General features: G+C 48.3%; 1 long non-coding RNA gene across 1 annotated transcript; it reads right to left on the minus strand.

Annotated features, from left to right (window-relative positions):
- Positions 1-15,837: 15,837 nt before the first annotated feature.
- LOC119087493 lies at positions 15,838-47,618 on the minus strand. Its single transcript, XR_005090975.1, has 3 exons — positions 47,585-47,618; positions 38,665-38,793; positions 15,838-16,100 (listed from the first exon to the last, which is right to left on the minus strand). It is a non-coding gene; the product is annotated as an uncharacterized LOC119087493 (long non-coding RNA).
- Between the last annotated feature and the right edge of the window lie 24,471 nt (positions 47,619-72,089).

Here is a 72,089-nt window from a genome sequence, read left to right on the forward strand (position 1 = left end):
CTGGGGCAAAAGGTGTTGCCAGCAGATGAGTGGGCAGAACAATATCCCGAGGGCTCATAGCTCAGTTTCCTGGCACTAGCCAGTCCCTTGGCATCCAAAGCCACACCTCACTGAGATGTCCTGTGCCAGCTGGCAGAGCCAACCTGGGGATGTTTAATTGTATTTTGCAATGAAAACCATGGGCAGAGAAGCTATTCCTAGAATGCCAGGGCTTAGATAGGACTGCATGAGCCAGACTGGTGAGGACTTGCCATTCCTGAGGACCCCAATGACCGCAAGTGGTAGGAGCCAGAGTGAGGGTCTCCACCAGAAAGTGCTGGGCACAGTGGGTGATTGGAATCAGGTGAGGCTCTATCAAATGGACTACAGATGGGCAAGGCTGGACCAGCACACTAAGCACAGAACTCACCAGAACAGGTAACAGCAGGGAGTGGAGGTAGCCACATACCAACTCAGCCTCTCAGTATCACTAAGGTAAATGGGGAGGGAACACCTGAAGTTGGATGCCCGTGAGGTGAAGAACGACTGGGGATGGTATTGGGTAAGCACTGGGAGCAAGGTGAAGGGGCTATGGTAAGGCTCTTGGCAGAAAATGGTGATGCTGGCTGTGAGGTAGGACTGGCTAAAAAGCCTCAGTGGGTTGGGAGGTGATAGTGGTCACTCTATGGGGAGATAAGGTCCCAAGTGTTCACCTGAGATTGTGGCACATGATGCAGGCTTGGCTCGGGATACGGATGTTTTCTAGGATAATGACGTAGCTCCTTTCTAGGGAACCCAATGTCTCATGGACTCTTTAGGCCTGCCTGGGCTTATGCTGGGCCCCTTGGCACACAGAGGCAGCCACAAGGTCATGAATTGGGGCTGGGAACGTGGCATATCTTTGACATTCTGGGTGCTTTTTGAGCTGTGCTGGCAGAGTGCGGTGCAGGAAGGAAGGATGTTATCTGGCAGGAGCGTGTGCCAAAGATCCATCTGGGGTACCTAGCTGGCAGCTCAGGCCCTCAGCCTATCCCTGTTCCAGTGTGCTGGCTTAGCTCTACTTGCTGGGTGACAGGCAGCTTGGTGGACCCCATTGAAGAGCAAAGGCAGAGACTGAACACCGGTGATGTAGCCCCATTAATGGCCCAGGCAAGCCTGCCTCGTGGGCAGAGCGCGGGCTGCTCTGTCCAGCCATTATCCGAGCTCCATGGCTGATTCCCTCCAACCCCAGCATCAGTAAAAAGAAAGGCAGCCCCACTTTCCTGGAGGCACCACAGGGGTGAGTACAGGATGGACAGGACCTCTGTACCCAGAGCTGGGTCTGTGGGAGGATATGAGAGGATAGGGTTCAGCAGGCATGGCCATCCTGCAGGGTCAGCATGAGCTGATCCTACAGAAGAAGAGAGCCTGGCTTCAAACACCAAATTGGGCTGCAGCTTGAGATAGAGACTATCCACAGGGACACACGAGGTCTCCTGCTGGGTCTCATACCCCATGCATGGTGACCCATCTGATGGCATGGGGCCTTGAAAGTGGGGCTTCAGGGCATGTTGACAATCTATGCCATTCCAGATATCCTGAGAGCCTTGCTGGTAGCTTAGGTCCTGCACTGTCCCCGGGTCATGTGGGGCCTGGACCTCATACATGCTTCCTCCCAGCCAAAATGCCTTCTGTCTTCAGTTCTCCCCTCCATGACTTCTTGGCATGACTATGGCTGGCAGGTGGGCAGAGGAGGGCCAACTGGAAGGCCTTCCACATCCCCTATAGCCACATCTCTGCCCCCAATATTGCTGTGAGTAAAACTAGATCCTTCCTTCAAACTCTATACCCAGGCTCCATACCCCCACTTCTGCACACTGCTTAGGAACCATGTAATTTCCTGGACCATGGAATGAAGTATTCAGAAGACACCAATGCTCACAGGGCCAGGTGAGGCCTGGCAGGCTCTGGGTATTCATAGGCATCCATTGCCATATGGATGTACCAAGGTCTTTGAGCCTAGAACAGAGGCCTATAGGTCTGACACTGTGACAGAATGGAAGGCACCAAGGAGGGGCTCAGAAATTCCATGGATCCCGAAACAGGGACCTTGATTTTGTAAGAGAGTCAGGGGTAATTCAGGGGTCTGGGTGGGTAAGGCAGAAGTAGAAGGATTGTGGCTGTGTCTAGAAGCCCTGGGAGGTCAGAGTGATTAGTCAGAGGGCTCAGGGCCAGCTCCCTTCCTCCAAAGTGTCCTTAGGTACATATCTAAGTAGGGAACATGGTTTTGGTAGCCGGTGAAGAGTTAGCTCTACCTAGGTGAACAGTTGAAAAGTCTGGGGCAGGACAGGACAGGACCTTGGCTGCCAGAATTTGGTGAGACAACTGTCCCTCAGTCTCCCAATTCATACAGGTGTAATTTTCAGAGTTGCATGAGCATATGAAATGTGAGTTCCATGGGCGCTATGGACTCTGGCAGCAGGATTAAGAGGTGGTGGGCACCAAGGCATGGATGTGTTAGGCTGGTGACTTCAGGGATAACAGGGAAGCAATGATGGGGGCCAGGACTTGCCCTGTGAGCTCCAGGCAGCCGTATTTGGTGATGTGAGATGATTCTATGGCAGACCATGGACTTAGGCTGGAGCCTTTCCTGTTGTGGGGACAAAGAACCAGGGTGAGAGGTTCAGCTCATGACTCCAGCAGCAGCCTCTGCCAGCCAAAGGGGGAGAGGTGCATGTGGTATGAGCTCCTTGTTGGCACTATTCTCTGCACTCAAGTCCCTCCCCTCTCTCCTACCCCACACCCCATCATCATCTGGGTTTCAGCCTGGTCCAGAACTGACCGGGAGATGACCTCCAGCTGCCCTAGTCTAGACAAGCCCAGGTGAGTATTCTGAAAGTCCCAATGGCCAAGGGTCCCAGGCCATTCACCCTATCCCACCACAGACAGCCTCATGTTATCATAGAGCCAGCATAGGTCTCTATCCTTCTAGCCCTGGTATTGCACATTGCTGAGGCTGCTGGGTACCTGCCCCCTCAGTAAGCCAAAACCCAATATTGAAGCCTGACTGCTGTGTCAGTGACAGCCCATAACATCGTGGGTGGTGGCCTGGGCTAGGTGGGGAGGGTTTGGGCCAAAGAGACCCTCTTGATCCATCTTGGCCTGCCTGCACTTGAGATGAGAAGCCTCAGGCTGACCCACATTTGCCTTGAGTGATGGTGTGTGGTTATTCTCACCACTGGAGCCTGTGCATGGTGAATTAATTTCCCTGTGCAATAACTATTCAAAAGGCTAAGAGTATGTACCAGCAAAGTCCTGCAGGCCTGGATCATATTTTGTAGGTGCCCAGAAGAAAGTGAGATTCCAGGGCCTCTGAGGGTCCACTGGTATGCTAAAGCCTCCCCTGTGTGGGAACCAGCTCATGGGGGGTTCCTCTGGCTCCACGTTGGCCTCTTGGGTGGGCAGAGCATTTTTCCATGTGGCCAGCCTGCTGGCTGGTAGCTATGCCATCAGACCGAGCTGGGTCTTAGGCCTGTGGGGCAGCCATGTGCTGGGCTTTGGGGCAAAGAATTCTCAGTTCTTGAGGCAGGGAGTTAGATCTTAGATCTTACAACTAAATGGCCCTGGCCGAGGAATGCTATCTCTCTAGATGAGCCCCTCAGGCGGCACAGCTGGCCTCTACCATCCGGCCAGGCAGTTTCTGCAGGAAGAGAGGCGCCAGTGTGTCTTGCAGGTGTAGCCTGGAGGGTGAAACTGAAGAGGCTCTTAGGTAAGACTTGGGAGACTTCCTCTGGGTTATCTCCACATTTCCACTCACCATTCCAGGTCTTTCAGTCCCAACTGCCTCTGGGAAGGTGTCCGTCATGCTCTATAGGTGAAGGCTTGATCAAAGGCAGGGTTTCAGGAGCCCAATGCTCATTCATTTTTTTTTCTACAATAGCCTCGGGATTCTCAGCTCCAAGGGTCTCATTGGGGGGACACAGTGTTGTGGCCCCCACTATGTGGCCGTGCTGGCCTACAAGCAGAGCCTTCCAATATCTGCCTCATTGGGTTCTCCAAAGGAATTTGGGAAGTGTGGGGAAAAGGATGAAGAAACAGGTGGAGAGAGGCCAAGGGGCTGTTGAGATCCCCAGTTGGTTCCAGCACCCTGTTCTAACCCTGTACGTCTTCACCAGGATTAGAAATAGGTTACCCAGCCGGTATACATGTGTATACCTGTATGCATGTATATCTCATGTACACACGTGTATGTATTATACCTGTGTACACATACAATGTTTTTCTGGTGTGTGTGACATGCATATGTGTGCACAAGTGCACGTGTGCCATGGCCACAGAAAAGTTCGGTGCCCCTCACCCAGCTACATCTACATCACTGTGTCTCTTCTTACTTGTGTTTGGCATTTCTGATGCTGAGTTGGGGGGCCGCGGTTGCAGGGGAAGGCTGGGTAGTGGGGAGGGGCTGTTTATGCCAGACATCTACCCAGGCTACACATTCCTGTGGTCATCTCTTTAACTTGGTAAAAATTTGGGAAATTTCTAAATAAAACAAAGCAAACATTTTCAAAAGGATTTCAAAATCGATGCTGCTGTGTCTCCCAGGAATTGAATCACGTGGGGTGAGGTGAGGGGAGAACTTCCTGCCAGCCAGTACCTTCCAGAGGGCCAAGCTGTAAGGTAATGGGCTCCCTGTCAGGAAAGCATCTGAACTTAGGAGACGCTGGGCAATGGGCTCTGAGACCTATCCCTCGCCCACTCCGAGAGGTGTCCACAGTGTTAGGATCTGAAGGATCTGAGTCAGGTAGGAGGAGCTCGTCCCCACCCTCTCTGAGATGGCATGAAGCAGTGAGGTGGGTAGCAGGGGCTAAGAGAGAGTTCAGTCGAGGGCTGGAGTGCAGGCAGCCGAGAGGGAAGCTTCAAGGAAAGAGAGAAAGGAGAGAAAAGGGTGATGGGTGGGTGGGGCCAAGGGGCAGAAGTGTGCTCAGTGGCAAGGGGCCAGGGTAACCCCATCACCTGAAAAAGTCTATCTTAGACAATGTGAGTGTCATAGTCTGGTGCTAGGAGCCCTCGGTGGTCCAGGGTGGTATGCGGGCAGAGGCAGGGCTTAGGAGTGCAGGGCCTGGGAGGATGTACCTTCTACAAGGCGCTCTCTCTCAGTATCCCTGTTTACCAACACATGATGTCATGTATGGTGACTTCTGGCTTCCCCTGAGAGCAGTGAGTGGTTGTTTAGTGAGGCCCCTTTTTTGGGTCTGAAAGATGGGAAGAGCCTTCCTGGTGTGGGTAAACCAGGGATGTATTACTTCTCTCATGGCTACGACCAACACCTGACCAAAACAGCTTGAGGGAGGAAGGGTTCCTTTTGGCCCACAGGCTGGAGGATATGGTCCATCTTTGCAGGAAGGCATGGCAGGAGGCAACTCCATGATGGCACAAGTATAAGCTGCTTGCCTTCACCTCAGCAGACCAGGAAGCAGAGTGAGGATGCTGGTGCTTAGCTTGTTCTCTCTCTCCCTTTTCCGTTTACTGCATCAGGGACCCCAGCCCATGGATGGGATGGTGCTATCCACGCTCAATCCTTCTCCCCTCAGTTAATCCTCCCTGGAAATTCTCACACAGACAGCTCACAAATGTCCTAGGTGTCTCAATCCAATCAGGTTGAGAGTCAAAATTAAAGAGCTACCAGAAAGGTTGCAACAAGTGTGAGCAGAGAATCCTGGAGGTTTTGAAATGCCCTCAGTAGGCTACAGGCCCTACCTCCAAAGACAGCAGAAATTCCCAGGCTGTGGCATCTCTGTGCCAATGCTGCAGTCATCAGTCTCAGGAAACACACTCCCTGGGAGCCACGTGTTAGCAGATTCACTCCTCTCCTTATTCTGCTTCTGGCCCCAGACTATTAGTGTGCCTAGTGTGTATACATACACACAGGACACCGATGCGTATCTGTGTGTGTGTTCACACTTGGGGCACAGGGGACAGTTAGGAGGACTCTCCATTACCAATGGTTGTGAGCCACAGAACCAGGTCCTCTGCAAGAGCAACAAGCACTCTTAGCCACTGAACCATCTCTCCAGCCCCTGGTGAGTTGTTCTTTGGGGGGGGGAGCGGGGCATGAGGTTATCCCACCTCAGAGGTTGTCAAAAGAACACAGGCCAGAGTCTTGGGGTCCCTGAGCTGGGCTTTTAACACTTGCCCCTCTGGCCAGTCTTGGTTGCCCTACTACTGTTAGAAAATATCAGTCAGGAGAGGCGTCTATTGCAAGTCTTTTCCAGAAAAGAGCAGGTGGCCGAAGACTGGATTCAAAGTCTCTGCATCCTCCTCCTCAGAAGAAAAGGAAAGCTCTAGGTCTCTCAGTGTGAGCTCTGCAAGAATTCTCAGCTTGGGGTGTGATGTGGGAAAGAGTCAGTGACCCCTTCTTTGTATTTTCAAGTTGTTCTGGTTGCAATTAAAGGCAAGGCATCCCACAGTCTCTCTGAAGTCCAGTGGATCTGCTTTGGAATAAGACAGAGATGGGATGGGAGGCCAGGAAGGTGTGACAATCTGTGTAGCATGCAGGAAGTTCTTCACGCCAGTGTCTGTCTGCTCCAGTTTCAAAGCTCCCATGGAACCTTTGGGGGATTTCTCATATTCAGGCATCTTCTCTGGATCTAAAAAACTCAAGTTAAGATTATGGGGTGAGGTCTGAGTGCCAGGGAATGTCTCCCATCATGGCTTCTGCTGTACTGGAAAAGGAGACACAAGAGGCCTCCAAATAGCTGTGAGGGCAAGAGTGCTTGGTTTGGGGGTCGGTGGCTCCAAGATTTGGGGTGGGTCAGGGATCTCAGGTAGAAGGTCTTAGCAGAGGAGGCTTTGGCTTCTCAAGGGCTTGAGATGACCAGGTGAGGAAGGCATGGAGGAGCATGGAGGTGACTGTGAGATTAAGAAGGGCATGGAGGGGCATTTCTGGAATCCCATGGGTGTAGGACGTGAAGTTCCCGGGAAGCCTTCAAAGAAGGAATGATCACAGTAATGAATACCTGTGTGAGACCCACAGGGACCACAGCTACCCATATGACCCTGATTTCCTCCATACTGTTGGGACAACTCATCCTTGCCTGCACTGGCCTTGGCCATGGGGAGCATCTGGGCTACCTTCTGGCTTCCTTGGACCACTTATTTCTTTCCAGGTCCCCCACACTCTCCAAGATGATACCTGGAATACACTGGCTCTCTAGCTGGGTCCCAAGTTCTGTCTTGCCCATTACAGATCACTCCCAACATTCAATAATGGTTAAATAGGATATGCAGGGTGTCTGGCCCGGGAAGATAAGGGGAGACCAAGAAAGGTCAGTAGAGAGGGCCATGGTAGGGCAAGCCCCACAGAAAGATCATGCTGGTCTCTTTCTGGTTTCCCATTGGGCCCATCCCCCACCTCCGCCTCACAGTGCCAACTCAGAAGATTTGACCAAAGTCTAGTGACCTAACAACCTGGGCACTAGACAGCACACAGCCAGGCAGGGAATCAGTTACCTCCAGCTGGGAGTAGGAGGCTGCACAGATACACAAAGTGGTGTTTGCGCTGTTGGCTGGAGGGATTGCTACGGGTGAAGGACTTGCTGTGCAAACATGATGGCCTGAATCTGGCTGCACCCATAACCCATAACCCAAGTGCTCAGCGGGGTGGTAGTGGGCAGAGTCAGGAGGATCCCTAGAGCCCATTGTTCAGCCAGTCTAGCTAATTGGTGAGCTGCAAGCTTAGTGAACTTCCTTGGCTCAAAAGAATAAGGCAGAGAACAATCGTGGAAGATGTATGGTGTTGACCTCTGGCCTCCATGTACACAGACACATAAATGCACCTGCCTGCAAATATACATACATGCACATGAACATGTGCATATACTATACTGCCCCCCCACCCCTAAAAAAACCAAAACACAAAGGAGTCGATGTGCACAAAGTGACAGGAATGACCTTAGGTCAGAGAGTCCTAACTCTCCCCAGAGCCTTGGACTCCCACTTGGCCACTGCCTCTGTGTGCCCACCTGCCCACCCAAGGAAGCAAACAAAATTCACTGAAGAGCAGGCTTACATCATAGGGAGACATATATGGGAATCAAGTTTGTCCGAGGGCTTTCTCCTTGGAAGAGGTATTAGGTGCCCTTGAGAGAGGACCTGGAATTCACATGCCCAGGGGAAGTCTGGTAGACGCGCAGGAATCAACCTACAAATGCCATCTAAATATGGCCAGTGTTTGCTTGAGGCAGCCTTATAGGAAGCGAGAGTGGATGGAGTTGGCACACACACCCACAGCAGCATGTAGGCGGACTTCATGATACCAGGTGTCTGACACATGGAGAGCCAAGGACCGTCCTGGCTCCAGTGCCATAAGTAGTGGCTGATTTGGTCCCCATCAAATTCCCTGAGTGCCTTTCCCCATAGCCCACCTGGTTCCATTCATCCCAACCTTGGAGAACTCACTACCTCTGCTTCTAGAACATTCCTGAGAACATGGGGCAGGTCCATGAAGCTATGGATGACAGCCACCCTCATGGGGACAAAATGTGACTTACTGTCATCTGTCCATGTGAGGGACTGAGGGTAGGGAGCCCCCCAGCTGTGCAGGAATGGTGGAGACCAGGGAACTGGCCCCACCCCACCAGTCTCATTCTTCCTGCTCCCAGGGAATGTCAGGTCCTTGTGAGATGACCCTAGGGCTGGCCAGGGCCCAGACCTCCTGTCTGCCTTCCCTGCTCCTACCCTTGATCCTGGAGTTGGATGGCTGGGGACCCCAGGAGAAAGGGCCTGCTTTGTCCCTCCTCAGCTATCACCTTTCCAAGGCCATGTCTGGGGTCATCAAGTCTTGTGGTTGCCCCTAAGGGCCACAGAAGACTCTAAACTCCAAGGACAAATGTCTGGTGGCTGACTGCAATGGCCAGCTTTAAGGTTCGTAAGAGCAGTTTCTCTAGCCGGGCCTGTTCCAGTAAAAGGACTCAGTTCCTCAGCTGGGGCCTGCCTTCCATCCCAGCCTTGTGGGTGGGGGTCCTTCAGATAGGCACCTGCTCTGTATCATCAGTACAAGCTCATGGTGGATGAACAGCCCTGGACATAAACCAGAGCCAGATGTGAGGTGCAGGTGTGGGGGCCCCAAGAGGCTGTCTAGCTACCCTACTTCCCTTTGTGGAGTCTGGCGGGCAGCCACTGTCAACGCGGCAGCTCCCAAAACACACACACAAAAACACAAATGCACAAGGCACGTTCCAGAACCACTTTAGGACAATATTTGCTCTGAACCAGAACCCTGTGGCTACAGCTGGCGTCACCTCCTGCCACCATGCATGCGTGGGTGGTGGGACATTCTTAGAGAACTGTAGCATGCATCTAAAAAGTTCTTATTAATAAAATCAAACCTGAGGCCAGTTATTGGGGTGAAATGCTGGAAGGTCAGAGAGACAGAACAAGCCACAGCTAACCTCACCTGGCCAACTTCTCAGCTGGTCTTGTTTCCTCAGACTGGAAGCTTCTGTGTCCTCATCCAGAATGGGTCTCAGCTGAACTGCTGCTCGAAAGCCTGAAATCTTAACCAGCCAAATGCTTCTAATTTCTGGTCCTCATGCCTTATATACCTTTCTGCTCTCCACCACTACTCCCTGAGATTAAAGGCATGATGAGTCACCATGCCTGTCTGTATCCTTGAACACATGGATTTCTGCCTCTGGAATGCTAGGATTAAAGGCATGTGCTATCACTGCCTATCTTAAATATCTAGTGGCTTTTCTGTTCTCTGACCCCAGATCAGTTTATTAAGGTACACAATATTTTGGGGAACACAATACCACCACAGAGAACTGTCTTCCTGCTCTGTACATGCACATGGTTCTGGCCCAGTGGCATGGACAGCACAGTGGACAGGACTCTGTACTCTGAACTTCTGTATGTGAGGCAGGAAGTGGCCCTGCAGGGCCCAGGTGGGACCCAGAGACCTGGGATCATCTGTTACTTAAAGAGACGCAGACTCCATTCTAGATGTCCCTGGCCTTGGTTCAGTGTTTCTGTCCCTGGGAGGTCTCACATGAGAGAAAGCTGTTGTGGTTCACCAGCGTCCCAGTATGCTCCTAGTGTGTCTGTGTCATCGCGGGTGTCGCGAGGATGGAGCCTGACATCCAGTGCTTTCCACTAAGCCAAACCCAAATCCTTGAGCTCTCAGGAAGCCCCTCTCTCCATGCCTCAGTTTCCCACTCTGTAAATGGAGACATTGCTATTACCTGCCACCTACTGAGAGTTCTCAAGTACCATGAAGGGAAGAGAAAGAATGAATGTGGTGGGCTATGGAAGAGAGAATGGTGTGTGTGTGCATGTGTGAATTTGTTATGTACCTGTGTGATTGACTGAAGATGTGTCTGTATGCACATTTGAGTACAGATGTGAGTGTATGTAGTGCCTGTGACTCTGTGTATCTGGTGAGTGCGTTTGTGTATTCCAGGGTGAACCCATCTTGTACCTGTGGGTTTCAGTGAAAGCGCTTGTGTTTGGGTGTGAGATATTAGGGTGCATGCATATGAGTATGGGTCAGCATGAATAATGGATTATGGGGCATAGTCCTGATAAACTTCAGGGACCCCCTCCCTTCTCAAGGCTCCCATGCACCCTTCCTGGCTGTGTGGCTTGTGTCTGTCTCTGAATGTGCTAATAGAGCTCCTGTCCTGCCTCCAGCTCTATGGGGCACCATGTCACAGGCCTCCTCTCCTCAGCCCCCTCTTTTCAGCCTCCCCTGAACTATAGACCCTGCAAGACTCTGTTCTGATGCTCAGCTCACCATCTTCGATCTCCTTGGCATCCTCCTGCTTCCTGCCTGGGATGTGCTGGAGTGACTGGGTGTTGAGCTGCCTTAACAGAAACATAACAGGCATCAATACCAAAGTGTGCCAGTGGAAGAAATCAGAAAGGACTGCTGCTGAGAAACCGTCATCACAGGAGAGAACAGATTCACAGGGGATGAGGCATGCCACACCCCAAATGCTGAAATTCATTATCTGGAGCCAAAGATCAGTAAGCAGGAAGAGACAGGGGAATGAGCTCCACAGTGAGGAACACCAGTGGGGACCAGCAGAGGCTCCACAATCACAAGTGACATATAACCAGACTTACCTAACCAGACTTACAGCAATCTCCATATCTCCAGAAGGCCAGATCCTCAGAAAGTAGATGTTAAGCCCAGAATTTGTAACTTTCCACTTTTAATCCCATTTCACCCAAGAAAATTTTACATGACCTCACAAATATAAGATGGGTGTATAAATAAAACATTTACTCATTATTAAATCATAAATGAATTTATTTCAAAGCAATTTCTTGATATACATATAATTTACCATTAATTAAAGATGAAAGAAATTTTCACACCAATGAGATGGACATGCTTGTTTCTTACATAAAGAATGAAATATGGCCTGAGTATTTGATATCACAGGCTGACATCTTCAATGTTTTTCATAGTTGTCCAATATTTTGATTTTCTGATGGTTAGTGCTGGGAACACTGATTTGAAAAAAGACATAGTACAAAGTCTCAGGAGAAAGTTTACAGCCATTTCAGAAATTGTTAGAAATTCTGTCCCCATCCTAAACCCACCACTTCCTGGCCATGATAGACAATATTCTCAAGCTGTGAGCCCAGGTCAACCCTCCCTTTCCTCAAGCATTTTGTCACAGCAACAGGAAAGTGGTTAGCAAAGAACTAGAAGGGGAAAAACCATCAACCCACCTACACAGGCAGAAACGTCAGAATAACTTCAGATCTGTCAGCAACCTTCAAAGCAGGAAGCTTTGAAGCCCTGACATTCAATAAATGCTCAACCAAAAGTGTCCTATGCAAGAAATCTCTACTGTAAGATTGATGGTGGAAAAAGACATTTCAAGATGAGCAGAAACGAAATTCATGGCCACCAAGCCAGCACTGCAGATGGATGAGAGGAACAACACATACCTGAGAGAAAGAACAGTCTCGGTCACAGAGCTCAAGATGAATGTCATAAGAGAAAGAGCTGAACAAAGGAAAGCTACATAGAACTCCATTGTGTCCCACATACCAAAGCAGCAAACCCTTAATACTAACAGGAAGAGAAAAGAACTAACAATGATCCAACCAATCAGAAAAAGAACCAACAAAATTACAGAAATTAGCAAAGAGCTCTCAATAATAACAATGGCCCCAACTTACCAATAAAGAGACATGGACTGGTTGACTGGGTTAGAAACCCTGGCTCTAACTATCTGTTGGCTCTAAGAAACGTGCCTCCTTGGTAAAGATGCAAACTGAAGGCCAATGATGGAAGACCATCTATCAAGCTAACAAATGCTTCAAACAAGGAGCATAGCTAAGATACCTGACAAAACATACTTCAAATCAAAATTACTTAGAAGAGATAAATGGCCACGCAGTGGTGGCACATGCCTTTAATCCCAGCACCCGGGAGGCAGAAGCAGGCTGATCTCTGTGAGTTCGAGGCCAGCCTGGTCTACAGAGCGAGATCCAGGAAAGGTGCCAAAGCTACACAGAGAAACCCTGTCTCAAAAAACCAAAAAAAAAAAAAAAAAAAAAGGAAGAGATAAATGAAGCCACTGCGCACTAATAAAGCGAACAATTGACCAAGAAGGCATAACAATTTTAAGCACATATACAAGTAAATACTACTGGACGTAAAATGTCAAATAAGTTCTGATAAAAACCATTGTGGCCAACTTCTGTACCCCGCTCTCATCTTTTGATTGGCCATCAAAACTAAAAGCCAGTAAATAAACCTCAGAGTTAAACTACACCACAGATCAAATGGACTTAAGAGCTATATATTCTCTCCAAAAGATACAGAACACATGTTCTCAGCAATCTATGGAACTTTCTCTGAAATAGATCACATTCAAGGCCAAAATGAATTTTCACCAAATACAAAAGAATAAAAATAATTTCATGCATCTTCCTTATCTTTGTCTTCCATGGTAGCTGCATCATCTTACATTCCTACCAGCTGGGCAGACAGGTGCCAATCATTTCACTCTACATTTTCTGTGTTGTGGCAGCAGCTGGTCATGTGAGTAAAATGGTGTCTCATTGTCCTTTTGAGGTGCATTTCCTGAGTTTCCAGAAATGCTGAGTGGTACTGAGTGATACTGGGTGGTGCCAGGTGTTGGGTAATTATGAGTGATTGTGGATGATACTGGGTGGTGATGCAGGGTGATATTGGTTGATGGTGAGAAGCCTTTCATGTCCCTGTTGTTCACCTTTGCATCTGTTTGGAATAAATGTCTTTCAAGCCTCTTGCCTATTTTTAACTAGGGTGTTTTATTGTTGGGCTGTGGATATTTTTGTGTGTTCTAGGCATTAGCTGCTTCTCATACACACATTTTTCAAATATTTTCCCATCCCAGAGGATTTCTCACTCTTATCCTTTGGCAGGGAGTAGGAGATGTCCCCAGAAGCAGTGGGAAAAACAGTCAATGTGTTTTTCTACTCTGTGGCATTCGTGGACTAATGTGAGAAGAACTGACATCAAAAACTTGAATAATCCAACCCATGAAAAAAGTGGATCTCTCCACAAAAGTGTTGTAAGTACTTATTTCCCCCTCAGTAATATTTAGTAGGTGGGGGCAGGAATTTTACATCTTCTGTAGATTTATCCCCAAGATTTTCATTGTTTGGGCTCATTGTCAATTTCACTTTTATTTCAGTCTCTGATTACTCATCATTAATATTTAACTATCTCATTTATATAGAGCTGAACTAATTGGCACAAAGGTCTTCATAATATTTTCTTGTTATCTTTTAACTGTCTACAGACCATAGAATTTTGTTACTTTCTTTTCTTGTTTCTATGTGGGTCTCTCTCTCTCTCTCAAACACACACAGTTGGTGGAGTATAGAGGATGACACTGGTGAAGGGAAATAACTAGAGGATAAAGTATTGAGTATACAGAAGGGAATATCAAGTATGGAAAGTGGAGAATTATCTGGGTAGACTAGAGAATGGAATCTAGAGGATCTGGTTGTAGAGTGGAGCATGGAGACTAGATGCTGGAGTTATGGATAATGAATAAGAGGATTAGAATATGGAAAATGAAGTATGGAGAAAGAAAAAACATGAAAAATAGAATATAGTATGAAGAACAGAGAGAAAAGACGAAGAATGGAGTTTGGAATGTGAAAGATAAAGAATGGAGTACAGGAAATGACATGTAGTAAAATGAAAATGAAGTTGGAATATGAAGATTATTGTGTGAGGAATATTTACAAAAAGTGGTTAAAGCATGAAAGGTAGCATATTAACAACGGAGAATAAAGTATAGAGTACAGAGCACGGATAATGAAAAGCTGAATATGGTATGTGGAGAATAGAATTTGGGGAGTTAGTTAAGGGGGGGAAATATGGGAACCTGAGTGTGTACAATATTGACAAAATAGTATGGGGTGTGGAGAAAGACAGTGGAATATGAAGGATGGACAAAGGATATAAGGGATGAATAATATGGTAGAACTTAGCATGGGAGGTGAAAGGTAGTCATACTGAGTAATGTATCAATGATGAAGCATGAAGTAGAGTGTAAATAATGGATGGATGATGGAATAGAATGGGTTGAGCATGGAGTACCAACAATGGTAAACATAGTATGGACAGTACAGCTTGGGATATGGGGTGTGCAGACTACACTCTGGAATGGTGATGGGAGTGGAATAGGAGAAAGGGTTCTACAGAACAGCATAGAAGATAGAATGGAGTTTGAGAACAGAGGATGAAGAATGAAGAAAAGAGTGGAGTGTAGATCATGGATAATGGAGACTGGGGAGAATGGAGTATAAACATGAGAATAACCACGTATGGGAATAGAGGATGGGGTGAAGACAGAGGAGGATGAATGGAGCACAATATACTCAAAATAAAGTAAACAGACAGAAGGGTGTTAACAAACTATGGAGAGAGGAGAATGGAGAATGAATGAGAGAGGTTGGTCAATGGAGGTATAGAGGTTAGACTACGAGTAGAGTGAAGAATACAGGGGAGACCATGGAGAACTGAACATGATATAAGGATAGTATCATATATAGAAAGAAGTATGGGGGAAAACCATGGAGTGAGGAGCAAAGAGAGAAGAAGTCAGTCATTGGCATGTGAAATGTGGAGAACATATGATGCAGAATGAGGTATGGAGTAAGAAAAAAGGGTATGAAATGAGGAAATGAAGAATGGAAAGAATTTTGGGAATGGATCGTGAAGCATGGAGAAGAGGAACATAGAACAAAGGAAGGAATATCAAGTGTAAGTAGAAGCATAGATGGGAGGACATGATGAACAGAGTGTGAGATATGGAGTTTGAGTACAGAAAATGAAGTATGGAGAATAGGAACACAGTCTGGAATAGTAGAATGGTACTTTAGTTAGGGTTTTTATTGCAGTGAAGAGACACCATGACCATAGCAACTCTTATAAAGAAAATATTTAATTGGGGCTGGCTTACAGTTTCAGAGGTTCAGTCCATTACTATGATGGGAGCATGGCGGCGTGCAGGCTGACATGGTGCTGGAGCTGAGAGTGCTACATCTTGCAGGTAACAGGAAGTCAACTGACAGTCACACTAAAGGAAGCTTGAGCAAAAGAGGCCTCAAAGCCCACCCCACAGTGACATACTTCCTCCAACAAGGCCACACCCACTCCAACAAAGCCACACCTCCTAATAGTGCCACTCCCTATGAGATTATTGGGGCCAATTACATTCAAACTACCACAAATGGGAAATGGAGGGGAAAACATGAATGGAAAATGAGTTGTGGAGAACAGAGTGCACAGAATGAAGTATGGCTAATGGGTTGAGAATGAAGAATTGAGGGGAGAAAAGGGTAAAACAATATGTAGGGTTGTAAATTATTTCTTTTGCCATTTATTATAAAAACAAAACCCGTGCACAAATAATAAAGAACAAAATAGAAACCTGAGTCAGTCACAAACCCCCGAGAACACCCACCAGTGCTGGCTTCCCTGCTCCAAAGGGACCCAAGTCACCTTCTGGCCCCACTTCTTCCCTTCAGGTCACTCTCTCTCTTCTGGGTCCTCCAAGGCAGGCTGGTCCATTCTGGCCAGCTGAATGGAAACTCCACCTCTTTTCAATTGAATAACAGACCTGCAACATAACAGAAATCCCATAACTTGGAGTGTAGCATTAGAGTTTGGCATGAGGAAGCAGGAAAACAGAGAGGAAAACATGATAAATGGAGGAGAAAGTATGAGTATAGAGTATGCAAAAATTAAGTATGGAAACAGAGTGTGGAGTGGGAATGGAAAACAGGAGAACATGTGAATGCAGCATGAAATGGAGGATACAGAGTGTTAAATGAAGTATGAGAGCAGAGTATGAAGTGAGGAGACTTGAGAATGGGAGGGAGAGCATAGTGCATAGAGTATGTGATATGGACGAAACACTGTTTAGATTGAGGCTGGAGTATGGGAGCACCATATGGAGTGAGGATATAGCAAACGTAAGGCTAAACACAGTGAGTGGAGCATGAGTTACACAACATAGAACATGAAGAAGGGAAGAGAGAACTGATTGACAAGAATGGTGTATGGAGTGTGTGACACAGTGAGGAAAGTATGAGGACTAGACAATATGTGCAACAAAGCATAGAGAGAACTGAATGGAGCATACAGTCCAAAGGATAGCATATGTAGGCTGAAGTATACAATGTGGTACCAGTGTGTTGGGTGGGGAGAGTAAAGATGTAAAGAGGCTGGGCAGTGGTGGCGCACGCCTTTAATCCCAGCACTCGGGAGGCAGAGGCAGGTGGATCTTTGTGAGTTCGAGGCCAGCCTGGGCTACAGAGTGAGTTCCAGGAAAAGGCGCAAAGCTACAAAGAGAAACCCTGTCTCGAAAAACCAAAAAAAAAAAAAAAAAAAAAAAAAAAAAAAAAAAAAAAAAAAGATGTAAAGAGAACTTAGTGAATGGAGTGTGGGGTTTGGAGAAGAGATGATGTACAATGAAGTGAGAAGTGAGGTATGAGAAGACTGCCAGAGGGACGACATGGAACATGCAGCATGAGAAATGGAAGTGGTGTAGAATGAAGTATGAGTATGAAAACAAAGTATGAGTGAGGAGAATGGAGACTTGTGGGGAGGGCTTAATCAATGGAGTGTAATGTGCAGTGATTAGACTGTGTAGAAAGAAGTATAAAAAAGTGAGGAGGAGAACAGAGGGGAGGTCATGGTGACTGGTGCATGACATATAGAGAAGGAAGTACACATAGAGAGAAATGTGGAAATAGACTATGAAGTGGGGAGAATGAAAGATGGGGGAGAACTTGGTAAGTGGTGTGTATGAAATAGAGAATAGACTATGAAGAATGATGTATGGAATACAAAATGGAAGTATGGACAATAGAGGGGAGAATTTGGTCAATGGACAGTGAATTATTGTGAGCAGACTATGTACTATGATGCATGCATTATGGAGTTAGGAGAATGGAGGACAGATGATGGTGAATAGTGCATGATGTATGAAGAGAACACTGTAGAATGATGTGTGGGGTATAACAACAGTATATTATGACCAAACTGTGAACGGAAATAATACAGTGAATAGAATACAATCTATGGAGTCAAAAACTGAGAAGAATAAAACAGGGATTATAGGAATAGAGTATGGAGTGAGTGAAGAAATGGCTAAAACAGGGGCTAGCAGAGTGAACAGAGCATGAGGTATACACTATAGAAAATGCAGAAAGAACTACACATGAAGTATGGAGTGAAGAGAATGGAGAACTGAGTATATTGTATGGTGAATAGAGTATGAGGCATGGAGAATAAGAGTGTATAATGAATTATGGAATGTGGGGAAAGAGTTTGGAGAGAGGAGAACAGAGACTGGAGAGGGCAGCACTGTGGATGGAGCATGTGGTCAGGAAAACAGAGAGTGTAGAATGAAGTGTGCAGTATGTAAATGGTGTTCTGTGTAAGAAGACCAGAGATGTAATGGAGAAGTTCATGAAGAGAGTGTGAAGCATGGAAAATAGACCTTGTCCAAAGACTATGTAATCTTGTAATATCTAGTCAATAGGATGGAGAATACAGAGGGGAACATGGTGACTGAACACATATGGACAGTAGAGTGCACAATATAAAGTGTGGAGTATGATGTGAAGCAGTTAGGAACAGAAGGAGAAATGTGGCAAGTGGACTGTGATGTATGGAGATTAAAGTGTGTGAGGTAAGATATGGAGCACAGGAACAGGGAAGAGGAAGGAGAATGGATCAGAGAACACTATGAATGAAATGTGAGGCGTGGAGGACAGACTATGTGGAATTATGTATGGAGTAGGGAAAAAGAAGCCAGAGTAAGGAGAATGGAGAGAGACCATTGTGAATGTCTCTACAATGAATGCATGTAGAATAAAGTAAGTAGAACAGTACGTGTGTGAACAGAGTAAGGATAGTAGAGAACAGAGAAGAGAACTTGGCCAATGGAGTGTGCGATGGGAAAAGCATGGAGAATGGAGGAGAGAGATTGAGAATGGAGCCTAAAATAAGGACAGCAAAGTATGTAGAAAGAAGTATGGGAACAGACTGTAGAGTGAGGAGAATAGAGAAAGGGATGAAGAGGATGGAAATGAAGAGGGAAACACGGTGAATGGTGCATGATGTGTGCAGATGAGTTTGTAGACTATTGCATAGAATATGACAACACTGTATGGTATGAGGAAGTTAGAAATAGGGGGTAATATAGTGGATGTAGCATTAGATAGGCAGTATAGAGCATGTAGAGTGAAGTATAGGGACCATAAAGTGAAGAGAATGGAAACAGAAGGATCAATGTGGTGAATGAGAATGGAGAATGGAAGATCATAGTGAATGGAGCATGAGGTATAGAGAACCACTATATAGAATGAGGCATGGGTTATGGGAACATAAAACTGATGAGCTGGCAATCATAGAGAAGAACATGGTGGATGGAGCATGAAGTATGGATCATAAGAAATATGAAAACAGGATACAGAGTGAGGAAAACAAAAATGGAGTAGATAACATCATCAATATAGTATGAGGTACAGAGGATAGACTATGTAGAATGAAGTATGGTATGTGGGAACAGAGTGTGGAGAAAGGAAAATTTAGACCAGAAGGGAGAACATGGTGAATGGACTAGGAGGTTTGGAAGTAAATGGGTATATTAAAATGGAGAATGGGAACAGAGTACAGAGTGAGGTGATGGTGAACATGGGGACAACGTGGTGTATGGAGCACTGGATATGCAGGTGTGTGAGAACAATTGAAAATGTAAGGGACACTGTCGTGAGTGGAGTTTGGTGTGGATAACAGACTATTATCCATAGTGTGGACACATGAAGAAAGGAATATGGAGTGAAGAGAATGGCAAATAAAGAGGTGATGACAGTGATTTGAACATGAGGTATGTATAGTAGGGTACATAGCATGAATTGTTGAGTATGGCATGAAGAAGACGGGTAATGGAAAGGAGAATGAATGAGGTGAGTAGACTTTGATGTATGGAGGTCACAGTTTGTAGAATAAAGTACAGAGTATGGGAACAGTGAAGAATGAGGAATGAAGGGGACAGCAGGGTGGATGGATTACAGGTCTAGAGGACAGAGTATATGTACATGTATTGTACAGAAGGGGAATAGAGGGAGGAGAAGGATTGGAATGCATGGTGAATTGAGCATGGTGAATTAGAAGCAAGTATGTGGAAAGCAGTACGTGGGTATAGAGTATGGAAAATGGAGGGGGCTGTATAGAATTAAATGAAGAGAATGGACACTGGAGAGTGAACATGGTGAGTGGTGCATATGTATGTAGTCGAGTATGTGGAATACTGTGTTGAATGTAACAACAAAGCATCATGTAAAGAGGTTGGAAACCTGGGTTTATAAAATGGTAGATGAAGATGCAGGTGTGCAGTAGAGAGTATATGGAATGAAGAATTATGGGAACTAAGCATGGACAAGGAGAATAGAAAATAGGGAATAATATGGTGGATGCACAATGAGATGTGGAGAACAGAGGATGGAGAGTCCTGTATAGAGAGAAGATATAGAGAATGGAAAAGGGAACCTAGTGAATGGATACAAGGTGTGGAGAAAACACTCTACAGAATGAGACATGGAATTTGGGAACAGATTATGGAGGGCAGAGGCTAGAGAAGAGTATATATCATGATGGACGATATGATGAATAGAGGATAGACTGCAGAATGAAGTGCAGTGTGTGGGAACAGAGTGGAGAGAGGAGGATGGAGAGGTCAGCACTGTGACTGGATCATTGGCTGTGGAGGACAGAGGGTATAGAGTGATGTACACAATTTCTAAGCAGTGTGCTGAGTGAAAAGAATAGAGATTGTCAGGGAGGACTGAGTGAAGAGGGTGTGAAGTGTGGAGAAGAAACTGCACAGTGAAGAATGGAGTATGGAGTAAAGAATGTGGAAAACAGAGAAGAAAGCATGGTGAATGCAGCAGTAGGCACTGTTGTTTTTCTATCAGCACAGAGGCTGCACTTCAATCTGCTGCTATTTTAGTCAGAAAATGCAGCTCTGCAATTACTGGCCTACTTCTCTGGCAGCAGCCAAGCTGCTAAGGCCATGGCCTGGTGGAATTCTGTTTCCACAGGCACCAGGTATGTCGCTGTTTTCAAATATAACTTTTAATTGCATCTCTGTTGTTCTATTTATCAATGAGACTTTGGAGTCAAAGGCTGGGGTGAAAACCCACTAGCTCAGAGAGGTTGAGTAGCAACTAGCTGATCTTCTCTCTTTGCCAATATCTCCAAAAGAGAGCATCCTTCTGCTTGCCAAAACAAAAGAAGCCACACTACACTAAGTCCCTCCCTACTACTTCCTGTGTGTCTCTCTATCTTCTTACAGACACTCTGTGACTCTCTATGATTACTATCTGTCGACTAGTTGCTAACTTGGCCTTTGATCCGAGGTTAATTTTGTTTAGTTAATACAAATGCAAACTTGGGGCTCACAGTGTGATCAAATATCCCACAACAAGATACAGAGAATAAAGTGTGTAGAATGAAACATGGTATATGAGAACAGAGTATGGAGAGTGAGGAGAATGGAAGAGAGAATGTGGTGAATGAAGAAAGCTAGAGAAAGGACCATGTAGAAGATGTATGGAGTACAGAGAGAAAAGGACACACGGAATAAAAGAGAGAGCATTGTAAATGGAGTAGGAGGCATGGAGAAAACACTGTAGAATGAAATATGAAGGAAGGGACCAGAGCTTGGAGATAAGAGGTTGTGAATGTAGGGGAAAAAGTTATGAATGGAGCATGGGGTGTGCAGTGTAGGCTATGCAGAGTGAAGCATGAAAACAGGGAATAGGCTGAGTAGACTGGAAATGGAATAGATAACACAGTGAACAGAGTATGAGGTACGGAGAATAGACACTGCTGACCAACCTATGGTATACAAGAATGCAGTATGAAGAGAAGCAAGTGGAGAATGTAGGACCTAGCCCTGTGAGTGGGGCATAAGGTACAAAGAATGATATAAGAAGAATTGTCTAGTGTGTGAACAGTGTTGGATGAGAAAAGTAGAGGATGTCAGAGAGAACTTAGTGAATACAGTGTGTAGTGTAGACAACAGATTATGCACAATAAAGTATGAAGTATGGAGTTAGAAGAATGTAACACACAAAGGGGATAACATGGTAAATGGAGCTTAGGATTTGGAGATAGAGTGTGGGGAACGAAGTATGGAATATGAAAACCTTGTAAAGAGAGAGGAGAATTGAGCATGGAAAATGAAATGTTATATATAGAGAGAAAATATGTAAAGGTTGTTTGGAATATGGAACAGAGCATGGCGAGAAGAAAATGGAAAGTAGGAGAACATGGTGAATGGGGTAGGAGGTGCAGAGAAAAACTGTAGATTGGAAAAAGCATATGGAAACTGTACTGAATGAGGAAATGGTAAATATAGCAGATCACTTTTGAATGGGGCATGAGATATGCAGTGTAGAGCAGGCAGAATGAAGCATCAGAATAGAGAATGGCATGAGGAGAATAAAAATTGTGGATGACATGTTGAACAGAGTATGAAGTATAAAGAACAGACCACGCAGAATGAAGTACAGCACATGGGAACACAATATGGCAAGAGAAAAATGGACAATGGAGAGAACCAGCCCTTAGATGGAGTATGAGGTGTGGGGTATCAAGTAAGTACAATAAAATGTGGAATACAGAGTGAAGAGGATGGAAAACAGAAACTATAACATGGCAAGTGCGACATGGAACGTAGAAAATAGAGTGTGTGGAATGAAATTTAGAGTATGAGAACAGAGCATGGAGGGAGAAGAAAGAATTGTGGAGTACAGACTGAGAAAAGTAGAGGAAGGACCATGGTGAACAGTCATGATGTAGAGAGAGTCAGTAAATAGAAAGACATTTGGGGACACAACATGGAGTGAGGTGACCGGAGAATGCTCGGCACTGGTGAGTGGCGTGTGAGATAACAAGAGCAAACTATGTACAATGATATTTTGTGTGTTAAAACAAAGAATGGAGTGAGGAGAATGGAGAAAGGAAGGGAGAACTTAGCCAGTGGAGACTGAAGTCTAAAGATTTATCGATGTAGAATGAAGTATGTAGCATAGAGTGGAGAGAATGTAAAATGGAGGGAGAAACCCCTCAATGGTTCATGATGTGTGGACATGAGTATGTGGAACGATGTGGGGGACAGTAACAAAGTGTAACACGAGGAAACAGAAAATGGGGACGAGAAGAGGGTGAAAGGAGAATTGTGTATGCATTATAGAGTATGAGGTTGAAGTGAGGGAACAGAACATGGAGTGAGGAAAACAGAAAACTGGAGCCGTAACTGGTCTATCCAGCATGAGGCATGGAGATAGGATGCAGAATGAACTTTTGAGAGTGAGGAAAGAGTATGGAAGGAGGAGAATGGACAATGGAAAGAAAGACATGATGAATTAAATATGATGTGTAGAGAAAACACAAAGTAGAATGAGGCATTGATTGTGGGGCTGGCGTATGGAGTCAGGAAATGGTGAGGTGGAGAGAACCTGGTAAGTGGAGCAGGAGGTATGTAGTATAGCATATGAAGAATTAGATATGAGGAGACAGAATGGATGAGAAGAATGGTAAGTAATAACATGGTGAGTAGAGTATGTGGTACAGAGAATGGACTATGGAGAACAAAGTATGGCACATCAGAACAGAGTGTGGAGAATGGAGAGGAGAGCTGAGTGGATAGCACACGAAGTATGAAAGATAATGTATAGAGTGAAGTATGTGGTGTAAGAGCAGTGTGCTGTGTAAGAAGACTAGAGAATGCCAGGGATACAGTAACCACACCATGAGGTGCAGCGATGATACTGTGCACAATGGAGTGCAGAGTCTGAAGTGAGAATGGGAAACAGAGGGGATAACACAGTGAATGCAGCAGGGGATACGGATGCTAGGGTGGAAAGAATGAAGGACAGAGTGTAAGAACAGTGTGTAGCGAGGAAATGGTAATGTAGAGGGGAACATGGTGAATGGATCAAGAGGTAGGTAATATACAGCATGCTGAATGGAATATGGGAACAAAGTACGGTATGAAGAGAAGGGAAACGAAGCAGAGAACATGGTGAGGAGAGTATAATGTGCCAAGAATAGACTATACAGAATGAAGTATAGTCTATATGGAGAGGAAAACGGAATTGATGGGATAGTATGAATGACAAAGAGTAGAGAATGTAGAATGAAGCATACAGCATGGGAACAATATTTTGTGGGGCCAACATAGCATATGTAAGGGAGAAGGTAGTGAATAGAGTGTGAGTTATGGAGAAGAGATTATGCACAATGAAGCATGGAGTGTGAAGTGAGGAGTGGCGAACAGAGAATACCATGAATGGAGGAAGGTGTACTGACTGTATTAATTTTAGAGCACATAGTATCAAATGTGGAGCATGACATGAGGAAATTGGGAATGGAAGGGAGAACATCATGGGTGGACTGTGGTGTATGGAGATTAGAAAGTACAGGGTGAAGTAGGGAGTGTGGAAAAAGTGAGGAGACTGCAGAATGAAGGACAGAACAGTGTGAACAAAGATTGGGGTGTGAAGGATAGAGCATGTAGAACTATGTATGAAGAATGGAAACAGAATGTGGAGTCAGGAGAATGGAGGGGAGACCAGGGGAAAAAGAAGCATGATTTATGGAGAATAAAGTCAGTAGAAAGAAATGTATAAACAGACGATGGGTGAGAAGAGCAGGGAATGGAGGGCTAAGTTTGTTAAGGAAGTGTGATGCATAGAGAATGGACCACATTGATTGAGGTATGGAGTATGAGAACTGGGTAGTCAGGAGAATGGGGAATGGTGGGAAGAAAGTGGTTAATATAGCATGATGTAAAGAGCAAAGTACACAGGAAGAATTATGAGAAAAGAGCATGGAGTGAAGAGAATCGAGTACGGAGGGAAGAGCACTGTAAATGACGTGTGGAGATTATACTGAGTACAATGAAGTGTGTAGTATGGGATGAGGTGAATGCACAATGCAGAGCAGAACATGGTGAGTGGGTCATGATGTATGGAGAAGAATCTATAGGCTGATATGTAAAGTATGCTGACAAGGTATGGTGGAGAACTTGAAAATTGGGGAGAAGAATGTGGTACATTGAGAACTAGGCATGCAGTGTAGGATATGTAGAATGAGGCCCAGAATACTGAGTGAGGACAATGGAAAAATATGGGGATAACATGAGACACAGAGAATAGAGTGTGTGTGCAGAGGGAAGTGTGGAGCATGGGAACAGTGGAGAATGGAGAATGGATAGAGAACATGGTAAAGTACATAGGATAGAACAGCGAAGAAGTGGAGGATGGAGGGGAGAACAGTGTGAGTGCTGTGTGAGATATGGATGACAAAATTTATAATATTATGTATGGAGTACAGGAACATTAGACAGAGGAGAATGGAAGGGAGACCATCATGAATGGGGCGTGATGTATACAGAATAAAGTAACTAGAAAGAAGTATGTGAACAGACTATAGAATAAGGAGAATGGAGAGGAGAAGTTGATCAATGTGCTTGTCAGGTAGGGAGAACAGACTGCAGAGAATGAAATGTGAAACGTCAAGTAAGAGGGGTGAGGAGTGGAAGGGAGAGCTCCATCGCCAGAGTGGGTGATACTGAGAACAGACTACGATGAAAACAAGTATGAAGTAAGAGAGCAGAGTGTGGGGTGACAAGAGTGGCTGACAAATAGACTGTGAGGGACAAGAACATAGAACATGAAATGAAATGGAGGCAGAAGAACGGCAAATAGAGGGGAGAGCGTAGTGAAATGTGCATGGTGGATGAGGTGAGTAGGTAGACTAAGCCATGAAGCATAACAACATAGTGGTATGAGGAACCTGAAGATGGTTAGAACACGGGAGCAAAGGCGGCATTAGGTAATGTAGTAGAGTGCAGACTTAACACGGGAGCGAAGTGTGAGGTGAGGAGAACTGGAAAGAGAGGGGACAGCGTGGTGAATGCAGCATGAGGCATGGACTGCAGTCTGTAGGGTGAAGCATAAGAACATAGTATGAAGTTAGAAGACGGGAGAAGGAAAGGGAGAACACAGTAAATGGAGTACAAGGGATGGAGAAAATACCATGCAGAAGGAGGTATGCAGTGTGGGGACAAAGTATGAAGTGAGAAGAACAGAAAATGGAGTAGCTGACACTGTGGATAGAATGTTAGGTACAGATAATGGACTATACAGATGGAACTCTGGCACAGAGAATCAAGAGTAAGGAGAGAAAACAGAGGAAACACACTGTGAATGGGGCACAGAGTACAGAGAATAGAGTAAGTTGAATGAATTGCGCACCATGGGATCAGTGTTTTATGTGAGAAGAGTAGAGAATCTAAGGGAGAACTAAGTTAATAGAGTATAAGATACAGAGAATGGACTATAAACAATAAAGAATGGAGAATAAGGTGAGAAGAATGGGGAAAATGGATAGTGTGATGTATGTAGCCTGAGATATGGAGAATGAAGTGTGTAGAATGGAGTATGGAGTATGAAAACCGTATTGAGTGAGGAGAATGAAGAGTGGAAATGAAGTATATGACAATCAAGTCTGAAGTATGGGAAAAGCTTATGTAGAAGATGTAAGGAGTATGAGAACAGAGTATAGAAAAAGGAGAATAGATCGTGAAATGGAGAAGATGGTAAATGGAGTAGAAGGTATGGATTTAAAACTGTACAATGAAAATAAAATGTAGATATGGGTACAGAGCATGGGGTGAGGAGAAACCAAACACAGGAGAGAGCGTGGTGAATGTATCATGAAGTATGCAGTATGGTGTGGGTGATCAGAGTATGGAGTGAGAAGAATGGAAAATGGGGGCTATATAATGTGCTGTATACAGTACGGCATACAGAGAATAGATGGCAGAATAAACCATGTGTATGGGAACAGAGTGTGGTGAGAAGAGAATGTGGAAATATGGGGCTAATACTGTGAACAGAGCATGAAATAAGGAGAATGGAGCCTGTGGACTAAAGGACATGATGTGTGTTGGGCAAGAAGAGTAGAGGACATGAAGGAGACCTTAGTGAGTAAAGTGTGAAGTGTGAAAATGGATGATGCACATGAAGTATAAAATGTGGACAGAGAAGAATAGAGACTAGAGAAGAGGAAACAGTGAGCTGGAATGAGGCATGCAAATTAGAGTGCAGAGTATAAAGTATGGACTATGGTATGAGGAGGTTATGAATGGAAGAGAAAACAGGGCAAGTGTACTGTGTGATCAGAACTAAAGAATGGAGCATGGAGTATAGAAAGTGCAGAGAATGGACAAAACTGTAGAGACCACTGTGAATGCAATGTGAAGTATGAACAATAGAATATGTAGAATTGTGTATGAAGTATGTGAGCAGAGGACAGAGTGAGGAAAAATGAAGGGCTGGTGGAGCATGAAGACTATAGAATAATCAAGTAAGTAGAAAGAAGTGTGTGAACAGACCATAACATGAAGATAATGGAGAATGGGGCAGGGGATAACCTCATCAATGACATGTGAGGTACCAAGAGTAGACTATGGGTAATGAAGTATGGATCACAGTGATTACGGAAGTGAGGTAAATGGAGAAGGGATGATAAAGTTTGGAGAATAGAGTATGGAGTGAAGTATGGAGAATCAAGGTTGAGTAAGAAGGTTGAGGCATGCATGGGAGAGTACCATGGATGGAGTGTGTGAGACTGAGTTTGAGTGTGTCGAATAAAATGTGGTATACGGGAACCATGTCTACAGTCAGTAGGATGGGAATGGAAGGGAGAACATGGTGGACAAAGCATTAGGTGTGTGCAGTGTAGAGTCTGTGTAATGAATTGTGACAACAGGTTACGAGTGAGGAAAATGAAAAAGAGATGTGATGCATGGTGAATGCAGCAAGAGTTGTGGAGAATAGAATGTGTAGAAGGAAGCATGGCATATAAGGCAGAGTATGTAGTTAGAATAACAGAAAAGGAAGGGAGAGCCAGTTGAGTGCAGGAGAGTGTGTGAAGAATAAAGTACACAGAAAGAAGTATTGGAACAGAGTATGGAGAGAGGAGAATGGAGATCACAAGAGACCGCATGGTGAAAAGAGCATGAGTTACAGAGAACAGAGTGTATACAATCAAGTGTGGAACATGGCATGAGAAGGAATAAGAATGGAGGGAAGAACACGATGGAAGAATGGGCTTATAGAAAATGACGTGCAGGATGCAGGATGGAATGTGCTGTGAGGAGAATGGAGAATGAAGGATTACTATGTGGCTACAATGTGACGTTGTGAAAAAACAGTAGGCAGAATCAAGTATGACATCTGGGGAAAGGGTACTGATGAGGAGATAAGAATGTAAAGAAGAATAGGATGAATGAGACATGAGGTGTGTAGCATAATATGCAATGTGAAGTTTGGGAACAAAACATAGAGTGAGGTGGATGGAAAATGAAGAGAGAACATGGCAATGAAGAGTGAGGTGTGGAAAATAGAGTTGGCCATAGCACACAGTATAGAGTATGGAGGAAGGAGGAGAGAACATGATAAATGGATGCTGCTAAGGTGTAATGTGTGCTACATTGCCTAAATCGTCTTGTTATTAGAGCTGACTCTATAAGTGAGGTTGCCCCATCCCAGACCCAAGTGTGTTTATGTCAAGTATCTTCTAAACACCCTGTCCTGGGTTCAGTAGCTCCCCGGCTCTGTAACAGTGAGAGGAGAAAGCAGCAACAGCTAGGGGCATAAAATCATTGTGCTTTTGAGAACATCTAGAAAGTAAACTATTTTGACAGAGGTTGTGATTATTTAATCCCATGACATAAAAAATGTCTGCAGTGAAAGAGAAGCCAGAAACTCATCTATGGGGAGGATGCGTTGCTCTACCGAAACTCTCGCCCAGAACTCCAGCATGATTATTTCAGCTTGACTGCCTCTGGAAGTTCCTGCTGGATGTTGTGAACATCCAATTTGGTGGTGTCACTTATCTGGTGTTATTTGTTTTTTTACTTGGAAGCCTTGCCTTAGGGGACACTCTGTTGTACCCAGGATTCTCCTCATTGGAAACCCCAGCTGGCTGCCTCAATGGGGTTTCCTCAATGGTTTCTGCTGAATGTTTATTATAAGTCCCCAATTTGATGATGTTACTTTTGTTTGCTCTCTCAATCATTTCTGCCGGATGTTGTAATGGTCAAAGTTGATGTTTTACTCCTTCTGGTGCATCTCCCCCAATGTATTATTTGCTATCTATTTCCTTATTTTTGCTTGCTATCTATTTAATAACTACACTCATTAAAAACTGAAAATATAGTTGGGCATGGTGGCACAAACCTTTAATCCCAGCACTTAGGAGACAGGGGTAGGCAGATTTCTGAGTTCAAGGCCAGCCTAATCTACAGAATAAGTTTCAGGACATCCAGGGCTACACAGAGAAACCTTGTCTTGAAAAAAGCAAAACCCAAAATATCGCTGGGCAGCAGTGGTGCATGCCTTTAATCCCAGCACTCAGGAAGCAGAGCCAGACAAATCTCTGTAAGTTCAAGGCCAGCCTGGTCTACAGAGTGAGATCCAAGACAGGCACCAAAACTACATGGAGAAATCCTGTCTTGAAAAACCAAAAATAAAATAAAATAAAATCCTGAAAATACAGATACTGTAGCTCATTGTCCATAATGTATAGCACATGTGACAGTAGACAATACAGAATGTAGGATGAAGTATGGAGTACAGGGGCAATAACAGAGTAAAGAGGGTGGAAAACAGAGGAAAGAACATGATGAATGGAGCATGAGGTTGGGAGACTAGAGTACTTCAGTGAAGTACAGTGCTGCAAAAAGAACATGGAATGAGGATAATGCAGAATGGAAGGAGGAAAATGATGAGTAAACCATGAAGTATAGAGAATAGAGTACAATGAACAAAGTATAAAGCAATGAATGGTGAGGTTGAAGAGTGGATGGAAGAATATCATGAATGGAATGTGAGGCATGGAGATTTAAGTGTGGAGAATGCAGCATGGAGTATGGGAATGGAGTCTGGTGTGAGAAGAAGGAGAAGGAAGGGAGCATGTGGTAAATGAGAATCCACTATGTAGAATAAACTATGGAGGATGAGATCTGATTATGGAGCAAAGAGAATGGAATATAGAAGGCAAAACATGGTGAATTATATGTGTGTTATGAAGAACAGAGTATATAGAATGGAGTATGGGTTGAAGATTTGTAGAATTGTAGGGAGGGATGGTGAATAATGCATGATGGATGGGGATTACAGTATGTAGAATGATGTGTAGGATACAACAATACAGCGTGAGTAGAGAATTGAAGGGGAAACATGGTGAATGGTCCATGGGGTATACAACAAAGAGTATGCAGAATAAAGCACTGGAACAGAATATGAAGTGAGGACGAGGAAAAAGAAAGGGAATAACACAGTGAATAAAACATGAGGAATGGGAAACAGACTATGTGTGACGAAGCACGTAGTGGGACTAGAGTGTGAAGTAAGAAGAATGGATAGTACAAGGGATAGGGCTGTGAGCGGTGCTTGAAGTATGGAGAACAGGATGAAGTGTTCAATATGGGGTGAGGAGAGGAAAACATTGTAAAGGAGTCATGAGGTTTCAGATTAGAATATATATTATGAAGGATGGAGCATGCATGAAGAGGCTGGAGAATATGACAAATGGACTGTGAGGAGTTGAGAGTCTGTAGAATTTAAGTGTGAAATTTGGAAATAGAGTATGGAGTCAGGAGATGATGAACATAGAAGAGAATATGGTGAATGGAGCATGAGAGATGCAATACAGCGTCTACAGAATGAAGTTTGGAAACAGCGTATTGTGGATGTAACAGTCTTACTAAATAAGAACCACAGAGCCAAATGCAGAGTTAAAAGCCCAAGAGGTCAAGTAGTAGCTAAGAGCTGAGACTAAAAGCAACTGCCTTCTTACCCTTGGCTGCCACTGCCGTCCTTCCCCTCCAAAAGAGGCCTACTTCCTGTGTGTCTGTCTTTTTATTGACTTTCTGTTCTGCCTTCTTATTGGTTGTAAACCCAACCACATGACCTCCTCGTCACTGCCTGTCTATACAGACCTCTAGGTCTCTATGTTTAGGTATTGAGATTAAAGGCATGTGTCTCCATGCTGGCTGTATCCTTGAATACACAGGGATCTGCCTGTCATGTGATTGGGATTAAATGTGTGCGCCACCACCGCCCGGTTTCTGCTATGGCTTGCTATTAGCTCTGACCCCCAGGCAACTTTTATTTATTAACATACAAATAAAATCACATTTCAGCACAAATAAAATATCACCATAGAATATGAAATGAGGAGAATAGAAAATAGAACAGATAACATGGTAAATAGAGTATGAAATATGGAGAATGGACTAAGAATGGAGTCTGGAGGGAGGAGAACAGAGAGGGGAAAGTATGGTGAATGGAGCATGAGCTACAGAGAATAAATGTGTAGGATGAAGTACACAGTGTGGGATACCGTGTTCTATGCAGAAAGTAGAGAGAGAGCATAAGGGAGAACTTAGTGAATAGAGTATGGGGTATGGAGAAGAGAGTGTGAACAATGAAGTGTGGATTGTGAAATGAGGAATCTGTAAAACAGAGAGGAAAGGACTGTGAGTGTAACATATGATACATATGTTAGATATATACCATGAAATATGAAGTAGGACATGGGCATATTGGAGAATGAATTGGAGAATATGGTGAATGGACTGTGATGTATGGTTAGAATAGGCAGAATGAAGTATGGAGATTTGGAGTAGTGAGGAGAATGGAGAGTGGAGGAGAGAACACTGAGTGGAGAATGACCTATGGAGGATGGAATATATAGAATTATGTATGGAGAATCTGAACAGAGGATGAGTGAGGAGAATGATGAATCATGCCAATATGATAGATGAAGAACAGAGTAAGTAGAAAGAAGTATGTGAACGGGCTATGGAGTGAGGAAAATAGAGGGGAGAACTTGGTGAATGGACTGTAGAAAAGCAGACATTGTATACTGAAGTATGGAGTTGGGAACAGAATATGGAGTAGAGATGATGGAGAATAAGAGGGATAACATGGTGAATAGATCATGAGGTACAGAGAACAGAGCACACAGAAGGATCTCCAATGGGAGAACATGGTGAATGAAGGATCAGGTATGTAGATTTGAGTGTGCAGAATGAAATATCGTGTATGAAAGCACTGAATGAGTGGAATGAGGAAAGGAGGGGAGAACATGGTGAATGGAGGGTAGGTATGGGGAAAAGAATTTGTAGATGAAGTATAGATTATGAGAACAGATTGTGGAGTGAGGAGAAGGGAAAATGGGAGAAACGTGGTGAAATGAGTATGAGTTATAAAGAATGGAGTATGAGAAGTGTAGTGTGGACTATTGATTGAAGGCACGTAGAACAGTGGGGAGAATGTGATGATGGTACATTATGTATGCCAACTAGAATATGTAAAATAGTATATGGGGTATAACAACAGAGTCTGAGATGCAGATAGTGGAGACCATGGCATAATGTGGTGAATGAAGTATGAGGTATGCTTTATATAGCATGCATGAAGTATGGGAACAAAGTGTGGAATGAGACAAAATGGAAAAGAGGGGATAACATGGTGATGGAGTACAGAGTATGAGAACAGAGGATAGACTGAAGGGAATGAATGATAGAAGGTAGAAGCGTGGCGACTGGAGTAGGACGTGCAGAGAATAGACTTTAGAGAAGGAAGTGTGCAATGTGGGAATACATTTGAAGTGAGGAGACTGGAGAGTGGGCGGGATAGTGCTGTGAACGGAGCATGAGGTACAGAGAATAGGGAATGTAGAATGAATCACAGTGTGGGAACAGTGTGCTGAGTGAGACTAGAGATCAAAGGGCAGAACTTGGTGAATCAAGAGTGAAGTACTGTGAATAGACTATGTAAAATGAAGTATACAGCATGGAATGAGGAGAATGAAGGATATATAGAGGAGAATATGGTGAGTGGAGTATAAGTGTGCAGGTTGGGGTTTGTAGCATGAAGTACAGAATACCAAGTGAGAAGGTGGTGGATGGAAGGAAGAATAGAGGCCTGGAGTGTAGAGTTTATAGAGTGAAGCGTAGAGTATTGGAATAGTGAATGAAGATAGTAGAGGACAGAGGGGACAACTATGTAACTAGTGCTAAGGATGGGGGATTGAAACTACAGAATGAAGTAAATGAAGTAAACTACAGAATGAAGTGTAAGAGAACAGAACATAAAGTGAGGCAAACAGAACGGATGGGAGAACATGGTGAATAGAGTATTCGGTATGTGGTATATACTATGCTTAAAGAAGAGTGGAAACAGAGTATGGAGTGATGAGAATGGAAAATGGAGTGGATAACACTGTGAACAGAGTGTGAGGTTTGGAGAATAGACCATGCATAATGAAGTACGGCATATGGGAACAATGGGTAGAGGGGGGGCGCAGAAGGCAGAGGCTTTGAATATGAGAACAGTGAGGAGACTGGAGAATGAAAAGGAGAACACAGTGAATGGAGCATGAGGTATAGCGAATAGAATGTGTATAAATACATGTGGAGTGTGGGAGTAGAGGGCAGAGAGAGGAGAATGGGGTGAATCCATGGTCAATGGAGCACGATGTATTGAAAAACACAGATATACAGAAGTATGGAGACAGAGTATAGAGCCAGGCACTGGAGAATGTGGTAGAATGTGGTGAATGGAGCATGAAGTATGCAGTGTACAGTATGCAGAATGTGTTTGGAAACAGAGTGAACAGTGGGGATAAATGGAATGGAAGAGAGAACATAGTGAATGCAGTATGATGTATGGAGAAGAAGAAATGCAGAAAGTACTGAAACAGACTGCAGGGTGGTGAATGAAGAATAGAGGGGGAAAGACGGTAAAAGTGTGTGATTTATAGACAGTAGACTATAATTATTATGGACTGGAGAATGGAGAACAAAGAGAGAACATGCTAGAAGAATGATATTATGGAGAGTAGGGTATGGAGAGTGAAGTATGGGATTGAAGCATGGAGAATAGGGAACAGGGGGTAGGACATGGCTATAGCATGACAGTGTGGAAACTAGAGTATGGACTGAGGACATGGCAAAAGCCAGGCAGAAAATGGTGAGTCAAACATGAGGTATGCAGAACAGAGTATGCAGGTTGAGGCATGGAAACAGAGTGTGGAGTTAGGAAAATGGAAATCAAGGAGGATAACATTGTGAATAGCATGGGATGTAGACAATACGATGTAAGTTGAAGTGTGGAGTATGAGGAAAAGAGTATGACATAGGGGAGTAGAGGGGGAAACATCGTCAATGGACCATAAGGTACACAGGACAGACCATGTAAGAATGAAGTATGAGAACAGATTATGGTCAGGAGTATGGGGACTAGAATATGGTGAATGGAAAATAAAGTATGGAGAACAGACTATGTAGAATAAAGTCTTTAAGATGAGAACAGAGGGCAGAGTTGGAGGAGAAGGGAAGAAACTGCATGATCAATGGAAGACAAGTTGTATGGAAGAGGACATGTATAATGAAGTATACATGGGGGTGTGTCGAGTTAGGGGAATGGGAGGTGAGCTTGTGAAAGGAGGAGTGTGAGGCATGGAGAATGAACACTGTGAAGTGAGGAGTACAGGGGAAGAGGACGGAGCAGGCTGGAGAACCCTGGGAATGGAGTGTGCGATATGAAGGTCAGAGGACAGAGTGTGTGTGGAGTGTGAAATGCAGAGGGGATGAGGAGGGAATGGAGGGAATGGACTGTGAGGTAGGGAGACTGGTGTGTACAGAATAGAATGGAGCATGGGAACAGAAAGGAAAAGGGGGAAATGATGGGGAGAAGTAGGTGATGGAGTGTGAACTGTGGAGAATAGATTATGTACAATAAAGTAGGCAGTAAAAGAGCAGAGTATGGAACGAAGAGACTAGGGAATGGAGTGGAAATAGTTGCATATTGAACATGGATTATGGAGAATACAGTATATAAGTGAGGCATGGATATGAAAACAAAGTATGGAATGAGGGAATAGAGAAGAGAGGTGAGGATTTGGTGAATGGAGCATAAGACATGGAGATAGAATATCTGATTTTCCATGTGTCATTGTACGTAGTCTATTCTCCACATTCACGCTCATTTCTCTTCTCCATTCTCCTCATTCTGCCCCCTGACCTAATACTCTAGACTTCATTCTGCATATCCTAGTCTCCATACCCCATGCTCCATTCACCACATAATCCTCTCTGTTTTCCCCTCTCCTTACTCCATACTCTGTTACACTACATATGTCATTCTACATTTTTGAATTCTCATACATCATGTTCTATTCACCACACTCTCCTAAGTGTTCTACATGTCCTTAACTCATACCCCAACACTAACTTCAACATGCTCTGTTCTCCATAATACACTGAATTCAACATATTCTCACTTCAGTTTTCCATTCTCTTCCCTGTAACCTGATGTGGAATGATGTACAAGAGCAGAATATGATGTGGAGAGAATGGAAGACAGACAGGATGAAATGAATAGAGTGTGAGAATGTAGAGTAGAGCATAGAATGGAGTATAGTTTGAGAGAATGGATAGTGGAGGGGAAACATGGAGAAAGAAGAATGAGGTATAAAGTATGTAGAATGAAGTGTGGGAATAATGTGGAGTTGTGTGGATGAATAATGGAGGGGAGAACATGCTGAATAGAGCATGAGGCTTGGAGAATAGAGTGTGTAAAATTTAGTATGGAGGGCCGGGCGGTGGTGGCGCACGCCTTTAATCCCAGCACTCGGGAGGCAGAGCCAGGCGAATCTCTGTGAGTTCGAGGCCAGCCTGGGCTACCAAGTGAGTTCCAGGAAAGGCGCAAAGCTACACAGAGAAACCCTGTCTCGAAAAACCAAAAAAAAAGAAAAAAAAAAAAATTTAGTATGGAGGACAAGAATCTGTGGATGGAGAACAGAAAGTGTTCACTAGAACATGATGAGGGAGCAGGAGGTGTGCAGACTAGACTATGAAGAAGGAAGGATGGGATCAGAGTGTAGAGTGAGGAAAATTGAGAATGAAAGTGAAAACACAGCGACTACAGCATGAGATACATCATATGGTGTACTCAGAATGATGTGGAGGAAGAGAGTGTGGAGTGAGGAGAATGGTGAATGGGGGGGTTACAGGGAATAGAGCATGTAGAATGAAGTACGAAGTGCAGGGACAGCATGGATTGTGGACAGTGAAGAAGAGATGAATAACGGTGAAAAAAGCATGAAGCATGGGACGTGGAGTTTGTATGATGAAGTATGGAAACAGAATGTAGGGTTAGGTGAATGGATCATGGAAGGAGAACATGATAGTGAAGGAGCATGAGTTAGGGAGAATAGAGTATATGGAATGAAGTATGAAATGTGGATCGAAAGGAATGGAGAATGGAGGGAAGACAAGGTGAAACACGGAGTACAGCAGAAGGACAGCAAATATGGTGCATGTCTGTAGTGTGTTAGGTGAAGAGAACGGGAAATTGAGGTGGCAACATGGGGGATGCCGTCTGTTACAAAGAATAGAGTCTAAACACCAAAGTCCAGAGCGTGGGGACAATGTAGGAGCTGAGGAGAGTGGGAATACAGGATACAGCATGCTGGATGGAGATTGTTACAGAGAACTGAGTGCATAGAATCAAGTAGGAAGTTTGGGCAGAGCATATGGGTTGAAAAGATGGAGAAAGTAGGGGAGAACACTGGGACTAGAGATAAGGTATGAAGGAGGGGTGGGTGGAAGTAGGTCTGCTGTGTGGCATGTGGAGTTATAGGGAATATAGAATTGTTTCAAGCAGAGAACGAATTAAGGAGAGACTGGAGAACAGATTATAGCATATGGGTATGGAGAATGAAGTGTGAGTTTTGAAGAATGGTGTGTACAGCTTATGAAGTACAGCTTCAGAAATAGAAAGTGGCATGTGAAATGTGATGTGTGAAAGATGGAGTATGGAAAATAAGTTCTGTGCAGTATGAGGAATGCAAGAATATAGTAAAATAAAGCAGATATGGAGAGTGTGAAAGGTGTTTTATGAAGTGTGGCATTTAGAGAATGGGGTAGAGAACGGCATAGCATACAGTGGATGTGGAAAAATGGCGTGGTGTACATTGGGTGTGGAGGATGGCATTTGGAGCATGGACTATGGAAACTGAGTATAATGATGAAATGGATGGGGAATGGTGTATGGACAATAGATATAAGTATATTGGTAACTGACAATGGATTGTAAATATTGAGAACAGAAGATTTGTATGGAGAACAGAATGTGGTGTAGGGAATGGAAAAATAGTGTGTAGACTGTTGTTGTGTGGAGTATAGAACTGAGAATAGACTATGGACAGCAGAGAACAGAGACTGGTATGTAAAGAAAGTAGAGTGGAGAATTGAGAGTAGGATGTGGAATATTTAATACTCCATATAGGGGGTAGAGAACAGAATATGAGCCATGGCAAATGAAGTCAGAATATGCAGAATGGTGGATGGAGAAGGAGAAACCTGGAAAGATTAGAGAATAAAGTAAGGAGAATGTCACAAAATTGCCCTCTGGCCTTCACATGTGTGCTGTGGCATGCACATCCAGGTACATATGCACATACACACAATAAGACTAAATAAACACAATTTAAAAACACAAATAAATTGATGTAGAGAAAATTGTATGGGTAGTGAGGAAGGAAATATGGAGTTTAGAATACATAAACAAAACATACAAAAATGTAGTGTAAAATACAGTATAAGAAATTGTGTGAAAGGAGAATGGGGATGGGAGATAGATTACAAAAATGGAGAGGTGGAAAGAAGGAACGAGATATAAAATATGAAAATGTGAGTGGAAATGTGATATGCACAAAGAATAAAGAAAGTATGGGAGTCCAAGGAATGGACAATGATGTGTTGAAGTATACAAAAGCATGAAGGATGGAGAATGGATTGGAGAGCAGAGTATTGAGAAGGAGGCACTGATACAGTGGATGGAGTGTAGTGCGTAATGAGTGTGAAAACTGACAGAAGAATTCAGAATGGAGTATGGTGTATGGAATACAGCATACAGAAGATGAAGACTAGAGCGTGGGATGTGGGGTGGAGGGTAGAGTGTGGATAATGGAGACTGGTTACTAGAGTGAGCACTATGGAAAATGAAGACCAGAGCTGAAAAGTAGAACATGGCATATTGGCTGTAACGTGTGGTGTATGAAGAGCAGAAAATGAAAAGCAGAATGAAGAGAGTGGAGACTGGAAGAGGAATATCAATAATAGAGAATGGAAAAAGCTGTGTGGGTGTAGAATGAACTTTGGAGTTGGTCAATACTGTGTGGAACACAGCACATGGGGGACTGTAGTGGGTAGCTGTTCCAGCTTTGACCTTGAAACACTGTCCCTAGAGTGACAGCAGGTAACTGCCACACCTGCCTATGACCTGCCCCTGGGGCATGGCTGAGAGGGAGCCCCTTATGACTCGAGGTTTGGCTCTTCTGGATACCTCGTGGTCCTGGAAGCTGAATGGGACACCAAGCCAGAGTTCTCCACTGGATGGTACCTCATCTCTCCTGGATCTGTAACCAACCCCTATTGGCTGTAAGTTACCCCAGAAATAAACCTCTCTTGATTACCAGATAAATTACGTGGAATTGCCTCGTTAATTACAGTAATAGTGGGTGACACATGGAGAATGGAGAATGAAAAGTGAAGAGGGGAGCATGCAGAATGGGAAATGAGAGGCGGAAGTTGGAGATGGAACACATGGGAAAGAGGATGGAAACTGCTATTGAGAACTGGAGAGTGCAGAAAGAATAGGGGAGGATGGAGGTTGGAAAATATAAGTGAGGAGTGTGAGTAAGCACGGTGTGTGGAAATGGCACTGTCGGCCATGGCGTCTGAAGAACTGACTGTGATGTAAAATGGAAGGTGTGGCCTGGAGTATGATGGCAATATGTGGAATGAGGAGACTTGAATGGACATTGGGAAGTGAAGGATGGACTTTCTCCCACCAGATTCTGGGCTGACACTAGCCGCATTACCTTGATTTCGGTGGGTTCTCATGAGCTAGGGCCCAGCTCTCCATTGGGAAGGCTGCTCTGGGGACACACGGTGTACAGAGGTCTTCAGCTGTAAGGACAGGTACTTGTTGTGTGGTGCAGTGGGGAACACTCACCAGTCCTTCCAGACGCTGGTCAAGGCACCTTGCTTGTTCTCCTGGGTGTGTTCTGCGTGTTCTTTCATGCTGGTCCCACTGTGGCTGATCATCACTGCACACCATACTTGACTCCCGCATGCCCAACTCCTGTGGACAGTAAGCAAAGGAGGGCCTCAGTTCCCCCACTGTTTCTGGAAAGATAGGCATGCCACCTCTCAGAAGTGTTGGGTATCTCAGGAGAGCCCTGGGAGAGGGCTATGAAAGTCTAGGAACACCAAGGAAACAGCAGATTTTCTGGAGGCTGAGAAGCCCCCAGGTCCTGGTGCCAGCACCTCACTGTGGAGGCCTTGACTGAAAACACAGAGGCGTGGAGCTTTAGGCTTGTGCTTTCACACAGCAGGGCCCCCAGGGAGGCCTGAGGACAACGCGCTGCCTTGGTGGCACCCTTTGGGTACCCAAGTGGCCTAGTGCTCCATGCCTTGCTGATTTCACAATTGCCTCAGGGCCTTGAGTTGTGGGTTTAAAAACCTCCTGGCTCCTCTGGCCCCGATGCAGCCATCTTCACGGCTCACCTCCCCGACCTGGGGCCTCTCCCTTCTCAGGCCTCTCCATCACCTGCGCCTCCTCACTTCTAGCTCCAAGTGCCTCTACAAACCAAACCCTGTCAGAGAGGACAAAGATTTGTCCGTTTAATAAGTTTAAGAAGTGTCTGAAGTGGCCCAGTTAGCAAATAGCAAACAGCAGAGGACTACCCTCACCAGCCCCTCCCCCCAACCCACAGACCTTCCCTACACCCGACACACACAGCCCACCAACACGTGGCCTGGCCCCAGCCCCAGCCCCAGCCTCAAGGAGTTAAGCAGACAAAAGACCCTTGGAGGACTTGTTCACGCCCACCCTACCCTCGTGGCCTGCTGGAACCAGGCAGCAGGCTGGGCGGAAGATTAAGTGATAGACATGGGCAGGTGGCTGCACACAGGTTCCCACTCTCGCACAGCTCTAGTGAGGGGCTACAAGCCCCCCTCCCGTTGCCCTTGCTGGAGTTAGCCAGAACCCTGGCTCCCCGGCAAAGATGAAGGCCTACACACACTAGGAAGCAGAGGCTAAAACAACAAATTGGATAAAGTGACATTTGGGGCTCTTTCAAACATAAAGGTCTGCTTCTTGTCCACGGGCCTTATTAGCCAGCTGGAAAGCCCACCAAGCCTGTGAGCCAGTCTATCCATGGGATCTTTCTGTCCCCCACATCCTCCATGTGTGGCTTGGCCCCCTGGTCTTGGGCCTTCCCTTTTCTCCTAGTTCCCTGGGGCTTCTCTGCCACCTCCAGGCTCTGCCAACTCTCCTCCATGCAGAAGAGATGAGACCGGAAAGATCAAGGCCTGGGCTGTGCTGGAGCCAGACCGAAGCTACCAGTCTCAAAAAGAGTCACATGAGAGATCCGGAAGCCAGAGGAACCCATTCGTCTGTGACCCCTCTCTTGGTCCCTGCCTCAGCCCCCGTCTCCCAGAGAAGCTGTCTCAGTTCTCTGCTGTGCTAAGATTACAGGACTTCCTGCTTGCCTGGCCAGGAGCTGAGAACACAAGGGGAAACTGAGGTTTGAGAGAGGAAGGACATATAAGAGAGCTGAGTGTAGCACTTGGCCCAGCAGCGGCCACTAGGGTCGTGCAACCTCAGTTTCCCCCTGTCACAATTACCCTACAGAGGAATGTCAGCACAAAGGGCAAGTGTGGGCTTTCCTAGACAAGCTGGACCTTCCTGGCCTCTCAACTTCCTCCAACTGGCCTCCCCGCTCCTGATCTGACTGTACAAACTTCCATGGCTCCATATATCTGGAAAAAGGAGCCCTGCCCCAGGAACCCCAAATTTGAAGAGCTTTGTGCGGACCTCTCCACTCAGCCATGTTGGGACATGGGCAGGCAGTTCGCCCTGGATTCCTCACCCCTAGTGATTACCCCACTCTACCCTCCACCCAGAATCTACTCTGGAAGAAAGAAGAAGCCAGTTGTCCCCCAACCAAGTGTGCTCACAGCCTCCTGGGAGGCCACTTGGGACTGTCACCTCACCCTAGAGTGCAGCCAGTGCTGGGAGGAAGAGGCATCAGCCTGGGGACACGGGGAAGGATAGACAAAGGTCAGGGACACATCCAGCAATGGTGGTGAGCAGCCCTGGAAAGGACAGGCTAGGGGGTATGCTTCGGAACTCTCCTGGGAGGAATAAGGCCCAGGAGTGACTTCCACCTTCCCAAACAGCTCCTACCTCCGGGGCTTTCACTCAGAAATCTTCTCTGCCTCTCCGCTCTGTTCCTTTCATCCACCAGCCCACACCAAAGAGTAGCTCCCTAGCTGACCCTGGACAACTTCCCTCAACCTCTCTCAAGACCCCCAAACAAAGCCAGTACCCTGTTAACCTAGGAGTGGCACCCCCACTCTGCTCCTGACTAAAGCCGGGCCTCCCTTCCCCCACCCTCCCCAGAAAACATCCCAGATTGGAATCCCGCCAGCCTTCCTGTCCCCACCCCACCAGCCCCTCCCTCTGCTATCAGGTATCTTACCACCCAGCTCTCTGTCCAGAGCCCCTATCCGGAGCCTTGGCCCAGCTCTATCTCCTCCCATCCTCTCTCAGGCCACGCCCCCTCCCAGGCTGTCCCAGGGCGGCCGCTTCCCTTTGCAGTCCCTTACCTAAGGTCATTAGAGCTCCAGCCATCATCCTTCCCTCGCTGAGCCCAATGCCAGCCCTGCAGCTCTGTAACTGCACAGAGAGACTGGGCCTGCCTGTCTGGGGGATTGAGGTGGCGGGGTGGTCACTGTGTACGCCTAGGGTAGGCAGAACAGCATCCTCTTCCACTGCCTGGCCCCTGAGAAGCAGGAAGGGGAAAGACAGAGGAGAGGAGGTGGGTGAGAGAGAGACCCGAGGAAGACCAGGGGAAGGAAGGGAGAAGGGGAGTGGGCTGAAGGAAGCTAGAGGCCAGAGAACATCAGAGGTAGGATGCCTATCAGGAAGCTACCCAGGAGTGGGGTCTTTGGCAGAGGTGGGGGGAACCCTGTTAGGCAGGCTCAGCTCTGGAGGCTCTGACCACAGTTGGGCTTCATCTTCAAACTGGCTAAAATTTTGTTGTCTCTTGCGCCCCCGTGAGGTCAGTGGTCATCATGACATCCATTTGGCGACTGAGGTGGGGTTCCTGGGGGGTTACGGGTGGGAAGTGCCCCCAGCCCATGCTCACTGCCCTCAAACATGGTACTCTTGCTTCTCCTCAGGTCCTCTAGGGGCCCTGGAGACATCAGGCATTTCCACGTGTATTCAGCTTCCTAGGGTCTCTTCAGAGGAGGTGTGGATCACCACCCCTGTCTCCTTTTGCTCTGTCTTACATGGGACTCTCATCCTAGCTGGTCGTACCCCTCAAGTCCTGGGCCCATCCCTTCCAGGCTTCCCTAATCTGGCCTCTCGTTAACCTTCCGGCTATTTCAGAGTCCCTGGTCGTTCACCAGTCCTACCCTCAGAAGTCACATTTGTTAAAGGTTTAGGGGCTACAGGGTGCTATACCAGGGCCCTTTAGGGGCAGGGCCCCTAAAGTTAAGGCTCTAGTAGAGGGCTGGGCTGTGCCTCTCAGGAAATGACATCCCCTCAGGCAGCAGCAGCCCCCAGCATGGCTATAAATCCACCACTGATTGCAAGCTGCTAGAAAAAAGGAACCCCAACCTTCTTGGTAGCCTGCTGGTTCAGAGTTTCCCCTATCTCCTGGTCTTCAGGGCCTCTCGCCCTATGAGGAAGACATAACCTCCAGATTCCAAGAGCTTGGGGCATAGTTCCTGCAAGCCCACACCTAGGAAGCCACTGTAAGATGGCAACTAGTGTAACTAGACAGTGAATCACAGGCAGACCAAGGAAAAAGAACCATGTCTGGATGGATACCGTGGGCATTTGTGCTAGTGAGGTGCGTATCATAGACGCTGTGACACCACAGAGTTCTCCAATCCATCATGAGGGACACAGGGGCTCTTGATAGATGTGGAAGGGACCCTGAAGGTGTAGGGAAGCACAAATGAGGCTCTCTATATCCAGGTTGGGGTTATCCTGTCCCCTTCTGGGGAGGAGGGTTCCATCACTCTCAAAGGAAAAAGCTAAATGCCCCCCCACCCCCGCAACAATCAAAACATCCAGTGATGGAGACTGTGGGTTCAAGTGAGCAAGCCTCAGGCAGGCTGAGGAGGGCTGGGATCACACCCTGGAGCCCACACTGTCCCAGGAATCCTCAATGAAGAGCTGGAGTTGGAAGCCACATCCCCTTGTCAGGAGAGAATCTCTGTCCCTCCATGTCCCTTCTCTCCGGGCCAGAGTGCTAACGGTCCCCATGGAAGGATGTCCGTGTTCTCAGATCTGATGGGGCCAGAGCCAGGACAGAGGAAGGGGGCTGTGCAACCAGCCCAGCTGGGACAGCAAACAAGCCTCTGGGGTCTCTCCTTTCCCTTGCCTGCCCACCACAGGGGTCTGGCTGGGGCCAAGCCTGGGGGAGACTTCCTGGATTTATCTCTGCAGCCGGTGGCCAGCCCCAAGCCTGGAATCCCGGGTCAAGCTAAGGTTCGCCTGCCCTGCTGTGAGCAGCTTGGAGCTAGTCAGAAGGCCCAGGCTGAGCAGGGGGCTGGGACAGAAAGAATTCTGGGAAAGATTGCTTGGGGCCTGTGTTTGGGGACCCAACAAAGGCAGTGGTCCTATCTTTCTTGTAGTCAGGGTCCAGTGAGCAAGGACTGATGCTGCACAATGTTGACGTGGCCTAGTCTGCAGTGGAAGGTGAGCAGGCTAGGGGCATGGTTGTTGCTTTGGCTGCAGTCCCATGCAGAAGGAAGAATGAGCAAGGAGGAACAGGGTTGTGCCCACAGCAAAAGAGAAGCCTGAGAGAGGGCTTCCAGAACCCTGTAAGATTTTGTTCCACACTCAGTGATAGGCAGTGACCAAAGCAAGACCACCCCAGGAACAAGATTTCAATCATGCACTGCCCCAGGAAGAACCCAGCATGCTGACATGGAGGTCATGTAGCCTCTAGGGCTCGGAAGTGGTCCTTCTCCTACTACTCTAGCCAGGAGATTAAGGGTCCCTCAACATTGCCCATTACTGCTAATCTATGGTGACTCTTGGTCCTTGCACAGGCTCCCATGGCTAAGAAGCTGGTTGACCAGCTCAGCTCACCCATACTCCTCTGCCACAAAGTGCTTGAAGGAACAAGGGACCACCAGTGAGGGTCATATATGAGTCCCTGGTCCTAATGACTCATAATCTTGGAGGAGGTGGTATCTGTGGGTTTTTAGAGAGCCCAGAGGTTCAAAGGCTTGGCGGGCATAGCAAGCCCCAGAGTATCCCAGAAGGAAGGATCCTGAGCCACCATCTGGATCACCATCTCTCAATAAGTTCATGATACCAAGTTCCTCTTGCCCTATCAGCCACCATCCCCACTAAAGACCTGCTCTGTACTACTTCTGCTGCCCCATGAATATTCCTGACCACGAGTCACTTTTCTTCTGTGGCCCAAAAGGAGGCGCCTACAGAATTATAGGACACAGAGCCAGCAAGGAAGGGGATGATGGATCCACCTGAGAAAAATCTTGTTAGGACTAGAATCAGAGCACCTATCCCTAAGAAGGCAGCCACCCACATGGTCCCAGATGCAGAAACTGTTCATGAGCCAAGATGGCTCATGTCACAGCCAACACCATATACTCCAGCTTCAGTATCTGCTGAGGCCAGTGGACTCCACCTGCCAGGGCCTCTCCTTGCCCTGGACCCAAGACAACTGCAAACACACAAGGTCTTGAAGACTAGCCTACCTTGGGGGACATGTCCCACTCAAGTAGGACATGTCTACATGTATACTCATCTCATAGGGAGTGAGGTGCACCTCCCTAATGGGTACTTATCTACCATGCTAGAAGCTCTGGTTTGCCCCCCCCCCCAGCACCCTCAAAACAGGCAAAGAAAAACATGAGGTTTAGGAATGAGGCCTGCTCCTGACTGAGCAGCAGATACTGTCAGGGTGTCTGCCAATGGGCAGACATTCATCACAGGGAAGACCCAACATCAGGACCCTGGGGGTTAAGAAGTAACCAGGATCTGTCCTTCCACCAGTTTGCCAAGCTCTGCAAGTACCTGGCCTGAGCACTTCTCCACACAGCCGCAGCCTTACCCGGACCTGGTGTCCTCTGAGCCACTCCAGAACCTTATCTCTAGATCCTGCCACTCAGGCTCTTACTTCCTTGCCAAGGCTGCCAGTAACGTGGGCTCAGGCTGTATAGTAGTGACCCCCCGCCTGACCATGTAGCCATCCCTTGCCTTCTGGACTTTGAGAGAAGGAGTCCTGGAGACCAAAGCTAGAGATGCCTTTCCAGCTCTGAGCTTGTATCTGGTCAGGAGGGACCGTGCCAGCCTTGGGTCCAAATGTCCCTCCATCATCGACACAGCCCCTTCCTTGCTGCTCCTAAAGTGCTGAGTAGCTTAGCCACTCATCAAGCAGCCTCCCATCAAGTAGCCTTCAACCCTAGCTAAGGCCTTCCCTATCACAGGAAGCCTGGGGGTGAATTTTAGGGGTTATTTTTAGAACCTGAAGTGCCTCTAGATAGGCTCCAGTGGAGATATTGGGCTATGGGTGGTGGCAGTAGGTCTTTCTCATCTATCCCAGGGAAGACTCTAACCCAGGTCCTGAGTGAAGTCATGAGTGCCTAGACTTCTACCCTCTCTGGTGATCTTGCAGACATGTGGCATCCCCAAGGCTGGGAGACTCACTGGACACAGGCCCTGAAACCTCAGGTAGGCAGCCCCGAAGTCCTTAGGCCCACTCCTTTATCACCCCAAGGGCTTCTGTGGCCAGAACAACATTCCCCACATTCCTGAGGAGCAGAGGCTCACAGCGGCCCAGTCTTTCCTCTCCTCTCCATCTATCTTGGCCCATTCTGCATTCTAGGCCTCCATTCCCTTCACTCGCCTTCTCATGAGGGTCCCTTCACTCATGGGTCATGACAGATATTTGAGTCACCTCTCAAAGTGTTCACGATGCCAGGTTCCTTGTGTTGTTATCAACCTCTTCTAGAGACTCTGGTGACCCCTAGGAAGTAGATCTGTTCCACAGTACCCCTAGGGGGTGGGTCTGTTCACAGTACCCCTAGGAAATGGGTCTGTCCACAGTACCCCTAAGAGGTGGGTCTGTCCCACAGTACCCCTAGGAGGTGGGTCTGTTCACAGTACCCTTAGGAGGTGGGTCTGTTCACAGTACCCTTAGGAGGTGGGTCTATCCACAGTACTCCTAGGAGGTGGGTCTGTTCCACAGTACCCCTAGGAGGTGGGTCTGTCCACAGTACTCCTAGGAGGTGGGTCTGTTCACAGTACTCCTAGGAGGTGGGTCTGTTCACAGTACCCATAGGAGGTGGGTCTGTTCACAGTACTCCTAGGAGGTGGGTCTGTTCACAGTACTCCTAGGAGGTGGGTCTGTTCACAGTACCCATAGGAGGTGGGTCTGTTCACAGTACTCCTAGGAGGTAAGTCTGTCCACAGTACTCCTAGGAGGTGGGTCTGTTCACAGTACCCATAGGAGGTGGGTCTGTCTACAGTACTCCTAGGAAGTGAGTCTGTTCACAGTACCCCTAGGAGGTGAGTCTGTTCACAGTACCCCTAGGAGGTGGGTCTGTCCACAGTACTCCTAGGAGGTGGGTCTGTTGCACAGTACCCCTAGGAGGTGGGTCTGTTCACAGTACCCATAGGAGGTGGGTCTGTTCACAGTACCCCTAGGAGGTGAGTCTGTTCACAGTACTCCTAGGAGGTAAGTCTGTTCACAGTACTCCTAGGAGGTGGGTCTATCCACAGTACTCCTAGGAGGTGGGTCTGTTCACAGTACCCCTAGGAGGTAAGTCTGTTCACAGTACTCCTAGGAGGTGGGTCTGTCCACAGTACCCCTAGGAGGTAAGTCTGTCCACAGTACTCCTAGGAGGTGGGTCTGTTCACAGTACCCCTAGGAAGTGGGTCTGTTCACAGTACCCCTAGGAGGTGGGTCTGTCCACAGTACCCCTAGGAGGTAAGTCTGTCCACAGTACTCCTAGGAGGTGGGTCTGTCCACAGTACCCCTAGGAGGTGGGTCTGTTCACAGTACCCCTAGGAGGTAAGTCTGTTCACAGTACCCTTAGGAGGTGGGTCTGTTCACAGTACCCCTAGGAGGTGGGTCTATTCACAGTACCCCTAGGAGGTGGGTCTGTCCACAGTACCCCTAGGAGGTGGGTCTGTCCACAGTACCCCTAGGAGGTGGGTCTGTTCACAGTACCCCTAGGAGGTGGGTCTGTCCACAGTAGGTCCCTCATCAGAAACGACCAAGCCCCTAGGGAAGCTCCTATAGGACACAGGACACAGGAAGGGGATATTTGGCCCAACGCAGGTCAAGATGCCTGCCTTTACCAAAGACATCTGAGCCCATACTGCAGTGTTAGGAGAACACAGGTGACCAGATGCAAGGTGGGGACACTCAGAAACAACACATACTGGGACTTCAGGTGGTGTTGGGGACTTCGATGGCCCTGGCTATCCTGCCATGAAGACACAGACCAAGATCAAAGAGAGGACTTGGAGATGCCTAGGTGAGGGCTGCAGGGCCGGGAGACAACATAGAAACTCCCAACAGTCACAGCAGAGGCAAGAACACAGGTTCTGCAGGGAGAGCTGATCCTGGGGCCCTCCCTATGGGGAATTGCTAAGGCTAGGTGGGAAGCCCACAAGGCCTGGAGGCAGGAAGTGCTACACAAGACTCTCCCAGGGTTGGGGCACAGCTCCCTCTTGCCCTGTGCCCTGTACCCAGTATATAGAACTGTAGCATGAATCTTAAAAGTTCTTATTAGTAAAATCAAACCTGGAGCCAGGTACTGGGGTCAATGCTGGAAGATCAGAGAAGCAGAACAAGCCACAGCTTCCTCACCTCACCAGTTTCCTCAGCTGATCCTGTTTCCTCGGACTGGAAGCCTCTGTCCTTATCCAAATGGATCTCAGCTGAACTGCTGCTCAAAAGCCTAAAAGCTTAACCAGCTCTAGTTCCTCATCCTCACGCCTTAAATACCTTTCTGCTTCCTGCTATCACTTCCTAGGATTAAAGGCTCTTGTTACCACGCCTGGCTGTTTCCAGTGTGGCCTTGAACTCACAGAGATCCAGGCAGATCTCTGCCTCTATAATGCTAGGATTAAAGGCGTGTGTGCCACCATTTTCTGGCCTCTGTATCTAGTGGCTGTTCTGCTCTCTGACCCCAGAAAAGTTTATTAGGGTGCACAATATTTTGGGGAACACAATATCACCACATAGAACTTCAAGCTCCCTGCATCCATTACTGCCTCACTCCTAAGGAAGGCCAGCTGCGCTCTCTCCATCTTTATCATGGATAGGTGACTATTTCCCAGTCCACGGCAGCCGATTCCTTTCTTCCAGGGGCTGGTATAGCACCAACAGGCTTTAGCCCAGGCCTCAGTACTTCTGCATCCCACCTCCAATCCTGCACTGCCATATGATCTGGGTCTCCATACTGCAAGGGCCTTTGGGTAAGGAGGCCAGAACTCCTGTGAGTTGCCCTTGAAGATGGGTATTCCTGGTGGCCCACAGGAAGGGAAGTCTGCCCTGCCTTTCACTCCTGACATCCGCCCCCCGCCCCCCTACACCATGAGTCCTTAAACCTCAAACATCCCTTGCCAAAGGTGGGTGACCCTAGGCCAGGGGTAAAGGATATGGACTATTAATGGAAGTCTGAGCAAGGTTGTCTCTTTGTCTTCTGGGGCTCCCCAGAGCTCCAGGCCTAGCCCCCCACCCTGCTCAGGTCTTAGGGTACTGTCCTGCCCTCACTGAGGCCACACAAAGACTACCAGGCAAGCTCCAGGGCTCCATGCCTGCACCAGACTGGGATGGGGGCCACTCTGCTCAGCCCAACTCATGCTTTCCACTGGCCCTGCAGGCCAGCAAGGCTCTGGTGGGTAAACACGTGTGTGTGGGCACCACGGACATGTGGCGGCTCTGTCTCCTGCCCACCCACCCGTCACTTTTTCCTCTTCCCTTAATACCAGCCAGGCTGCCCAAGCCCTGTGGCCCATCCAGACAGGGCGGGTCCTGTAAGTGAGGGAGGGAAAGAAGCCACCGTGGAGGAGGAATTTGGGGTACCAGTGGCCAAGATCTGTAATGTGGGGTCCCAGAAAACACATTTCTGGAGGAGATAGTTTCTGAACCCTATGCCAAGCTGAAGGCGTCTCTGCATTCCCCAGACCCAACCTGCTCACACATCAGTGGCCTGGAAGAGGCCCCTGGCCCACTCTTCCTAGGCCTTGCCTTCCTGAGAAAAGACTTTGAGGGATTTCTTAGAAAGAGTAATTAGAGAGCCGCAGGCCCTGTGAGGTCCAAGAGGTTCCATGGCAGGCCCAGCCTGCTTCCTCCCTGGCCCAGCAGTGCAAAGGGTCCCATGGAGCCAAAGACACAGGCGGCCAGCCTACCCAAACCACTGTGGCCGCCCAATACCAGGCCTCCTTCCTTTCCGTTTCCATGGGTTCTGTGTGGAGATGAGTGCAAACCAAAGCCCCTGAGAGAGCCACAGGCCTTGATGAAAGGGGCTTCACAGCTCACCCCCAGCCACCAGTAGTCTACCTTCCAAGTGTCCAGGTCTCCTTGTGCCTGTGACACCTGGGGCTCTGCCCCCTGGCACTGGTGGAGAGAGAAGCTACTGCAGACCCTCCTCTACTACAGCAGTGAGGACAATGGCATGGTTTCCCTAGGACCTTTTGTAGTTCTGAGCCAAGTATGAGCGTGTCCTAGACCAACATGGGATGGGCCCCAGAGCCAGAAGGACTGGGAGGAATCCTGGAGAGGGTGGGAAAGGGGGACACCTCACCCTCAATATGCTGAAGGAAGCATAATCTGTCCCCTAGCTTACCCTGAACATAGTGTGAAAGGTCACATAGCACACTGGGCCATGAGGACCAGGGGTGTGGTGAGGGCCAAGGGGTTGGGGTAGGCACATTTGATGGTTAGGATACCCACCAAACTGCTATAGATACCTTCTAGGTCCCGTGTCTTCAAGGACTCAGGGGATAGAAGCAGAGAGAGAGATCTCTGCACAATACCAGCCATCAAGAAGAAGCCACTTGCTTGCCCTTCACCTTCAGGCAGGACCCCACAGGGTTGGAGGCGGCAAAAAAAAAACCCAGCAGAGCTCTGTTTACTGGTTAGCTAGCCTCAACACAGGGCCAGGGCTCCACTGTATGCTTGGAGCTTAGACCTCCCAGGTCTACAAGACCCCAGGCTTCCAGCCTGAAGCTTGTTTGTTCCTCAAAGCTGGGTTTCCTACCCTAGCCTGGCAGGGGCCCCTGGAAGCCTCCTGTGCGCCCATACCAGTTCTTCACATACAAACCCACCACCAGCAACACCCGTTAAATCACCACGCCGTCCATCCACAAAGCTTCCCTGTTGTAAAGGCCCCCATTGGGCCTCAGGGTCAACAAGACCGAATTCCAAGGCCTAAGGCTCTGGCAGAGCAGCTCATCTCTGAGGGAAGCCATTTATCACTCTGAGCCCCGGCCCACCCATCCGCTCTGCCACCCTGGCGAGGACCCCACAGCCCCACCGCCAACTCGCTCAGCCGCGCCTTGGCCAGAGCTCCTTCACCAACATCTGCCAGCATTTGCTGTCTGCTTGGACTTCCAGGACCCTCTGTCCCAACCCAAATTCTCTAGAACCACCCTGCTCTTCTCTCGCAGCTCAGAGCCCCATGGAAAGGCTAACTGTGGAAAGAGTTTCTGCACGCACAGCAGTCAGAGCATGAGTCTTTTATTATTATTATTATTATTATTGTTCTTAGGGCTCTTCTGCCTCACCCTCAGGCCCCTGTACATTTCCAATAAGATCTTATTGATTCGGCTTTGCAGGCACAAATCTGGATCCGAAACAGGTCTAGTGTGCTTTGTTTTGGATACCTTGCTGACATGATGAGCTGTTTCAGCAGCCTCCAGGACAGGCTCTCAGCCTGGGCATCTCTGGCAGAGAGTTCACTTCCTGGCAGGGGACAGTGGGCAGCAGACATCTCGGGGTCCCTGGGGCCTACAGGAGCTTAGGCAACCAAGTAGCCTTGCCCAAAACTTCAGGCCCCAGGTAGGGTGCTAGGCCCCTTGTCCTTCATTAATTTAGGGAGATCAGTCGGTCCCTTGTTCCCAATGGAAGGAAGCATTAGGTATAGCCAGGTGTGGGTCCCTGGAACATTCTGGGACAGCTTTGGCTGAGCAGGCCTGTTCTGAAGATGTGCATGCTAGGGTCCAGAGTCTTCAAAGTTCCCAAGATCCCTCCTGCCTGGTGCCCTATTGCTCTAGGTTTGGCTATCTCTATGCTCTGAGTGTCAGCTTCACCCAGTTCTCCAGAAAGAGCACCCACCGCCTATGACATCTCTAGTCATATGGAATACCAGACAGAGCGTCACCTCAGGGGACATGTCCTTCCAGTGAGACCAAACATTTCTAGAAGCTCAGGGGCAGACATGTTGATGCTAGCTGACGTCATATGCTTCCCCTTGCTTGCCTTGGTACCCATTCTTGCCCACCTCTCTTGGGGTGAGGTGGGGACAGCCTGGTTGTTACCAGCCCTCTCATCCTGATACTATGGGGGGGAAACATGGAGTGGGGCTGGTTTCTCTGGCTGTGCAGGGTTAGTGAGAGAGAGAGAGTGAAAGCAAAGACCCCCAGTTGCAAAGCAGTCAGTTTTCTCCATCTGCCCTCCAGGAGTCCCACAGAGCACTGAACAGCACAGCCTCTGGACACTTTCGATTGTGGATGTCCTGCCTCACCCTCCTGGACCAGCTTCAACTTAAAACCTTCTGTGGCTCAGTCCTAACCTTGTGTCAGCCCTATCATCCAGTAGTTGGCAAGTGAGAAAAGACTTCATTTGTCATTCGCTATCTGGCGAATCTGGCCCCATCATGGTGGAGGCGCCAAGGCCAGATGGGCCAGAGCATAGCAATGGCTGACTGCCTGAAGAGTCTGGATACCGAGGGTCATCCATGACTGGGGTCCTCTGCTTCCCAAGGGCAGAAAGGTATAAGGTGAAATGCAGGTCATGGGCAGTCAGGGCCACCCTAGCAACTGGAGAAGAAGAGGTGGGCCCCTGAAGGCTGTACCCAAACCTAGGGTGAGGAGCTTAAGCTGCAGGAGTAGCTCATAAGCAGAAAGGAGCTCTGGGCAAGCCTGAGCTGACCCCTCTACTCCCCTCTTTGTCCTCTTTTGGGGGTCTTAGAGTGCCTGGCTGGAGCCTGTTAGGCAGTGTCTACATTCTCTCCCTCTTTAGGACAGGACAGGAAAATTCATGCCAGGGCTGGGAATAGCTACTCATCCATGGCCAACATTGCCTATGCGTATGGCTGTGCTGATGGGTCTGCTCTCTGGGGCACATGTGTCCCTGCAGCAAACAGGCCCAAATAAGGACAACAGCCTCTCCCAGTGTCCCCGTGTCCTGGAAGGGTGGGGGCCTGAGAGATGAGGATGAGATTGGCAGTGTGGTACCTGCCAGTGGGTCCCAGGCCAAGCAGGCAGAGCAGCTGAGCCTGCCATTCTTCACCTGTCAGAACCAGGGGAGATGGAAGAAGACAGCTGGGCAGGAAAGGACAATGGGGACATCCTCCTGGTGAGGCAGGACTTGGGTGGGGAAGAGGATCCAATGAGGGGAGCCATGAGAGGCTGCCAAGTCCATGTTGACCAGTACCCAGTGCATCTTGCCTGCCAGCTCCCTCCGTCCTGGAGCCCCCAAGCAGACTCAGTGGTCTCCTTGGCTGGCCAACTATTCTGTCTCCAGAGAGGGTCCCCAAGTTCTGTCTCTGGGCATAGCCAGGGCTGAGAACCCAATGCCAGAGCTGACAGCCCCTTCCCCTCACAGGTCCATAAATGGATCTGGGGGCCAGGGCAGCTGGGGGGGGGGGCTACAAGAGAAAAAGGGAGAGCTGACGTGGGAAATCCGAGAAGGCCAGCTGCTCTGCCATTTTTACTTCCTGTCAGCTCAGCAGCTCATGCCCTTTTTGGGGTCTCTCGGAGCCTGGACATCCCAGCTGTCTCTCATGCCTGCATTCCCTACCTCTTGAGGAAGAGTGCTGATCTCTGAGGCTGGAAATAACTGTGCCTTGTGTCCTGAAGAGGTCCCCGGGGACATCAGGGCAGTGAGGGGCAGCAGTCCCTCCCTAGAGGGGCAGCTGGGAGGGACACTTCAGAGAGGTTCTCTGTAGTCACTCACACTGCCTAAACTGGCTCTGGCCCGCCTGCCTCTGGCCTTCTCCCTTTGTTGGGGGGTCCTTGGGCCTGGACTTGTGGGGAGCAAGGCGGGTGGGCTGGAGGCAAGAGCCCAAGGCAGGGGCCTGGAGCAGCTGTTGAGAGGGAAAGAACGTGCTCAGCGGGCGGCCCAGCAGGGGCGGCGGCCCTGTGCCACGGTTTGCGCGTGATGTTTCTTTCCTGGAGGCCCTGGCCTCAGGCACCCTCACTTGCTGAAGTTTCTTTCTTTCAACTGCATCCCGCTGCCCGTGTTTGCTTTCCTTGGTCTGGGATGGGCAGCCGGGGAGCCGGCTCTGTGCGACTTGGCTTCTTCCGAAGACCGCTTCCTGGAACACTTGGCAGGGCTTGCCCTGGGAACCGAACCGTCCTCTCCCTCCTCCCAGCCTCATTCTCCACTCCCAGGCAAGACACCCAAGACCTAAATGAGGGTTCTGGACTGTGCAAGGAAAGTGGGAATGGTACAGAGATCCAGACTCAGCACTGTCCCTGTGCTCAGACTTGGGGTGTCCAGGTAGAAATAAAATTACACTACAGCAAAACGTCCTGAGTCGAATGAAGCTCAGCCCCCCAACTCCATGCACTGTATCCTCAGTTTCCCCGTGTGTCAAATAAGAAGGAACAGCCCCACCAGCTCTAACCAGCCCTAGGGTACAGCAGCTACTCACCCTCCTCTAAGAGACCTACTCCCAGCCCTTCACTCAAGGCCTCAGCCTAAGGGCCTAGCTTTGTATCCAACCCTACTGCCTGGTTGTTTTTTTTTTTTTTTTTTTTTTGAAAGTCCAAACCCATGCACCAGACCAGAGTTCAATCTGCCTTTCTGTCCCTATGGGCCCCTTCCTGGACTTGCCCCTGGCAGGATGTGGTGGACATGTAGTAGGGATCTGTGTGAGAGTCAGATTTAACCTAGTCCTTTAAACAAAGAGGTAGTGACATCAGTGGGTGCACTGTTTTTGTCTACTAGGGGCCTTCCTGAGGCCACATGCCATCTGGGCTCTGGACCAGCATGCAGGAACCTCACAACAGCTTCCCAGTATGGCCATCCTCTTGAGAGGCCAGGGCCCTACCCAACAGCGTCCTTCCTCTTTAGGAACCACTTGGAATGGTGGAAGGGGGTCCCAGGAGCCAGAAGGCTATATGTTGGAGTCAGACAAGAAGAAGGGCATTGGGAGTCTCCTTCTCACAGGCTCCCTCACAGTGATGTGGTCATTCATACCCATCTGCTGGCAAGGGCTGGGCAGGGTAGATAGACTGTGATGCCCAGAATTATCTATTCCTCAGGACCTCCTGGCCCTTGGCGGTTGTCCATGTGCAAGCTTTCTGCTCCCGGGGCCTTTCTGTGGACATTCTGAGTCTCCACTCCGTGGAGGATCCTCCTTAAAGTGACTGGGTTTCCTATCCATAGCTCAGAGCGAGAGATTCTCTGGGACAGGCAAGACTGGTGGGCAGTATCTGCAGACCAGGCAGGCCCGTGTCCTCATCACATGGGAGCTGACAGGGTGCTCCAAGGCCTGGACCTTAACCATTTACAGATCAGCCCCAACAGACAAACAGGGAGGGTGGAGACCTGAACAATGGGAGCTGCTGGCACCTCTGGAGCCATGGTGATGACAGGACTGGACATAGCTCGGGCCTCCAACGTGGGCTTCAGAGTTGCTGACTGAGCATGCTCAGTTATAGATGTGAGGAAGTCGTTTTCTGTGTGGAACAGACTCACCCATCAACAGGCAGGTTCCAGGACCCCAGCTCTGAGAAAAGGACCTTGAGGTACACTGCACTCCTACTTCCCTGCATGCCCCTTCCACAGCTTCTCAGTCCCTCTCCAGAAGGTTCCTGCACGGTCTGCCTGCCTCATTTGTCAGCTCTACAGGAGCCTGGGCACAGAAGGTGAGGTCCACAGAGTCTCATGGACACTCCACCCCATGAGAGTAGTTCTGGAATGCATCTGTAACACACAACCCCAAGGCACCCTGTAAGGCAAGGGGCAAGTTCCAAATGGTGCCAGGGACTTGCCTGCTCCATGGCTCTCGTGGTCCAGTCTGGCTCTGGGAGGGGGTCCCTGTCTGGAATGCACATGCGGAAAGATGGCGCCTGGAATTTTTCCCTTCGGGGGGAAAAAAAAGGAAAGAAAGAAAATTTGTTTTAAAAGAGGAAAGATTGATGTTCGCTTTGCTTTCCCACACTTGGTTTGGAGCCAACGAGGTGGTTTGAGAAAGAAATTCTCCTGTCCGCTATTAAATGTAACCGAACACGATCTCCATGTACAAAATCACAGAGGGCCTCAGACACGAAGTTCAGGAATCTTCTCTCCCCACTGCAGGCGAGACATACCACTCCTCATTCTGGCCAGATGGCTGGGCAAGAGCTGGGTGGGGGCGGCGGTGCTGGAAAGTGTCTGGAGATGAAGGTGGAGAGGGCAGCCTGGAGCCAGGAGCTGCTCACAACTGACCAGCCAGGCCAAGGCCCCCAAAGCTGCCCAGGGTGATGGGTCAGCCAGCCTTGGCTCAGGGGACCCTCAGGCTCCAAACTACTTGATGCATTCCCCAGGACAGAGATGGGGCGGGTGCTCGGGACCTTCAGAGAATCCTCTTGTGTCGTAGGCCAAGTGCCCTGCTGTGTCTTGGGTCCAGATGAGTTCCCCAGCAGTTGATTCCTGCAGGGCAGCCCCCTGCCTGCTACTGGTAGCATTCTGCCTCCAACAGAGGAGAGGATTGGGACCAGCCTTGCCCCCAGATGGAGCCCAGCTCTGTTCTCACAATCTGTGGATTTGTTTTCCCCTGGCTGAGAAGGGTAGCAGGTGGGCAGAGATATCACAAGGTGGTGTCTGCTGAGTGCTGGCCTTGCCTCCGGGGCTCTCTGGCCCCATCCCTCTCTCTCCTCTGAAAGCACACCTGTGCACACAAATGCACAAAGGCCGGAGCCTCCCAAGCCTAGTCTTTGCAGATATTTAGCCTTGCCGCCAGTAGAAAGGAACAAATGTTTGGGGTTCACCTCCTCCTTGAACCCCTCTCTCCTCATGTCTCTATACACTTTCTAGAGTGACTCAGACAAATGGGGTAGGAGGGATCGCTTCCTTGGTGCTCCCAGCTGGAGCTTTGGGTGGCATTGACTACTTTTGGAGACCTAGAGAGTCAGTGGGGGGGGGGGGCACAGGACAAGACCAGAAACTGGCTCCTCTTTAGATACCTGCTAGAGTTGATACCCAAAGCAGGGCCAATGACAATCATAAAACCTCAAGGGTCTCGGTCTCCTGAGCAGGCCTTCCATAAGACATGAGACACATCTGCCTGGATGCCCCCTGTGGTGCTTCCCAGCTTTGATGGCTGCTGAAAGAGGCAGGGCTGAGACGAAATTCTTCTGCTGCAACTTCAGGCTTGCTCAGAGAAGGCATACAACTTCTGAAGAGCCAGGACATCGCGCTGGCTCTGGAACACCCAGAGCATGCAGGTCTGCTGCTACCCATGGGCTCAGCCAAGACTTTATTTGCCCTTAAGACCACCAGAGGCCCAATTTCCACCACCTGTACAGATCCCCCATTGCATGGCTGGTCTTGGCGGTGGCTGCCCTATAGGGTAGTGGATCAAATGTGTCCAGCAGGGCAAACAAATTCATCAATGAAATAAAAGATGTCTGTAAACTATACATTCTGATCAAGAATATGTGCTATTTAGTGTCCAACCTCTGTGCCACACTGGATGGAGTGGAATTGCCTTGGGGCACATGCACTGTTAAGTGTGTGCCCAGTACGGACTCGGCTATTGTGAGGCATAGCTCATACTGTAACCTTCTGTGTGGACCTGTGATCCAAGTCTAGCCAGCATGCTGCGCTTTATCCAGTGACTCTAGACCCAGAGTACTCACTGGAACAAGACAGATCCTCTAACCTTTCCTGCAATGGCCCCTCTGCCCCGCCATCCAAGGCCATGATTTCCCACCACCAAATTAGAGTTAAATTGGCCACACCTCAGGGGCTCTATAACTGGGCTCCTGACTGGCTAGTGATGGTCTGGAATGTCCTTGTCGCTGGAGACTTCTCTCTTGGTTACTTTAATAGAAGAATCTAGATGTCATCCTAGATGGCCCTGGATGGCCAGGGATTCCACACAAGTTAGGCTTTTGACTGAGATCTCCTCATGAATGTCTTACTCCTAAACCCGTGGTTACTATTTCTGTTACCTTACCAATAAACTGGCTCTGTCAGTTCTGTGATGTCTGGACTCTGGAGGATCAGAAGTTCAGTCATGCTTGGCTATGTAGTGAGTTCGAGGCCAGCCTAGGCTACATATGGCCCTGTCTTTAAAAAGAACAACAAAACAGAAAGCTCAAGTTGAAGCTGCCTGATACAAGGACAGTGGTTACCAGAGCCTCCTAGGCCCACAAGTTACTGGTCCTGGTCTAACACTGTCTCCTATGATTCTCCTTTGAAACAACACACAGGTTGTTTGTTTGTTTTGTCATTCTTTTTTTTTGGGGGGGGGGGTAGACCATCCTCCTAAGCAGTGGCTCAGGACTATTACTCAGAGCAGGTCACTGTGAGCAGACAACAGCAGAGTGTGCATCCCTGGGCTCCCAGCCACTCCACCTCAGGGACTGAGGCTCTCAGAGCATTTCAGTGTGCAGAAGAAGCCTACTGTGTGCAGAGCCCAGCCTGAGGCAGGGCCAGGCAGGCAGGGCTGCCACAATAGCCCAGGTGTACGGTAATGAAAACCGGGTGTGGGAGCGGCAGGAAGGGAGGAGGGGGCTTCAGCCGAGCTGGGAAGGCTGCCAGCTTAAGTGTCGGGCCTGCTGCTTCCTCCAAGCACCCCAGCTCAGAGCTGCTTTCCCTTGCAGAAGGGGCCCTGTGCCCCTGCCCTCCTGATACCTCTGTCCTCCCAGGACATGCAAGCATCCATTAGCACGAGTCTGTGGTGGGCACTGTACAGACTGACAAAAGCTGGAGTACCCCAGAGCAGTCCAGAGCCCACCTATCTTGAAGTCCATTCAGCCCCTGCCTCTAGTTGAAGGTTAGAAGCCGCGGGTGGGGTGAGTGGCGCACTTCAGCTCCAGCTCTCTCACGGCCCCTTTGAAAGATGGCTGGGGGGGGATCTTTACACCATGGTAATTAGTGGACAGACAAATGGAGGCCCCCCCCCTTTTTTTTTCTGAAAGCTCCTTCTTTTAGCTTCCCCATTCTGTGGAATGGCTAGGGCCAGTCCTTCTACAAAAGACAGTCATTAGCGATGTTTCCCAAGGATTTTGCTAAGAGGAAACTATTCTGTCTATTTAAACAAGGGCAGATCTGACACAGTAGAGGCCTTTTGCCCTGTCATGGATGCATGGGGACACAGAACACTCCATAAAAGTCCTTCACGAGGCTTACTGCCTCAGGCGGGTCCCTTCTACCTGTCTCTCTCACTCTGAAGGGCCGGCGCCTGCTGGCTTGGTTGGGTGGGATTAGCCCACAGTACATTCCATCTGGCATTCTCCAAACAGAAGAATCTTAATAGGAAATTAACCTTAAAAGGTGATGGGGGTTCTCCCAGGGCCACCTTCTGCAAGAAGCGGCATGTCAGAGAGGAGGGAAACCCGGAGTTAATCCCCATAGCCTTCCTGGGAGCTTTGCCTATGAGACTGTCACAGCTCATGATCCAGCCTGGGCCTCCCACCTCCCACGCTGTCCATGGCCCGGGGGCCTGACACCCTATGCTGGCATGGCAATGTGGGGGTTGGGGGAGAGCATAGGACCTCTGACAGCCGAACCTAAGGGGCTCAGAGAGAAAGGGGCACGGGTTAGAACTCCAGGCTTTCTTGGGTACTACAGACCAAGAGAGCCAGCTGGGGAAACTGAGTCTCTGGGTCCAAGGGCACATCAGAAAATGAAAGGGAAAGGACCACAGTGCATCTCACTTTCCCTCAGGAGGCTGGCACTATCTCAAAGCCAGCTCTACATGGAAGAAGCATGGATGTCCACTGTGGTGAAGACCTGAGGGGTAACTTTATTACATAGAGGGTTCTTTCTTGCCCAGCCCCCATTGGCCCTACAAAGAGAGGGGTGTAGAGGGGGTGCACCTGAGCCCAGTGTTCTGTCCCTGGGTGGGCCAGATGCTGCAGAGTCCAAGGCAGGTTCCCCTCCTCCTTGAGCGTGACTGGCCAAGGAGTGCTGCTGCAGATGTCATTATTACCAGGACCCATTTACAGGGTGCACTTTGTACACGCACGGGTTTTACAATCCCTTTTATTAGTCATAAAAAGGGACAAGAGGAGAGACGGCAGCATGTTGGGGCTGGAGCCCAGCTGCTGCCCTGGCTGAAGGAAAAGGCCCAGAGCTGTGTGATACCCTTCAAAAAGAGCCCCAGCCAGACCTGCTCCTGGGGATCGAGGGTCAGGGGATGGATGGATTTCAAGTCAGGGCAGGGTCCCTTGGACCCTTGTGAATCTTGGGTAGAGGGCAACCAGCGGCTCCAGAGAGCCCAACACTTGGTGCTTTGTGGAACAGGGGTAAGGGTAATATGGAGGGTGAGAATTCATGAGTCTACACTGTTGGCCCCGGGGGCGTCCCTACTTCTGAGCTCTCTTTTAAGCACATGGAATGGTCTAGGCTGCGCAGACCGGCCACCTCTTGGATGCCAGCTTCATGTGTCACTATGTCCCCTCCTCTGCCCCTCCATGAATTCTAGGGGGTTCCATGACCTCTCACTATACCCCAAATCATAAGTGGCCTCCAAGCTCATCTCTCCAATGCTGGTTTTAGTTTGCCAGAGTCCAGGTAGCAAACTCATCAGAGCTGTAGCAGGTACCCAGCCAAGCATACAGCCTGAAAGAAAGACAAAACACTGGGAAGGTCAGCCAGAAAGACAGCCCCACTTCAGTGTCTGGAGCAGGGGACCTGTGTCTGGAGCCCTGATCTCTCCTACCCTGTACTCAGCTACTCCATCCCTTAGCTTTCCACATGAACCCCAACTTTTTAGCTGCCTAGAACCCCAGGTTTGATGAGCTCAGGATGCCATGGGAATGTCTCCTGGGGTGCAAGAAGGTAGCTATCTAGAAGAGGCCTTGATATCTGAGGGGCCCTACTCAGCCTGTTTCTGAGCTCTATGATCAAGGCCATCCCCGGGAATTAGTGCAGTTGGCAAGCAGGTGATGCTCCCACCCCCCCCCCTCCACTCCCACCGCTCTTCCATGAGGGGAAGAAATGTTCCTGGTGCTGAAGAGAAAGTGGCTCTGCAAGGTTGAAGAGACTACTCTGGTCTGGTTTCCTTCCTTTCTCAGCACAGGACCTTTGCCCCTTCTAGGAGGTGAGATGGGAGAACCCCAATCCCACATAGGTTTTGGGTAGAGCTGGTGGCTACTTTCAGGGGGGCTACGCTGTAATCTAGGTCTTTCAGAATAGCCAGTACCAGAGGCAGGACCCCAGCCTCTCTGCCTCAGTGCCATCTGAGGAGGCTGGGGCTGTTGGGTTCATTGAAGAAGTGGTGTGGAGTTCTCAAAGTGCTGGTCTGGGTCAAGTGTTTCCCATCCCTGGTGACAAGCCTGGAGCTAACCCAGGTTTCTAGGCAGCCTTCTAGGGGGAAGGGGAGGTTACAGCACCCCCCCCCTCAGTCCCCAACTTGTCTCTTGACAGCTGTAAGGTCTGATCAGAAAGTGGGTTCTGGATCCACCCAGGTCCAAAGCCTAGGCATTCTGTTGCCAGCACACCCAGGGCCAGTATTCGAGGCTTGGTGGCTACTGGAGTCTCTGTTCAGTCTCCCTGGCGTGGGGCTGCCCCCTCCCACAACAGGTCCTTTCCCTACCTCCTCCCACCACCACCCATCAGACAGGGCCTCCCTCAGGGCAGGGGAAGAAAGACCTGAGTCTTTGGGGTCTGCCCCGAGGCGCCCTGCAAGCTCCTGCCCCGCCTCTCCTCCCAGACCAGAGATTCCTGGAGGCCCAGGCATGGCCTCCCCCACCACCATGGAAAGCTGGCCCTAATCAATAAGGCCACATGTTAAATAAATCACTCAGAGGCTTAGTGCTCGTTCCTGCAGCGGCTGTAATAATAGTATTAACAACAATGTCCCTCAGAATCCTGGCAGAGGCTCTACTTGTGGGTAGAGATGGGGCGGAGGGGGGTGGCGGGGGGCTATAGTGGCGTCCAGGGCTGGGGCCCTGCTTCCAGCCTCTGCCCACCCACTGGGCCCTCAGCAGCCCAGAGAGCCACAGTCCAACTCTGATGCTCTCTCCGTTCAGGGCAGTCTGCAAAGTTCAGACCCAGGCCCACTGAGACAGGACTGAAACTGAGTGTGATCTGGCCCTACCTCAGGATACACCCTAGGACACACGCCATCATGCTCAGCATGGTTTCGGGCCGCTCCTGAATAGGACTGCAGGAAAATGATGGGGAAGGAAACTGAGAGACCCCAGACTGGGAAGGAAATGATGAAGGCAAGAATGAGAACTTATTAGGGCTGGTACAAGTTTACCCCTTATTTCTCAAGGACCTGTTCTTCCTTAGTTTTGTCCCTAAACTAACTATCTCCAAAGAGTCAACACTACCCAGCCTGGCAGGAAGTAGTCTGGCCTGTGGGCCTAGCACCTCCCTGCCTTTATCTCTCTAGAGGGGACTGGCTAGGTGGACCTTCAGAGCAACCTGGAAAGTAGGTGTGAGGCCTCCTCTTTCTCCCTGTGCCTTTGTAGAGTGCCTAGTGAGTAAATGATACGCCATGGTGTGAGGGCTGCAAGAAGCGACTGCTCTGGATGGAGGGGCTTACCTGCTCTTTTGAGGGTCTATTTTGTAAAAAGTGTGCTGTAGCAAGCATGACTAGATAGAGTCCAGGAGGTGCCCAAGCGGCGGCAGCGGCAGCAGGAGGCCCAAACCCAAGCCGACGGAGGCAGAGGGTGGTGCTTTGTTTCACCACACACACTAGCTCTCTACCACCCAGAGGCTCCAGTCCTGACTGGAGCATGGGGAGAGACAAACGGGACCCTGTCTAGGTGTCTGACAGAAATGGAGGGTATTCAGTGAGAGGCGCGACCACTGTGAGGCTGGAGAATCTGTTGGCTCTTCCTCAGGGGGCGGGGGGGGGGGGGGAGCCCTGCAGCTTCCCGATGTGCAAGGCCCACAGATGACCCAGAACCAGGGAGGAAGCCCTGGCTTTGGGGAAAGACATGAAGGCCAGAAGGGAGCCAGGCACAGCATCTGCGCCCCTTTGTCTCGCTCCGGGCTAGTGCCAACACTGTCTGATGAGGACAAGTAGGAGGGTCCTTAACTTCCCTGTGGGCTCCTAAGGGGTTATTTAAGAGGGTCTCGCTCTCCCAAGCCTGACCCCATGCCATAGTTTGGGGGAAGCTCAGTGAACATTGAGACATCAAAGACTATTGAGTTCAAAGATACCAGAGGGCAAAGGGCACGGGTTCCAGTTACCCCTGGTTTTACCACAGCCCCTAAAAAGAAAGGTGGTGGTGGTGGTGGGGGGAACACAGGCCTTTTCACTTGGCTTTTTCCTCCATGCCTTGAATAGGGTGGGGAGCAGAAGAGAAGAGCAGCTTTCACATAGCCAGGGCCTGCTCGTTTTGTTTGTTTGTTTGTTTGTTTGTTTGTTTGTTTTTCCAAAAGCAATAGAAAACAAATACTCTGCTCCTTGCGAGTCCCTACATTCCCCCAAAATAAGCCTGAGGACGCAGCATCGAGTATGGAGGGTGGGGGAGCCAGTAAGTTGTTTGTAGCCCCAAGGAGATGAGGAGCTGGGGGCTGGGGGGCCGGGGGGGGGGGGTCTTTTCTTCTTCTTTTCCCCTGAGGCACTGGAGCCCGAGCAATAATTTTCCTGCCCCAGTGCCCACCCTGGCCCTAGGGCAGCAACTACACGGAGGAGGCCAGGAAGAGGAAGGAGGGGGTGGGGGGAGAAGCCACAAGGGGTGAAATTCAAACTGTTTGTTGGCCCAACCACCAACTTAAAACAATGAAGTCAGAGGAAGTCCCATAGGAAAGAGAAACAGGCTAGGGGCCAGGTGGTCAGGGGGCCAGCTCCAAGGGGCCAGGGTCACCCTCGGAGACCCAGCTCTCTGCAGAAAACTGAGGGAATAGCGTGGAACCTTCCGGCGAGGTTGAGTCAGTTCAACGCTGTCTCTAAAGTGGGTTCCAAGAAGACCAGAGAGAGGGTCCCTTGGGGGTATTTCAGATGGATCGGGCATTGGCTGGGTTTGTCAAGGGCTCCCATGGCCTGAGGATTCTCTGAGACACCGCTGTCATTGAGGCTTGATAAGGGGTAGGGATGTGACCCCTAAAGAAGCAATGGCCCCTCGTGGCCTTCAAATTGTTCCATGTCACTTGCTGGCCTGGCATTCTCCAAAGGGACAGGGAAATGGAGGATGCCCACCCACCACAGCCTGCTCAGTGTTAGAAGATGGTGCCAGACAACTCTCCTGCCTGGAGACTCCAAGTTCACCACACTAGGAGACCCCAGCAACTTAGCTCACAGCAATCCATGTCAACTCAGCACTCACACCCCAGGTTTCCCCCATTCCTAAATCCAAAACCCTTGTGCTCTGGGCCAAGTGTGTAGCCTTGGATATTCACATCGGGACTGACACCACAGGAAGGTACTTCTCCCAGGGCCTGTAGAGCAGAGTTGGACTAGTGCTCAGTTCTGAGGCCAAGGGAGCCAGGCACCTGGGTCGCTCTGCCTAGGGTCTCGGGCGGAGTGGGGCTTCGAACTCCTCACCCTATTTGTCCCCTCTTCTTATCTGAGGTTGGAGGAGCCCTTCCTGGCCAGGTGTCCCACAGAGGTCTGAGGCCTACCCAGACACACACTTTAACCTGGCTTCTCCCAGGCCATCATGCCCTAGCAATGGTAGGAATCTGTGTCCAGCCATAACCAAAGCAGAGAATATGGTCTTCAAGGACAGACAGGACCACTGAGGAGAATATTGTTGCCTTGGCTGTGGATCCACATGGAATAACCCTGAATCCAAGAGCAGCAGACTCAGGAATAAGGCCTAGAGACAGGGGCCCAGTGTTGGAGCATCGAGGGACCCTGAGAGGCAGAAGAACACTGGTCACTCAGAGGCAAGACTAGAGGGAGCTGGAGAGCAAGAGTGCATGAGGAGAGTCCTTGCCAGGAAGGAGAGATGTGGTGCCAAGAAAGCAAAAGAGATAGTGGGGAAACTGAGGCAGAGCAAGAATGTCACTGTTTTAATGGGCTCAGACTACCATACAAAAGAGCCGAGTAAGCAGTTCAAACAGCAGCCACTGCCTGAGTCCTGGAAGCTAGAACCCCAAATTTGGGGGGCTGCTGGCTTGACTCTCCCATGGCTTGCAAGATGGTGTCTTTCCCCCCAGGCCTTGTGTAGTTGCTCCCTACAAATCTGTGTCATGATCTCTCCTGGCAAGGGCACAGCTGTGTGGATTAGTGCCCACCCTGGAGACTTACGTTAACTTACCCATACAGACTGTCATCTCCAACTGCAGTCACATCCTAATGAACTGAGGGCTTGAGTTTCACCTCTTGGTTTGAAGATGGAAGGAACATAATTTATTTCATGATTTTTTTTTTTTTATACCAGGAAGTACCACATTAGGAGAAGGCTGGGGCAGGACACCCACAGATACTCGGGAAGCAAGGAGCAGAGAAGGGCAATGTCACAGGGGCCATTGCCACTGAAGAAGAAAGCAGACTGGAGCTGAGTATGCTAGGCCATGAGAGGAGCAGGCAATGGAAGCTCTCTCCTCTCTAGGGCCCCAAGGGTGAGGCCCAGGGCGGGGAGTGCGGGGGCCTTGGTGGGAAGACAGGCAGTCAGTCATCTCTTGAGCCAGGGGAAGGAGGGAGCTGAGTGTGGGCTGAGTACTTGGAAGCCGCAGTGTGGGAAACAGCCTCGCCAGAGCAGGATGTGAGGGGGACCCAGGAGAGGGGTGGGAGGCCATCGAACTGGTTGCACGTGCAGAGACATGGCCCCTCTGCCCGGATCCTGCTGGTCTCCTGGGGGGATCCAGACCCCTGACTCATAGTCATACCACTAGCCAGGTGGAGACCCGCCCAGGAAGGGACGGGAGCCATCAGCTGCCTCCAAGGTCTGAGGGGCTCCCAGGCACCATGGGCTCCTGGCCTCCCCTCCCAGTCCCCACATGAGGCTCAGATGAGGGAAGTGAGTGAACGCATAAGTTCCTTCCAACTAGCTCATCAGCAGAGCCCAGATGGAAAAATCCGCCTCCATGGAGCCTTTGAAATTGGAAATGATTTCTCTGGAAATATGTAGCGTGAGGGGTGAGATAAAGGACAGGCCTGCATGTTCCCTAAGACTGACACTGTTGGTTCCACACACCACGTGCCCCTTTCCCAGGGCCTTACCGTCACCTTCCTTCACTCTCTTTTTGTCCCCTATTCCTAATTGTCCCAACTCCTGGTGACACAGGAGGGTCTGGGTCAGTTGCGATCGAGATCCAAGGTTCGAGGTAGGAATGGGGACTGTGAACCTGTGAGCTTGCTTTCCCCCAGATCAACAGGCCATAAGGACGGTGGCCTCCCAACAGGGCCCTCCCTCCCCAACCTTGCCCAACTTTTGCCTCTTCACACCAACAGGAATTCCCCTGTGACTATTTAAATAACCTCAGCGCATGCATGCCATATATCACCCTTGTCTATGGCTTGTACTCCCCTATTTGCAGAAGAACCTGATGCCCCTCTGTCTTCTTGACTCCCCAAATTCCCCTTCCTTATTCCCTGATGAGACAGTGGGGTACCCCCATGAGCACACTTCTCAGTGTAGGTCATCACTAAAGAATGGTAGGTATGTAAAGAAGTCCTGGGCTCCTTCCATCTTGTGGCTCTGCAGCTCTGGGATCCTTGGACAATACTCCCTTTCTTCTGGGGGCAGAGGGGAGAAAGGGGAAGACCCCCCTGGAAACCTTTATGGGCCAGAGCAGAAGTGACTCTGTTGCAACCTGTGAGTTGGGCTCCATGCCTATAGTCAGGGGGACATGGCCACAGAGTGGGTCCTTGCATGTCCCTCATGGCCTTGCCTTCCATTTCTAAGCCTTTGCTTCTCTTTTATCTCATGGGCCCTTCTGCTAGATTCACAGTGATGATTCCTAGGCTTTACAGGTGGTGCTGACCTGCTCAGCATGGTAAGTATCCTTGGCCTACAGCAGCAGGACTCTGTAGCTGGGCCATAGCGTGCTTCTGGGAAAGGATGAGGTTGAGAGGAGAAAGTTTGTGCTCTGAAAGCTTTCAACCAGGTGGTTCAAATGCAGCCTAGACCCATGATGGGATGGGAAAGAGGGACTCTATGCACAAAAGGGCACGTGGACATGGGTGTAGCCAGCCCAAATAGATACCTGTGTACAGTGGATGCTCACAGAGAGTAAAGATCAGATGAACCCCTAAACATGGACTTTGGGACTGGAAACAAGGGAAATGTCCTACTTCCTGATGAGTCCCCAAGCCATGAAGAGAGTGTGGGAAAGTGAAAGAGCCAGGGAACAAGGGCCCCAGGGTGACACTGGACTTTCCTCTGGCCTTTCTAACAGCAGCCCCCAGTGCACAGCCTCAGCCTTTAGGAATGTCCTGTCGATGGCCAAAGCTGCCAAAGAGAATGGACAGGACCCAGGAGTGAGGCCCAGGCAGGTGGCCGGCAGCTCTGACACTTTCCTGGCCATAGTCTGAATCTCCCATGGACACTGCTGAGGTTTGGGGGGCTTAAGCATCTGGGTGTAGGGGAGAGTTTCCAGGCCTTTTGGCCCATCTGCTCAGCTCTCACTTGGAGGGCTTGTGTTGTTGAGATGTCTGAAATATTTGTTTTCCAAAGGATTAACTTCCAGATGATTCCAGGAGAGCCAGGAACAATCCACAAGGCTGGAGGAAGGAGGCCCTTGTTCCCTCTTGAATGCAAACCAGGACAGCATCCTCCACCTCGACAGACCAAATGACCTATTTTTCTTGGTTTAAACACCATCTGACTCACTCAGTCCATCACTGGTCCCTTCAGTAAATGCATCCTAAAGCTGTGGCTGGGGTATTGAAATCCCTTTGCCAGCACCCTTCTTTGCTAAGTGAATGAGGTGGTCCCTCACTACTCAAGAGGTCACTGTCACAAGGCTGGACTTAGCCTGGCCTCCCTTCACTGCCTGATCTGCCAGCTTCTCCCCTCATGTCTCTTCTCCTCAATTATTGCCCTTGTGCTGATGTGGGTCGGCACCCACTCTGTCACTAGAAATCAAGGTGATGAGTTACCACCTGTTCTAAAAGCCTTCTTCACTTTCATGTGTCTTACCCACCTCATATGATAGCTCATGGGATAGTGGTGGTCCTAAGATGCAAGGGAGCATGGAATTGGCCAGCCTGGTGAGACCAGTCTACAAGGGTCAGGACTCCTGAAAACACATAGTTTATCTTTGAGGTCAGGGTCTGTGTCTGTTTGCTCAGTTCCTGAATAAGAACTCAGATTCTTGTAGACGATGACATCGTCAGGTCAAAGATGATGCTCATATGTCTTTTGCAGCCAGAGCAGAAACAGTAAGCACAGAGATGATGCCGTGGAAATGAACAGTAATAGATGTGGAAGGGTGAGGAAGAAACCAGAGGGTCAGAAGAGGCCAGAGGAGGGCTACAGGGTGGAGGCACAAAGCATCCAGGGTTGCCAAAACAGTGGAGACACCACGTGTAAGTGGCCTCAAAATGGTAACTGCAAAACTCAGACTCACCACATACCCAGGGGCCACAAAGCACAGTCCCTCAGACATGTTCAGCTCCCCTTTTCTCTCTCCACCCTCATCTTTGTGGAATTCTCTTTTGGGACTAGCTATCACTCTTTGTGTCTACCCATTCTGTTGTAGGAGACCCAGTGTGCCTGCCAAGATTCATTCAGAGATACCCATGATGGCTGCAGAGCAAGACACAGTGCTCAGGGGTCAAGCCAGAAATAAGGAAGCCATGGTGCTTAGCTGTGTATGGGAGACTGCTACTCATGCTCTGAGGTCAACAAGTCAGGAAGGAGATGGGCAAGATGCAGGAGAGGGCACAGGCCATGTAGACATAACAAGGACATGTGGAAACCCAAGTGGACAATCAAACTTATGTCTGTCCCTTGCCATTTTGGATGGCATTGAAATGTACCCCAAATTCAGGTCTGTTCTCACCTGAACATTGGGTCTGTGCAGGTGTAACTCAATGATTCTTCCTGATCCACACAGGATGACAGTGCCCTAGATCCAATGATGGTGTCTGTATCTAGCAGAGGAGAAAGATTGGACACAGACATAGACACACTGCTGTGGATATTACTCTATATAAATAAAACACTGATGGCCAGTGACCAGGCAAGAAATAGGTGGGACAAGGAGAGAGGAGAATTCTGGGAAGCAGAAGGCTGAGGGGAGAGACACTGCAGCCACCGCCAGGAGAAGCAGCACGTGAAGACGCTGGTAAGCCACCAGCCACGTGGCAAGGTATAGATTTATAGAAATGGGTTAATTTAAGATAAAAGAACAGTTAGCAAGAAGCCTGCCACGGCCATACAGTTTATAAGTGATATAAGCGTCTGAGTGATTATTTTATAAGTGAATTGTGGGACTGCGGGGCTTGGGGAACCTGGAGAGAAGCCCTCCAGCAACAAATGGCGCCCAACGGCTCGAGTTTCCACCTTAAACCTGAGAATATTTAATAACCAATTCTAAAACCAGGTTCCTGCTTCTTATCTCATATGGGCAGCTAGACGCCGCAAAACGCAGGTTTGAACACTGGCGGGTTCCTGGCGTGTGCGTTTGACCGGCAGTATGGCGGGAATGAGGCGTCTGCCAGCGGCACATTAAGCTGTGTGGTAGATTTAGTCTTTACTATTATTTAAAAAAAAAAAAAAAAGGTTTCTGGGCTACAAGCTGCTTTGATAAAAGCTTAGACCCACTATTTCTGAGACTTGATGACTCCCAGAGCTGGCGGAAAATGTACCACTGCCATGTTGGGCAGCTGAAGTGGGTGGAGCCAACAGCCACAGCACCGGTTCAGTCTTAGAATGGTACAGTTTAAAGCAATAGGCTCAAGGCTCAAGGTAATATAAAAAATAAGCCACGTAACGATGGCTACCACACAGAGAATCTGGATTATGTTGTCTTTGATATTTGTAACTGAAGAAAAACATTTAATTGCAAAAGCTGTTGAGTTATGCCAAAATGTATATTTTAAAGGTACCTTGACTTCAAAATTTGGATTTAAGGATATGTTGCTTTGGAAAAGAGGTTCTGCTTTTGTTTCCACAGAAAGCCATAGGCTGTGGATTTGTTCCAGATTAAGATACATCAGGTTTCACCAGCCAAGACCCCCTGAAAGGTCTCCGATGACACCATGGCCCAGATGATCCAACATCCAGAGCGGTTTCAAGGCAACTGGTTCAAACAATACAGCCTCACAGACTACACCATAGGTCTAAAATTTTCTTTGCATCCCCATAAGATACAGCGCCCCCCTCCAGCAGGAAGTAGTAAGAGATGCTACGCCCAAATTCCCAAATATACCAAGCTGGCTTTAGAGGTGGAATTGGCTCACTACCCCTCTAAACCCAGACATATTGCTTTAAAAAAAAAAATGGTTAGGCAATTCTTGTGTCCCAAATCAGAAGAGCCCTCTGGTGTGGGACAGAGAAAACTAATATTTTTATTTAAAACAGGTTGATTATAAATGTGATCTCTTTCTAAAAAAGAAAAGGGGATATGATATATAGGAGGATATGGAGATGATAAGATAAAAGGGTAGATTAATGAACCTACTTTTAAAGAACAACTTGTTTAAAATGTTTTACATTGGTATAGATTTTAGTTTATGTTTAAAATGTTTTACATTGGTATGGATTTTAGTTTACTGATACAAACTTGAAGTTAATATTGTTATACTGTGTATATATATATATATATATATATATATATATATATTTCTATTCTTGTTTGAGGTATTATGTTTATGTAACTCATTTAAAATTGTAATGGATAATTAAAAAATAGATTAATAATTAGTCATCTATGATAATCATATCTGTAGCCATGTTAGTTAAGTTTTCTAGGTATACATAGATATATTTCAGATAGATAGGTAATCTTCAAACACTTCATAGACCTAGAGAATATGGCATTTAAATAACTTAGAATTCTGTTGACGTGAGACACAATTGCTCCTGGCTGCACCAATTGATCCTGAGAGAATGTTGGGCTTCTAAGACATTTCCATTTGGAAGTTTGTCTTTTTGGCACAAAATAGCCTACTGGGCAAAGAACTGCCCTTACCTTGATGGCTGACAGTACAAATGCAATGCTGTCCTTTCTGGACAAGCGGGACACAAGGAAAGCGACCACTGTACTCTGCCAAGACAGGGTAAGATGGTCTTTCAGAAATCCTGCTTCTGAAAATGGTCTGTCAGATACTCTAGGCCTGTAGCCAATTTGAATGCACCAACAATGCTGAGAAACATTAGGTGACTGTCCAGGTTGCCAGCTGTCTTGGTCTACTTTTACAAGATTCCCGAAAGTTGCTTACATCCATCTACCATTTCTCAGGTACCATTATGTTCCTTCTCAGGTCTTTGATGTGGTTGAAAACTAGATAGTTGTAATTTCCTCAGTTATGATAAAAGATAAGTTAGATATAAAACCTTAAACTCACAAATATAAGATAGATAGGACATCTTCTTTAATATTGTAACTGTAATTCTTGCTTGATAATTGTTTTGTTATATGTAATTTTACTATGTTAAAGTTAAAACCTTCCTTTTTTAAAAAAAAAAAAGAAGAAAAGGGGAAGTGCTGTGGATATTACTCTATATAAATAAAACACTGATGGCCAGTGACCAGGCAAGAAATAGGTGGGACAAGGAGAGAGGAGAATTCTGGGAAGCAGAAGGCTGAGGGGAGAGACACTGCAGCCACCGCCAGGAGAAGCAGCACGTGAAGACGCTGGTAAGCCACCAGCCACGTGGCAAGGTATAGATTTATAGAAATGGGTTAACTTAAGATAAAAGAACAGTTAGCAAGAAGCCTGCCACGGCCATACAGTTTATAAGTGATATAAGCGTCTGAGTGATTATTTTATAAGTGAATTGTGGGACTGCGGGGCTTGGGGAACCTGGAGAGAAGCCCTTCAGCAACACACACAGGAGAAGCTTCCATGGAAAAGAAGTAGAGATCTAGGGAATGCCGCCACAAGTTAAGGACACCTAGTGTCTCCAGAGCTTGGAAGGAGCAGGAAGGATCTTCTCTGGAGGCCTTATGAGAGAGAGAACACCTTCATCTTGGATTTGTACTCTCCAGGGCTGTGATAGAATAAAATCCTGCTTTTAAGGTCCCAGTTCGTGACAACTTGGGACAATCCCAAGATACCCACACACACACCAAAACCAGGGTGAAGGGTTGCCAAGGTAAACTAGCACGTTTCATGAGGAAGCTGCAATACAGCCAGTGTTGCTGGAGGGCTTCTCTCCAGGTTCCACCAAGCCCCGCAGTCCCACAATCCACGTATAAAATAATCACTCAGACGCTTATATTACTTATAAACTGTATGGCCGTAGCAGGCTTCTTGCTAACTGTTCTTTTATCTTAAATTAACCCATTTTTATAAATCTATACCTTGCCATGTCGCTTGTGGCTTACTGGCGTCTTTACATGTTGCTCATCCTGGTGGTGGCTGCAGTGTCTCTCCTCCCTTTTTCCTGTTTCTCCAATTCTCCTCTCTCCTTGTCCTGCCTATACTTCCTGCCTGGTCACTGGCCATGAGTGTTTTATTTATATAGAGTGATATCCACAGCAAGCCAGCTCAGTCCCCACACCAGCTGCAGAGCAAACCTGAGATAATGCATTGGCTAGAGCCGCAGGGGCTGACACCACATGTGTGGGCTGGGGTAACATCTAGAAACCACCTTCGATGCACAATTAGCTGTTGCTCTCTGTCTTAGTCAGCGTTCTATTGCTGTGGAGAAACACCATGATCATGGCAACTCTTTTAAAGAAAGCATTTATTTGGGGCTCAATTATAGTCTATATAGACTATAGAGGTTTAGTTCAATATCTTCATGAGCATGGCAGCACACAGGCAGACATGGTAGTTGAGAGTTCTACATCCAGATCCATAGGCAGCAAGAAGAGAGAGTCACGGGGTCCAGCTTGGGCCCTTAAAACCTTAAAGCCCACCCTCAGCAACATACTTCCTCCAACACCTCCTGGTTGTTTCAAA

This window comes from Peromyscus leucopus, chromosome 1 (assembly GCF_004664715.2).
Source record: "Peromyscus leucopus breed LL Stock chromosome 1, UCI_PerLeu_2.1, whole genome shotgun sequence".
Taxonomy (NCBI): Eukaryota; Metazoa; Chordata; class Mammalia; order Rodentia; family Cricetidae; genus Peromyscus; species Peromyscus leucopus.